Here is a 72089-nt window from a genome sequence, read left to right on the forward strand (position 1 = left end):
CAGATGGCATTTTTTCAAGAGCCCACAAATCTGAAAAATATCCTGGTGAGGGACTAAGACCAAAATTTTGCACTGGGGCCCATAGGACTCTAGTTACGCCACTGCTTACACACTGTGTTGGAAAGATCAGACTCTGGAAGATCCCTGTTTTTTTTTAAAATAAAACAGGCCACCCATTCACTCCCTATTGTCATCACATTTCACCTTCAAATTATCATCTAATTCTAAAGGTTCATATACTTTTGTCAATCAACGACAAGTGATATTGGATCATTTTCCTCATTTAAAAAAAGTTTAATATTGTTTACCCATTTGTTTGATTTTGTTCACTTTATCTACTTTTAGGACTTGTGTTAAAATAGGATGTGGTTTTAGGATAAATTTATGCAGAAATATGGAAAATTCTATAGGGTTCGCAAACCTTCAATAACCGTTGTATATGACCCTCCTGCTGCATATTGATCATAGCTGACTGTAGGTGATGCATCACTGTCTATGTAGAGCACCTCTGGTCAGAGACGTTACATTTTTTTTACTATACATTTAGTATACATTTTATCTATTTTTTTCATCTCCTTGGACCCATTAAAGATAGATGTTCAGTAGTGGACAAAACCTTTAGGTAGATAAACCCTTTAAACCACAACACAATCCATATGACCTGAGCTACCTTACTGACGGCCATGAGTTGATTTTCTATGTCTTTTGATTGTCTGTATTCATTTATGCATGTTTAGTGCATGAAAGATTAGGAGAATGTAATGCATTCTGTGCCGCTCTTCTCATTAGGAACCTGGCACAACTTCTGTACTGTACTAGATGCAAAGCACAAAAAAATAATTGGTTACTAATTGGTGTTGAAGATAAAAACCCTGTTATATTTGTCTTTTATGTCAGAATTTGCTTAGATAAGTGGAGAATTTCCAGAACGGCAAAAGCCTCAGATCCCTTTGCAGTGAATTGCACTGAAGATCCAGTACGTCACTTCAATCCTTTTAAATTCTTCCAAGATTTTATATATTGTATGAAATATCATAAAATATATTTGATTTTACTTTATTTGGTTTACAGTAGTTATAAACAGGTGACATAGAAGTTGTCATGTAGGCTCTGAAAATAAGAAAATGTATACCAAAAATGACCGAAAATTAATACAATGTTACCAAATAGTAAAAATAAAAAAATGCAGTAACAGCCATTCTCTTAAAATAATACAAAGAAAAACCATCATACTGTGTATAGTGGGCTGTGAGGCTTCCATGCTATATATAGGGAAGCTGTGAGGTCATCATACTGTGTATAGTGGACTGTGAGGCCTCCATGCTATACAGGGGAACTGTGGTGCCATCATACTGTGTAAAGTGAGCTGTGAGGCCTCCATGCTATATATAGGGGAGCTGTGGGGCCATCATACTGTGTATAGTGGACTGTGAGGCCTCCATGATATATAGATATATATATATATATACATATATATATATATATATATATATATATATATATATATAAGGGAGCTGTCGGGCCATCATACTGTGTATAGTGAGCTGTGAGGCCTCCATGCTATATATATATGTATATATATAGGGGAGCTGTGGGGCCATCATACTGTGTATAGTCGGCTGTTAGGCCTCCATGCTATATATAGGGGAGCTGTGGGGCCATCATACTGTGTGTAGTCAGCTGTTAGGCCTCCATGCTATATATAGGGGAGCTGTGGGGCCATCATACTGTGTATAGTCGGCTGTTAGGCCTCCATACTGTCATGATCCAGGACGGAGGTGTTTCTTATTCCATCCTGACCAGGTAAAGGTTAATCCTCTCTGCCTCTTTCTGGTTTGGGGGTGGTTATTTATCTGCACTGCGGCCGGTGACCTATGTCAGTTATAGTTCTGGTCCCTCAGTTTGAGCAGCTGACCTAGGTTTCTCAGTGAGTTACTGTGTTTTCCCTGACCCCCTGGTTTGCATCTTTCCCGTTCCCTGAGTTCCTGTCTCGTGTTTCCCTGTATGCTTGACTCCTGTGGTGTATTACCCGGCTTGGTTCCTGACCTGTCTCTCCGTCCTCCGTTTTGGTACTGACCTGTCCCCTCTGGCTTCCGACCCCCCCTTGGCTTGTCCCTGACTCGGCTTCCGTCTCTCCCTTTAACCACCGCGTTCCCGGCTGGTTTCCGACCTCCTGGCTTGCCCCTGACCACTCCTCCATCTTACCCTCTGGTTACCGCACACCCTGCTAGCTTCCGACTCCTAGGCTCGCTTCTGACACCGCCTCTATCCCCTGCTCTGGTCCCAAAGTACCGGCAGGTTCTTCCCCGGTGTGGGTGCACGGCACTTTGCGACATCTGCACCGCTTTCTGGCAGGTCTCCTTCCTCGAAGGTTCCTGCTTCCAGCATTGTAGCGTTCCTTAGGGGTTAGCTCCGGCATTGCGTCATGTGAGTCGCGACGGCACATGCTATATATGGTAGCTGTGAGGCTTCTTTATTAGCATTATGCTTAGGAGATATTATACTGTGTTGGAGTTAATGTGATGGCATCATATTTTGCTGGAGGCACTGTGGTGTAATCATAATGTGCATGGGGGGCTGTGGAGGGAATTCACTGTGGGGGTATCATGCAGTATGGGGGGCATTGTTTAGGTCAGTATATTCTATAAGGGTCATGAAAGGGGTGTAGCAGTGGGTGAGAACACTGAAAGGTTTCAGTACCTCTCCCTGATTTTAAAGGTTGGGACATATTCCGCCATTTTTTTTTGAGGGTAGGGAACGTGTAGAGAGAGGACCCAACTAGTAATTTTGCTACTTGTCCTGGTGATTTCTATGTCTGCAACTGATCCTATGGATTCTTACTTTCCCATGGAGACCTTGGGAAAGTTGGCTGACAATACCATTTGAAAACTGCAATTAATTCAGTGTTTTCAGTAACAGATATACAGTTGTGCTCAAAAGTTTACGTACCCCCGCAGAATTTTGCTTTCTTTGCCTTTTTTCAGAGAATATGAATGATAACACCAAAAAAAGAGAAAACACAGTAGTTTGACAATAAATGGCTTCACTCAACCACTAACCATGAGTGGAGAAAAAGTTTTGGCGTTATCTGTTATGATCTGGTGGCCTAAGAGCAGCATGAGACGTACTCTGGAGAAGGTGGTACCTGTACTGACCGCAGACCCTGAACTTAACACCGCAACTAGAAGTAGCCGTGGAATGTACCTATCACTCCCTAGACATCTCGACACAGCCGGAGGACTAATTACCCCTAGAGATAGAAAAGGGAAAACTATCTTGCCTCAGAGAAAATCCCCAAAGGATACACAGCCCCCCACAAATATTGACTGTGAGAGGAGAGGGAAAAAACATACACAGACTGAAATCAGAATTTAGCAAAGGAGGCCACTTCTAGCTAAATAGAAAGGATAGGACAGAGTACTATGCGGTCAGTATTAAAACACTAGAAAATATCCACCACAGAAAATACAAAATCTCCACAGCTAACTAAAGATATGGAGGGTATATCTGCATCTCCAGAGATACCAGCTTGGCTAAACAAATCCTTATACAGACCAAGCTGGACAAGACAAAAACATGGAAAAGAACTGAACAATAAGGCCACAGCATGTGGACAGCAAAAATCAAGGCCAGAACTTATCTTTGTTGAAATGAACAGCAAAGCAGGAGAGACCAGGCAGGGATGTGAATCCTCCAGGAACAATGGACAACTGGCACTGACTAAAGGGTCAAGCATGACTAAATAGCCCAGTCAGATTTGCAAAAAGTGAACACACCTGATAAATGCTGTGATTCAGAGACAGCAGCGCTACCACTTACAACCTCCGGAGGGAGCCCAAGAGCAGAATTCACAACAGTTATCATTCATATTCTCTGAAAAAAGTCAACAAAGCAAAAATTCTGCTGGGGTATGTAAGCTTTTGATCACAACTGGACTTAGAAAACAGTGGAATAAAATATCTAATTTTGCTTTTTGATTTCAGAAAGAAGCAGGATGTGAACTGGATGTAAACAAAAATCATTCTGTTCACTGACAGAAAGCAGTGATCTTGTAAAAATGGCGTGGAATGGAAATGAAAGTTATATTTGCAACATTCAGATTTTATACAAGAAGGCTTTATGTTGGTAAAAATGGAAAACGCTGTAAACTGCTGACCGTCGCCAGGTCTGACTCACAATAACAAGCACTAAACTATGTGTATTAAAGGTACGGCTGATGATGAAGTGAATATTTGTTAATGATAAAGTAGGCGGCGTGAGAATGGGTGGGGTTTGTAAACAAATTTCCGGAAATGACTCCAACCCTTATTTGTGCCTCATAGCTCCAGAGGCTATGCGAGGCTATGATGAGGTTAATCATTAGCAGAGTATTACTACTTCATTTGCTTTATTTCAGATGGTTTTCTAATGCCTTCCTGAGATTTCTTGGTAGAAAACTAATTTATTAAACCCAATAAATATCAAAGCTCAGAGGCAAGTAAATCACAGGGAAGGAGGCCAGGCGCAGCCATTGTGGCAGCAAGGCCAAGGAATAAGATAGCTCATTAACAATACCATTAATTGCTCTGCAACGCTATGACCTGCATCAGGACAGAGCTCGGCACCCAGCGAACTCTGCATAGTGACAAACAGAACAGATTTTATTTATAGAGGTCCCTGTGTGCAGAATGCCATGATTGCGAGACCACTCAGTGAAATATTAACAGACCGTAACTTATTAAAGAGTATCACTGAGCTGCTGCTCTTCTTCTAAAAAGCTGTGGTCCTAGTACACAGAAAACCTGAGCACATTACTCAGTTTATACCGTGTGAAATGCGCTGTAGGTTTTGTGTAGCTGAGCACAGCGCTAGCTTTATATCTGATCAGCACTTAGCTGCTTATTATTTTATTTGATAAGGATCATGCAGTGTCATTATTCTCCATTATTGTTCTTGGTAAATCCCCCCTTGGTAAATGGGCCATTAATGTGATATCTATAGCCAGAAGTGTAAATTGAAGCTCCTAGGTACCCTTCCCGTCATGTACCCCATATATCAGTGGTATCTAGATGGAAACATTTGCCTCAGCACTGAATGTAACATTAAGTTGGCGAAAGCCTACTGTAACATTAAGTTGGTGAAAGCATACACCAACTTGGATTAGGGTCAAAGGACTGAGTTGCACCTCTTAGGCTAGGTTCTGACGGCTATTGTAAAACCTGGACCAGTCATATGTGCAAACTAAGGACGTGATTGGCTCTGTGTGTAGCTCCATGTGCCAGTCCACATAGCAGATGAACGCAGGAGTTGTATATTACTTACATATACTAATCTGGTCCTTAAAATGGAAATGTACTTTCAACAAACTTTTGCAGAATTCAATAGAAGAGGTGAATATAAGAACCTTGCAATGTATCTATCCAGAAAAATCAGCTTCGTTCCTCACTGATCAGACACTTTTTAACGTTCCCCCCACCCGCCTCCTGATATTGTCATCAGTTCTGGAAAAAATAGCTCAAATCCAATCAAATCTTGCTCAGACAATACAGACAGTAGGTTGACGATAGTGTCCCATGACACAGCATATTATACTCTGTGGAGAGGGGTAGGAAAGTGAGGAGCAGGAAGTGGAAACAAGTAGAGGGAGAAACATAAAGTTCAGAGTGAGCTTTCTAACACATCATTTTCATCACTCAAGAGATGATTCGCATCCAGACAACTCAGAACTGCTGTGTAATTCCCTCCACACCAGTAGTGCAGCGCCCCAGAGTCCTGGTCGTTGCAGTATCATGGCTCAGCCACTAAGGGGGGCCATGGTGCGTTCGATGGCACTGAAGGGGTTCTCTGAGCAGGTATCACAGTCACCAATACATTTCACAGCTGGGCCTCCGGGGGGAGCTAAGGGTGCTATTCATTAGGCCACTCCCCACCATAGTGGGTAAACTGGGGGTCAGGCAGGAAGTTAGAGAGAACGCTGACGGGATTGAACGGAGCAACACCCTGTGGCAGGGGGTGTTGTGAAGGGAGAGACTGTAGGGTCTCTGCCAGGGGTGGGATCCTGGCAGAGGCTTGGCATTGAAAGAACGTAACGGGTCCGCGCAGGCTCCTGGAAGCGGCGGGACTCAAGAAAGGACTAGAAGCGAGATAGATTGTGCTGAGTGAGAAACGAAGTCAAGCGAAAGGAGATACCAGTGAGGGTTGTGCTGAAAGAGGCAGCACCTTACTGAGGCGCACTACCGGTGGCCGGAACGCCGAGGAGGTAAAGAGTTTCAAGCCATACCTCAGACCTACGGCAGGGCAGTTAGCTTTAGGCGGACTGTCTCACGCATCACCCAGGAAGGCAAAGGGGGGTACCAACAGGAGAGGGGCGCAGATAGAGTCCCGGAAGATCTCCGAGCCTCCCCGTCATACGGGTGCGTTCCTACCATAGTATCTGGAGGGACGAGGAAGATCATTGCGAATTAAGTTGTTGTGAGGGAACACGAGAAACAGACACAACAGTTGTGGGGTACTTTCCGTAAGCACAGCAGGGAAGGACTGCAACACATAGCGCTAGAAGGAAGGCACCGATTTCCACCTGCAAGGAGAGCTCTGGAGGTGCCATTGGACCGGCCGGACTTGCGCAGCCTGGTGAGCCGTATTCTGGACTGAGGACCCAGAGAGCTTCAGTAAAGAGGTAAAGAGACTGCAACCTGGTGTCCTCGTTATTTACCGCGACCTGCACCCCACAACTGCACCGCTACACCGTTACTACACCACTTATTGCACCGGACGTCCCCCACTGACAGACAGGGCCACGGACCGGGTCTAGCCACCGTGACAACCCCAGGACTGAGACCTAGAGGCCCGGCTCCGGGTACCCCTCGGCCCTGCGGCGGTGTGGGGGCGCTCCAACTTGGCGTCACGAACAGGATCTACTTAAGCCTGAAGAATCAGGTCATGTGTGCCTAGAGACTGTGATTTACTGTGCTTGGACTGTACTTTATTGCAAGACTGTGTGCTGTGCCATTTGCCGCCAAAATCCGCCGCCATTGCAGCGCTGAGGAGAGCGCAGGAAGAGAAGAGGGGCGTGGAGTGGGCGTAGCCGAGCTGGAGAGCGCGAACAGTAATGGCCGCCCAGTCTAAATATTTCTGTGCAGTGAGGACGTGTCCGTCAGCAGCAGAGATCCGCCTCCTAATCCTTAATGGGGGGCGGAGGCAGAGAAAACGAAACTGCTCACGCAGGAGAGAGCGGGAAAAAGACCAGGAAGCGACCCACGTGGAGGACGCTATGGCTAGCAGCTCCGAACCCGACAGCGGGGTTGAAGTGGAAGTCTCCCCTGACTACCCGGCTGAGCCCAGCAGCTTGTCCTCCGTGGATAACACCAAATTCCTGAGAGCCGAGATGGAGGATTTATATAACCAGCTCCTCCAACTGCATGTGAGAGTCCAGGCCCCGCATCAGGTAGGACCGGCAGTGGATTCCCGGACATTGGAAGAACCAACGGGACCTGTCGCAGAAGGTGGAATCGTACCAGTGGGTGAGTCCGCCGATCCTACCCCACTAGCAGAGGGTGTGTTAGTGGGTCCCGTAGCAGCACCACCTCTCCCGGGGACCCATAGACTTCAGCGCCTGTTACCATGGGAGGAAGCCACGGGCATGGAACACCGTATGCGAGCCCCAATCACCCCTACTCCCTTGCCGTGTGAGGTCAGCGCGGAGCGCACGGTGTGCCGCTGGGTGAACCCTGGATCCAATCTCATGGGGTTCCCCGGGGTGGAGACCCAGAAGGGAGAAATGGTACAGGCCCTAAGCTGGGAGGAATACCAGATCCAGCTAGAACAGCGGTGGCGAGAGGAAGAGAAAGCACAACAGGCTAAACGGGAGGCCTACCATCAAAAAGATTTGGCGGTCAAGGATCGGGCCCGTAAGGACCCCACCACTCACCAGGCCCCGCGTAGGCAGGGTATCGTCACTGTCTTTAAACTCCAAGGAGGCTGGGGCTTCATTAAAGAACCGGGGCTATACGCGGAGGTCTTTGTTAATCGACGGGATGTTGAGTCACACCTTAGAGAGGGACACCCCGATCGAGACCTCTATCCGGGAGACAGTGTTACTTACACCCGGCATTTTGGGGAAAAGGGGTGGTTCGCCCTGAACGTCTACAAGAAAGAGAAACCAGCCCCTGTAGCCAAAGTGCCGCCGTGTGACCGACCTGTAACCACCCTGGTCGCCTCCACCTGCCCAACCACCGAACTAGCGATCTGCCGCCCGATCGCCGCAACCACCGTAATGGCTAAAGAAGTTCCTCTGCGGGCGATCAATGTCCCTGATGTGCCAGCACAGAGAGAAATGGGAACACAGACCTTGATCGCCGCGCACGACCTGGTCGTGCAACAGACCCGAACCCATGGGGTGTATCTGGCAGCGGGAGTGGACCTGAAACCTGGATTGCAGGGGTCCGCCCGCCAGGAGGCGCCTCATGGAAACTTCTGAGAGAAGAGTCACTTTATGAAAATGTAAATAGTTACTGTTTGTCTTTTATTCCTTTAAGTTGCTGCTAAACCCGCCCAGGTTTAATGGATCCCTCTGTTCACCCGGGATCCTCTTTGTTTGTTTTCCTTTTCTAAAGATGTTGCACAAAAGTTATACAAACTGCAGAAATCATGAACTGTGCATGATTCGAACTTCCCTTGTAAATAGTTTGCACCTTCTTAAAGGTGCTCCCTACTGGTTTTAGCTAAGGACACTTTGTGAAGATATTTGCCCTATTGGTTTGAGCCAAAAGACACTTTGCGAAGATTCCTTCTCTACTGGGTTTAGTTAAAGACACTTTGCGAAGAAACCTTTCCTACTAGTCCTAGTTAAAGACATTTTGTGAAGATCCCGGGCTGGAACTTTGCATAAGACTGGTAGGCTGAGAAGACGAGCTACCTTAGAAAGACTTGGTCTCCTCTTAAAGGGGATGTGAGAAACTGAACTTGAGAGAGATACTGTTGCAGAACAGTAATGCCATAATGATGCCTTGAAAAGAAATGTAACTGTTTTACATGCTAAGTTATATGTGTTGAAGTTGTTGAAATGTGAAATCTGAATAATGTTTTGTAGAAAGGAAAGATGCAGAGAGCCCGTAGGGGTAGATGTAGAAGCCTGCATAGTTGAAAGTAAAAGAAGTAATAATGAAGGTGAGGATAGAAGGTAAACCCCGCGTCCCCATTGAAAAGTTACTTTGTTACTAAGGACAGAGAGTGAACCCATAGGGGTTAGAGAGTGAGTCCTTAAAGGAGCCGAGTAGAGCGGGCTCAGAGTTCTTTAAATGAAAGGAATGTTATGTCTATACTGTGTATAGTAGCGAAAGGCAGAAGGCCCTGGCTGAACAGGGCGGTCCTGTAAAAGAAAGGAGAGGCAGTAGGTCTGGTGCCGTAGGGACAGGCGGTCCTGCAGGTTCACAAGAAGGAGAATGTAAAGTTGAAATGCCTTATAATGTGATTATAGGAAGGCCTTTGATAGACTAAGAGTGTGAGTTTCTTAAAGGCAATGTTAAGTTATTGTTCTAAAAATTGCACTAAGTAGAATACCCGGTTGGGTAACAGAAGTTATTTATGCTCTGTAATTTATAATGTTGATTATGTTTGTAACGTTAAAAGTGTCCTCACCTCCCATAAAGGGAAGCCTACTTAAGTATACTTACTGTTATTTGCACTCAACAAAATTGTATGTCTTTTTGCTAACCTGTATTGTTGTTTTTCTTCCCAGTCCCGGAGTACTGTGTTTAACCAGGGGGGAGTGCAGCGCCCCAGAGTCCTGGTCGTTGCAGTATCATGGCTCAGCCACTAAGGGGGGCCATGGTGCGTTCGATGGCACTGAAGGGGTTCTCTGAGCAGGTATCACAGTCACCAATACATTTCACAGCTGGGCCTCCGGGGGGAGCTAAGGGTGCTATTCATTAGGCCACTCCCCACCATAGTGGGTAAACTGGGGGTCAGGCAGGAAGTTAGAGAGAACGCTGACGGGATTGAACGGAGCAACACCCTGTGGCAGGGGGTGTTGTGAAGGGAGAGACTGTAGGGTCTCTGCCAGGGGTGGGATCCTGGTAGAGGCTTGGCATTGAAAGAACGTAACGGGTCCGCGCAGGCTCCTGGAAGCGGCGGGACTCAAGAAAGGACTAGAAGCGAGATAGATTGTGCTGAGTGAGAAACGAAGTCAAGCGAAAGGAGATACCAGTGAGGGTTGTGCTGAAAGAGGCAGCACCTTACTGAGGCGCACTACCGGTGGCCGGAACGCCGAGGAGGTAAAGAGTTTCAAGCCATACCTCAGACCTACAGCAGGGCAGTTAGCTTTAGGCGGACTGTCTCACGCATCACCCAGGAAGGCAAAGGGGGGTACCAACAGGAGAGGGGCGCAGATAGAGTCCCGGAAGATCTCCGAGCCTCCCCGTCATACGGGTGCGTTCCTACCATAGTATCTGGAGGGACGAGGAAGATCATTGCGAATTAAGTTGTTGTGAGGGAACACGAGAAACAGACACAACAGTTGTGGGGTACTTTCCGTAAGCACAGCAGGGAAGGACTGCAACACATAGCGCTAGAAGGAAGGCACCGATTTCCACCTGCAAGGAGAGCTCTGGAGGTGCCATTGGACCGGCCAGACTTGCGCAGCCTGGTGAGCCGTATTCTGGACTGAGGACCCAGAGAGCTTCAGTAAAGAGGTAAAGAGACTGCAACCTGGTGTCCTCGTTATTTACCGCGACCTGCACCCCACAACTGCACCGCTACACCGTTACTACACCACTTATTGCACCGGACGTCCCCCACTGACAGACAGGGCCACGGACCGGGTCTAGCCACCGTGACAACCCCAGGACTGAGACCTAGAGGCCCGGCTCCGGGTACCCCTCGGCCCTGCGGCGGTGTGGGGGCGCTCCAGTAGCGTAGCTACCGGGGGGCAGAGGGGGCCATCTCCCCGGGCCCTGTGTTCTTTGGGGGCCCACCCAGAGCTAGGCTACTATAACTGAATCGGCGTGCACGTTGCCCGATACAGTTACATTCTGTGGCAGAGTAGGGAGAATCGATCTCCTTGCACTGACGCCGGCCGCTATGGGGACCCTGAGCAGGCAGGGGTGGGCTCGGTGTCACCAGTGGGCCCCCCACCCGTCATCGCAGGTTCAGCTGTATCGGCATGTAGTTGATACAGCTGACCGCATTGATGAGAGAAGGAGTGTTACGCTCCCTCTCCCATCATCCCCCTGTCAGCGTCTGACGTCACAGACGCCGACACTGACAGCAGGAGCGATGAGGTCACTACCTGCAGCCCGCAGTCCGGAGATGGGCAGGCTCTCAGAGCAGTGCAGGAACCAGGAGAAAGAAACGTGAGTATATATTTATTTATTTTTTAGAGGCTGCCTATGGGGGTGCATTATGTTATAGAGGCTGCCTATGGGAGACTGCTTTATGCTATGGAGGCTGCCGATGGCGGTGCATTATATTTTACAGGTGGCCTATGGGGGTGCATTATGTTATACAGGCTACCTATGGAGGTGCATTATGTTATGCCGGCTGCCTATGGGGGGTGCATTATGTTATACAAGCTGCCTATGGGGGTGCATTATGTTATACAGGCTACCTATGGGGGTGCATTATGTTATACAGGCAGCCTATGTGGGTGCTTTATGTTATACAAATGGGGGCGCATTATATTAGGGGCTGCATTACACTATAGAGTCTGCCTATGGGGGGTGCATTATTCTATATAGTCTGCCTATGGGAAATTCATTATACTATAGAGGCTGCCTATGGTGGGTGCATTATATTAGGGGCTACATTATACTATAGAGTCTGCTTATGGTGGGTTCATTATATTAAGGGCTGCATTATATTATAGAGTGTGCCTATGGGGGTTCATAATATTAGGGCTGCATTACACTTTAGAGTCTGCCTATGGGGGTGCATTATGTTATACAGGCTACTATATGGAGACCTATGGGGAGTGCATTATAGAGTCTGACTATGGGGAGTGCATTATACTATATGGAGACCCATGGGGAGTGCATTATACTATATGGAGACCTAAGGAGAGGGAATTATACTATATGGAGGCCTAAGGGGAGTGCTTTATACTATATGGAGACCTATGGGGAGTGCATTATACTATATGGAGGCCTATGGGGAGTGCATTATACAATATAGAGTCTGCCTATGGGGAGTGCATTATACTATATTGAGGACTATCTGGTGTATTATGCTATATGGAGGCTATCTAGGGGGCTATTATACAGTGTGGAGATTACAGTGATGGGGCATTATACAGAGTTGGGGCCATTAAATAGTTTGGGGGATATTAAGGGGTCAGTATATATACAGTGAGGGGGCATTATACCGTGTATAAGAGAGCATCATGCTGTATATAGGGGAGCTGTACAGGGGGGGGAGACTCGGGACATCATTAAATGTGAAGTGGGCACTTATTATTATAGGGGAACGCAGGTTACTGTGACTGTCAAAAGAGACACAGAGGGCATTATTACTTTCTAGGTGTCAAAATGTTGGCACTGTTTTCTAGGGCACTTGCACCCGGCATTGCTATATTATAGAGGGTTGCTTTAGAATTTAGAGGACACACAGAACCACACAGCAGGTGCAGTAACAGGATCACATAAGGCAGCAGCGGCTCAGTATTGGGGTATCAGCAGGATGGGGAGTTTGTGCAGATTGGGAATAGTCCCATTGGGGACAGTGCTGAAATTGTGAGATGTGAAATGTGTCTTTGTTGTATTCTCTGCAGCCGAGTCCTGGCTGGAAGAAGTTGTCATGTCGGTCTGGGCCAGATGGAAAAGATGGGAAAAGAGAACGATTCCATCAGAAAGAACGTCAGCGGTAAGTCATTATCTGTAACTGTTCTGTGATCTCTTATATGTTCTGTAGGGCTGGTATCTACCATTGACCATATGGCGGTAATATCAATATGGGTCGTTATATAGAGATTATTTTCAGTAACAGCGCGGTCATCTGCCGAGGTTCTCCTCCACTATTAGGGTCCGTCACCCAGTTTTAAGCAAGGTTACCTGGTTAGGGGCTCACTCAGAAGTTTCACCCCCTGAACCAAAACCCTAGCTATGCCTCTGCTCCACACTGCTTGTCTCTGTGAGCTAAAAGTTGAACAAAATGAGGGAATCTCTCTCTGTGTGCTGTGCTGTCTATGGGAGAAATCACTGTAGCTAGTTTCCTTTCCACACTTCCAGCGCATTGCAAATTACAGATAGAATATGCAGGGTGGAAAACTGGCAAAAATGCTGGATACAAGTCATAAAATGAACAGAAATACTGTTCCGTCTCATGTACCAACACAGTACAGCTTATTCCGAAACGTTTTTTTTAATGTATTTTTAATGTGTTTTGTGTATTTTTGCTTTTAACATGTTGGTGTTGTCATTTGCGTAGTTATGAATAAATATATATTCAATTATTTGCTCCATTTATTTTTGAATATGGACTTATATGTATTTTAGACTAGTGCGTGCTGCAATCTTTTTTTCACACAGACCTGGGGTCCAAGTAAAAAATAACCAATGTGTACTAGCAAGTGATTAATATTCGGTCGTGTGCTATCCGTTTACTACACAAATAAATATAGACCATACAAGGTACCATTAGTATAGAGGTGCCACAGAGACCAGTACCAATGTACATGTCTCATAAAGGTGCACCTACAGGACACTCCCAAGCGTACTATAGAACATAAGAAAAAATGGAGATATAGTCCAATATAATCAGAAATTGTAAATGTATTAGAATATTACACATAATATATAAATAGATAAAAGTACATAGACTAGGATCAGGTAAAAAGATGTGGACAGTATGTCCTGACTAGGTCTGAAAGGTCCTTAAGTGCCGTGGAAACAACCCCTTTAAGTCCAAACAATGATGTATAGTGAAGATACAAGTATCACAGTGATTATGGTAAACTGCGCGCTATGCCATAATTAGGACATGGTTGTACGCTCGCATATGCGCTTACCCATAGTGTTGCTGAGTTAGGACATGTGTCCAAGCCGCCACCGACGCGCGTTTCGCCTCTTTATCAAGGTGCGGTGCAAGACATCATTTGATGGATCCGACACTTCTAGAATTTTTGCTTTGATAGAGAACATTGAAAATTTGGAACCTGATTGGGTACAAGTTCCTCAGCCAATGTTCTCAGTGGGCATGCAGGCTTTCTAAATTACTATGGAAATCATTCATTTAGTAGGGTAGTGGGTAGTGTTCCCCTTTATATAAGCTGATGACCAATATTATTATTATTATTATTATTATTATTATTATTTATTGTTATAGCGCCATTTATTCCATGGCGCTTTACATGTGAGGAGGGGTATACATAATAAAAACAAGTACAATAATCTGAAAACACCACATACAATAGGACGCTCAGGGATAATTTCTCAGCTTTCTCTTTGGAGAATACAATGCAAAATGTCTTAGTGTGGTACATCATAATAAGACTGAGACTGCTAGTCGTAATATGACCATAATGAAAATGATGTATACCTTCTGGGCCCTGAAAATGTCTGCAAAATTCTCAACTACTTTTAGGCAATTAATATAATAATAGATTCCATGAACTGCTTTATATAAAAAAATAATAATGAGTGGGGGGAAAAAGGAAGACGGAAAGAGTGTAAATTGATATATAAACTAACTTTTATTAATGATTAAACTGTTATAATTGTGATACAATTTATGGTCTCACAAAATGATAGTCTAGTAATTTTTTTTCCCCAAAACACTTCACACTAATTTTCAAGCATTATAGAGTGTTGTTGGGATATACAGTACGGTGGGGGAGAAAAAGTATTTGATTCTGTAACTGAGAACTGACAAGCTTGTTAGGAACAAGCTCACAACATTCCACAGGCACCTCCATGTTGGAAGAGGTGGTTTAAATAGTAAGAGACCTCCATCCATTGGCTGGGGACACTTAAGAGGAACACGCGTGTAACACCCCAGGTGATCGGTTGTTACAATGATATTGCCTTCCTTTCGGGGAGGGTAATATCATGCTTGGAGGCAAGGGGAATTCCATTCACCAAGTAAGGCACCTGTAATAATTATAGGGGATAACTCAGGAGACTCTTTGCGTGGAACAAGACAACTACAGGACACAGTTTTATAAGTGGTAAAGTCTATATTATCCTGGAGATGGCTGACATAGCATCTTAGATATTGTTCCAGCATCTGGTTGGTCCGCTCAGTCTGTCCATTTGTCTGGGGATGGTAAGCGGAAGAGAGACAGACATTAATATTGAGTGCAGAGCAAAACCCCTTCTAGAATCTTGAAGTAAACTGTACTCCACGGTCAGAGATGATCTCATCCAGGACCCCATGCAACCGAAAGACATTCTGTATAACCAAGTTCACTGTATCTTTAGCTGAGGGTAGGCCGGTGCACGAAATAAAATGAGCAGCTTTAGTCAGGCGATCAACTACCACCATGATTGTATTCATAACCCCCGATGTAGGCAGCTCCACAATAAAGTCCATTGATATAGACCACCAAGGGCGGGACGGAACAGGTAATGGTTGTAGAAGACCCGTAGGTGCCACATGAGGAGTCTTGTAATGGGCACATACCTCGCAAGAGAGAACATAGTCCTTGGTATCCTTCAGGCAAGTTGGCCACCAGAAGAATCGGCTCAGGAACTCTTGTGTCTTCTGTACCCCCCTGTGACCAGCCAACTTGGAGTCATGTACCAACTTGAGGATCTGCAAACGGACGACCTCAGGGACGTAGATATGTCGATCTCTGAACCACATGCCACCCTTAAAGACAAGATTAATATCCACAGGTGGGTTGGCCAGAAATACATCACCATCATAAGCCTCCCTGCACTCCTTCCACAAGTCCTGATCGTGGATAACTCCGATGAAATTGGCATCAGATAGAATGGTCTTGGATGGGGCTCCAGGTAAGGAATCTGCAGCATGGATTCGGGATAAAGCATCAGCCTTCCCATTACGAGAACCTGGACGGTACGAGATAACAAAGTTAAATTGATTTAAAAATAAGTTCCAACGAGCCTGACGAGGAGAAAGACATCTAGCGGATCTAAGGAACTCTAAATTGCGATGGTCAGTTAGCACTATAATCTGTTGTGCAGCTCCTTGCAGATGATGCCTCCATTCTGTGAAAGCCGCAATAATAGCCAGCAATTCCTTGTCTCCCACGTCGTAATTCTTCTCTGCTGAGGTTAGTCTACGGGAAAAGAAAGCACAAGGATGTAGCAGACCCTTCTCTAAAGTTGTTTGGGAGAGAATAGCCCCCAAAGCATTATCAGAAGCGTCCACCTCCACAATGAAAGAAAGTGTTGGATCTAGGTGTATCAACAGCGGTGCTGAGGTGAAACAGATCTTAAGCCGATAAAAAGCTTCATGAGCCTGTGATGACCACTTAAAGGCCTTTTCCTTCTTTGTCAAGGAAGTAATGTGGGACGGACAATATCAGAAAAATTTCGAATGAAGCGTCTGTAGAAATTTGCAAAACCAATAAAACGTTGGACCTCCTTAAGGTTCTTGGTACCGGCCAGTCAAGGATAGCCTGAATCTTACCAGATTCCATGTTCAGCCCCTGGGGAGAGATGATATAACCTAAGAACTGTATCTCAGAACGATGGAACTCGCATTTCGCCAGCTTAATATGCAGATGGTTCTCTTTCAAACATCTTAAAACAGTTTTGACGTGTTCTTCATGTTCCTGTAGAGAGTCAGAAAAGATGAGTATATCGTCCAAATAGATCACCACAAACTGGTCCAACAAATCTCTGAAAATGTCATTAGCAAGGTGTTGAAATGTTGCAGGGGCGTTACAAAGACCGAAGGGCATCACAAGATATTCAAAGTGTCCATACCGGCATCTGAATGCTGTCTTCCACTCATCCCCTGGACGAATACGCACCAAATTATAAGCCCCACAAAGATCCAGTTTAGAGAACACCTTAGCATGGCGGACTCTTTCAAGTAATTCAGGAATCAAAGGCAAAGGGTAACGGTTTCATATGGTTACCTTATTGAGTTCCCGATAGTCAACACAGGGTCTCAGGGTCCCATCCTTCTTTTTTTACAAAAAATATAGGTGCCCCTGCTGGTGAGAAAGAAGAACGTATGAAGCCTTTGGCCAGATTTTCATCAATATACTCCTTTAAGGCTTGAAGCTCAGGTGCCGCCAAATGGTATACGTTACCAAAATGAATAGCTGCCCCAGGAAGCAGCTCAATGGGACAGTCATAATGCCTGTGTGGAGGAAGCTGATCTGCATTCTTCTTGTCACAGATGTCAGAGAACTCTTTATATGCTGAAGGTAAAGTAAATACCTGTACATGTGGTTCGGTAGCCGTGGACTCAGGGACAGCTTCTGTTAATGCTGAGTTGCTCCTTGTTGGAAAGATAATCTCCTTGGTCTCCCAGTTGATAATTGGGTTCTGAGAACGCAACCAAGGAATGCCTAAAATCACAGGAAAATGAGGAGAAGAAATTAGCAAGAAAGAAAGTTGCTCCTGATGATTAGGCTCCAACAAAATTTCAAGGGGTACGGTCTCCTGATCCACAGGCCCAGAGATTAAAGGTGACCCATCCACTGTTTCCATGGTAATTGGAGAGGCTCTTTGCTGAATTTCAATACCATGTTCCTTGGCAAATGCGAGATCCATGAAATTGCCACCTGCACCAGAGTCAATCATAGCTGCACTGGAAATCCACTGTCCTGAACACAGGATCTTAATAGGGAGAGAACAGTGCGAGTTCTTCTCCTTCAGCTCCTTGGGGGGGTGAAGTCATAGAAAGTGAATGTCAGATTCATCATCACAGTTGTCATGTTCTCCTACTGCTGCTAGCACCTTGCTAGGCCGCTTGGGACACTTGGGACAGTTGATTAAAAAGTGGTCAGACTGACCGCAGTAGAAACATAGACTTTCACGAAGGCGATGCTCCTGGCGCTCATTAATCTCGCGCCTCTGAACGGAATCAATTTGCATGGGCACCTCCTCCACCTCCCGAGAGGTTTTACCTGCAGGCTCTTTGGAGGGAAGGGAAAAGTTAGAAATACGGTTATATGCAGCAAACTTCTCCTGCCTACGCTCAGTAAGGCGAATGTCTATGCGCACACAATGCTGTATAAATTTCTCTAGCTCTTGTGGTGACTCAGAGCGAGCTAGTTCATCCTTTACAATACTAGACAGACCCCTTTTAAAAATAGGCAATTGTGCATAACTGTCCCAATCTCCTGAATTCAGTGGCATACTCAATAACAGAACGTTTAGCCTGGCGTAAAGACAACGAAGCAGATTCAGCGGTTGCACGGCAATTAGGGTCATCAAACATTAATGCCATAGCGGCCAAGAAATCATCCAAGTCATTTAACCGTGGGTCACGAGATTCAGTCATCGGATTCGCCCAGGCAAGCGCTCGTGAGGTCAGTAGCATTATTACACACAATACTTTGGATCTATCAGTAGGAAAACGGTCAGCATGCACATCAAAATATAGCATACATTACATAGTTACATAGTTACATAGTTATTAAGGTTGAAGGAAGACTTTAAGTCCATCTAGTTCAACCCATAGCCTAACCTAACATGCCCTAACATGTTGATCCAGGGGAAGGCAAAAAAAACCCATGTGGTAAGAGTAAGCTCCACCATGGGGAAAAAAAATTCCTTCCCGACCCCACATACGGCAATCAGACTAGTTCCCTGGATCAACGCCTTATCAAGGAATCTAGTGTATATACCCTGTAACATTATACTTTTCCAGAAAGGCATCCAGTCCCCTCTTAAATTTAAGTAATGACTCACTCATTACAACATCATACGGCAGAGAGTTCCATAGTCTCACTGCTCTTACAGTAAAGAATCTGCGTCTGTTATTATGCTTAAACCTTTTTTCCTCCAGACGTAGAGGATGCCCCCTTGTCCCTGTCACCGGTCTATGATTAAAAAGATCATCAGAAAGGTCTTTGTACTGTCCCCTCATATATTTAGACATTAACATAAGATCACCCCTTAGCCTTCGTTTTTCCAAACTAAATAGCCCCAAGTGTAATAACCTATCTTGGTATTGCAGACCCCCCAGTCCTCTAATAACCTTAGTCACTCTTCTCTGCACCCGCTCTAGTTCAGCTATGTCTTTCTTGTACACCGGAGACCTGAACTGTGCACAGTATTCTAAGTGTGGTCGCACTAGTGACTTGTATAGAGGTAAAATTATGTTCTCCTCATGAGCATCTATGCCTCTTTTAATGCATCCCATTATTTTATTTGCCTTTGTAGCAGCTGCCTGACACTGGCCACTGAATATGAGTTTGTCATCCACCCATACACCCAGGTCCTTTTCATTGACAGTTTTACCCAGAGTTTTAGAATTAAGCACATAGTTATACATCTTATTAGTTCTACCCAATTGCATGACCTTACATTTATCCCCATTAAAGCTCATTTGCCATTTATCAGCCCAAGCTTCTAGTTTACATAAATGATCCTGCAATATAAAATTGTCCTCCTCTGTATTGATTACCCTGCAGAGTTTAGTGTCATCTGCAAATATTGAAATTCTACTCTGAATGCCCCCTACAAGGTCATTAATAAATATGTTAAAAAGAATAGGGCCCAATACTGACCCCTGTGGTACCCCACTACTAACCGCGACCCAGTCCGAGTGTGCTCCATTAATAACCACCCTTTGTTTCCTATCCCTGAGCCAGCTCTCAACCCACTTGCACATATTTTCCCCTATCCCCATTATTCTCATTTTATGTATCAACCTTTTGTGTGGCACCGTATCAAAAGCTTTTGAAAAGTCCATATACACTACATCCACTGGGTTCCCTTGGTCCAGTCCGGAACTTACCTCTTCATAGAAGCTGATCAAATTAGTCTGACATGAACGGTCCATAGTAAACCCGTGCTGATACTGGGTCATGAGGTTCTTCCTCTTCAGATACTCCAGTATAGAATGCCCTCCAGGATTTTACCCACAGTAGAGGTTAAGCTTACTGGCCTATAATTTCCGAGTTCAGTTTTTGTCCCCTTTTTAAATATTGGCACCACATTTGCTATACGCCAGTCCTGTGGTACAGACCCTGTTATTATGGACTCTTTAAAGATTAAAAATAATGGTCTATCAATGACTGTACTTAATTCCTGCAGTACTCGGGGGTGGATCCCATCCGGGCCCGGAGATTTGTAAATTTTTGTGATTTTTAGACGCCGCCGTACTTCCTGCTGGGTTAAGCAAGTAACATTTAATTGGGAATTTTTATCACTAGTCATATTGGCTGCCATGGGATTTTCTTTTGTAAATACTGATGAAAAAAAGTCATTTAGCATATTGGCTTTTTCCTCATCCTCATCCACCATTTCACCCAGACTATTTTTAAGGGGGCCAACACTATCATTTTTTAGTTTCTTACTATTTATGTAGTTAAAGAATATTTTGGGGTTATTTTTGCTCTCTCTGGCAATGAGTCTCTCTGTCTCAATCTTTGCTACCTTGATTTGCTTTTTACAGAATTTATTTAATTTTCTATATTTATTTAATGCCTCATCACTACCTACTTCCTTTAATTCTCTAAATGCTTTCTTTTTGTCACTTATTGCGCCCCTTACAGCTCTATTTAGCCATATTGGTTTCCTCCTATTTCTAGTATGTTTATTCCCATACGGTATATACTGTGCACAGGTCCTATCCAGGATGCTAACAAACGTTTCCCATTTTCTTTGTGTACTTTTATGTCTCAGGATATAGTCCCAGTTAATTGCACCAAGATCCTCTCTCATCCGTTGGAAATTTGCCCTCCTGAAGTTTAGTGTCCTTGTCACCCCTCTACTACACATCTTATTAAAGGAGACCTGAAAACTTATTATTTTGTGATCACTATTCCCCAAGTGACCCCCAACCCTTATATTTGATATGCGGTCTGGCCTGTTGGTTAATATTAGGTCTAGCAGTGCCCCCCTCCTTGTTGGGTCCTGAACCAGTTGTGAAAGGTAATTGTCTCTCATAGTTGTCAAAAACCGATTACCTTTACTGGAACTGCAGGTTTCTGTTCCCCAATCTATTTCAGGGTAGTTGAAGTCCCCCATAATAATGACTTCTCCTTGAGTCGCAGCTTCATCTATTTGCTTTACGAGGATATTCTCCATTGCTTCCATTATTTTTGGAGATTTATAACAAACCCCTATCAGTAATTTATTATTTTTTCCCCCTCCCCTTATCTCCACCCACAGGGACTCTACATTTTCATTAGATTCACCTATATTATCACGCAGGATGGGTTTTAAGGTGGATTTTACATACAGACACACCCCTCCCCCTCGCTTATCTGTACGGTCATTTCTGAACAGACTATAGCCCTACAAGTTAACAGCCCAGTCATGGCTCTCATCCAGCCATGTTTCAGATATCCCCACCATGTCATAATTATGTTCCAACAACATTAGTTCTAATTCGTCCATTTTGTTGGCGAGGCTTCTGGCATTAGTATACATGCACTTGATGTTCCTCTCTGTACCTCTATTCTTTCTTAAATTATTAGCTGTTCTAACCCCACCCCCCATGCCACCGCCACCCCCAACTTCCTTATTTGTGCCCAGGCCTCTATCTGCACTATCCTCCCCTCCTATAAAATGAATACCCTCCCCCCCAATCCCTAGTTTAAACACTCCTCCAACCTTCTAGCCATTTTCTCCCCCAGCACAGCTGCACCTTCCCCATTGAGGTGCAGCCCGTCCCTAGCGTAGAGCCTGTAGCCAACTGAGAAGTCGGCCCAGTTCTGCAGGAACCCAAACCCCTCCTTCCTACACCAATTCTTGAGCCACTTATTAACCTCCCTAATCTCCCGTTGCCTCTCTGGCGTGGCACGTGGTACATTGATTCACAAAGCCACCAAATTTGTCGCGATCACCATTAAATCTGAATGGGAGCAACTTAGGTGGGCTAGCTGGTGGCGGTTGCCCAGAGGGTAAAGTCACTTGTGCAGCTATTTGCGTGCTTATGTCCTGAAAAGCCCGTCCATACTGGGACTCTATGCCACCAAGATTGTTTTCCTGGGCTGCCATGCGGTTGCTCAAGTCCTGCAAAGTCTGTCCAAACACTTGTTGATTGAGTTCAAAGATTCCAAACTTCTTTTGCAGACCTTCCACATCTTTCTGCAGTGATCTAATTATGGAAAACACCTGCTGTAATCTGCTTTCTGCAGTCATTGTTCCAGCAGTCTCCTTTTTATTTTTTTTAGGCTAGATTATCCTGTAATAATTATAGGGGATAACTCAGGAGACTCTTTGCGTGAAACAAGACAACTACAGGACACAGTTTTATAAATGGTAAAGTCTATATTATCACACGGTGATTCAAACAGGTGCAGAGAGAAACTCAAGTCCACAACTCTTGGTGCAAATAATAAACGCAGCTTAGCAGTCTTCAGAGAAAAATGCAATCAAGCAGAAAGTCTATGAAGCACAGTTATTCTTGAGGATACTTGACACAAATGAATCCTTGTCTTAGTCCAGACACAGATAGATATGCTTATAGGCAGTTCAAATCATATCTTAGCTCAACCAGGGAGGCCTGGTTAATATTCTCAGGTTAATGCAAAGCAGCAGCAGCTTACATATCCAGCAAATGCAGATTAAGTAAACACAAGCAGCAGATGAAGGAGGATTACTGGAAACCTGTGTATGCAGCAGGAACTCAGAGCAGAGTAGCAGGATCACCACACAGGTTCACAGGAGCAGGTGTATAGACAGTGAGTAATCAGAGGTCAGGAGCTGGATGCAAGGCAGAATACTCTAGCACAGACTGAAGGCTGGGGTGGAGTTTTATAGCAGGAAGACACAGTGCACATGAGACCAAAGATGCCATCTTGAAAGAGGGCAGTAATGCACAAAAGGTAAAAAATGTTCAGAGTCCTGACAATTTCTTAGCACAACCAGGGAGGCCTGGGTATTAGTCTCAGGCTTTTGCAGAGCAGCAAAAGCTTGCATGTCCAGCAAATGCAGATGGAAGTAAACACGAGCAGCAGATGAAGGAGGATTACTGGAAACTGGTGTATGCAGCAGGAACTCAGAGCAGTGTAGCAGGATAACCACACAGGTTCACAGGAGCAGGTATATAGCCAGGGAGTCACCAGAGTCAGGAGCTGGATGCAAGGCAGAATACTCTAGCACAGACTGAAGGCTGGGGTGGAGTTTTATAGCAGGAAGACACAGTGCACATGAGACCAAAGACGCCATCTTGGAAAAGGGCAGTAATGCACAAAAGGTAATAAAAAAGTTCAGAGTCCTGGCAGTACCCACACACAACACATTCCAAATCCAGGCCAGAAGGGGGAGCTCAGGACCCGGATTCAAGGGAGCTTCCCTCAGATAGATATATATCCTGGTCTGGAGGAGAAGTTAGGCAGTTGGGCCAGGGAGACCAAGGAGTGGAGTTGGAGAGAGACACTGAGGAGAAAGGAAGTCTGGAGCAGAGTGCAGACTACAGAGCAGTGCAGCCAGGACTGAGCTGCAGCTCCAGGGAAGGACGAGAACCCAAGGGGTGGTTGTTTGTAGTGGAGCCTTTGAGGGAAGGAGCAAAGGAGTAGAAAAGGGCTCACAGGGGAACTGTGACTGGGCACCCTCAGAGCTGAAGCACAGAAACTGGGCACTGGGAGCCCGAGGCTTTTGTGGTACTCTAGGACACATAGCAGAACCGGAGGGCATAGGACTGTATGTTATCTGCCCACACCACGCCTGGAGATGAAGCAGCACCTGAAGTACCCAGGTCATGACAGAGACCCTGTAAAACGGCTCATGCTGCCCGCCATACAGGTACCTGTCCCAGGACAGGGGAAAGGAAGGGTACCTTGCCAGCAAGCTTCAGGCAGCAGGGAACGCAAACACCAGCATTAGCAGGAAAGGCTCACGGATCTCAACTGGAAAAGGGGATTCATCTATTGCCTCCAGGCCGGCCGGGCCACAGCGACAGCTGTACCTGGTACCCTGGACTGAGATGGACTGCTACCATCAGTAAACCAAGTAAAGACTATCATACAGTGTCCTTTGTTATTTATCAGCATACACCATTATTGCTGCCTACACCTCGGGAGCCCTGAGGACCCCGCTTCACCTGTGGGAAGCGTCACCATCTGGCCGCCATACCATCACCCCAGAGGACCCCTTTAAGCGGCATCGGTCCCAACTGACCAAAAACCACAGGTGGCATCACGAACATAGACTTTACAAATCCCCTTCAAGACCTTTCCCCCTGTTAAGTGACCGCCCAGGGCCACGGACTGGGTCTCAGCCACCGTGACATCCCCTTTAAGAGCGACTGGACCCGGTACTGAGTATCCCCATTGCCCTGGAGAGTGACTCACGCGCGGCCCCATAAAGAAAGTGGAAGTGTGGGCGCACGCTCTAAGCACAGTGCCTGGAGACCTGCTAGGAGTGCGTGCACCCTGGGCAGCAGCAGACCCAGAAAGAGCAGGATGGGATACTTGGCGGTGAGTGCGCTGATGTCTCTGCAGGGAGAGAGGGACTGCAGGCAGAGATGCGGGTGCTACAGTACCCCCCTTACGTCTCCTCTTTTTCAAGCCTGTCAGGAGGAGAGGGGCATGGATGTTCTCTCTGGGCTCCCAGGACCACTCCTCAGGACTAGGGTTGAGCGAAACGGGTCGACCATTTTCAGAAGTCGCCGACTTTTGGCAAAGTCGGGTTTCATGAAACCCGACCCGACCCCTGTGTGGGGTCGGCCATGAGGTCGGCAATCTTCTGAATCTGGTATCGGGATTCCGATACCGAGTTCCGATATGTTTGCGATATCGGAAATCGGTATCAGAATCCACATTTAAGTGTAAAATAAAGAATTAAAATAAAAAATATTGATATGCTCACCTCTCCGACGCAGCCTGGACATCGCCGCTGGTAACCGGCATCTTCCGTTCCTAAAAATGGCGCTTGAAAGACCTTTCGAATGCTTCACGGCTTGTGATTGGTCGCGGCGGCCCACGTGACCGCTGAGCCACCAATCACAAGCCGGTGACGTTATTCTCAGGTCCTGTTCTGGTTCTCAGGTACATGAGAATTACGTCACGGCTTGTGATTGGTCGCTGAGCGGTCACGTGGGCCGCCGCGACCAATCACAAAGCCGTGACGTCATCGGTAGGTCCTTCACGCGTTCATTCTTAAGAAGGAAGGCTGCCGGAAAGAAGCCGAGGGTGAGTATATTCCTATTAGGTATATACTCACCCTCGTACGTGCCCTGCTTCTTTCCGGCAGCCTTCCTTCTTAAGAATGAAGGTCCTACCTATGACGTCACGGCTTTGTGATTGGTCGCGGCGGCCCACGTGACCGCTCAGCGACCAATCACAAGCCGTGACGTAATTCTCATGTACCTGAGAACCAGAACAGGACCTGAGAATAACGTCACCGGCTTGTGATTGGTCGCTCAGCGGTCACGTGGGCCGCCGCGACCAATCACAAGCCGTGAAGCATTCGAAAGGTCTTTCAAGCGCCATTTTTAGGAACGGAAGATGCCGGTTACTACCAGGGTGCGTCAGAGGGTGAGTATATCAATTTTTTTTATTTTAATTCTTTATTTTACACGTAAATATGGATCCCAGGGCCTGAAGGAGAGTTTCCTCTCCTTCAGACCCTGGGAACCATAGTATCCCATTGCACTGCATTGGGTTTCGCGTTTCGGCCGACCCCGTCCCCGACTTTTTTATAGGATCGGCCGATTTCACTCAACCCGACTTTTGAGAAAGTCGGGTTTCGTGAAACCCGACCCGATCCTATAAAAATAAAAGTCGCTCAACCCTACTCAGGACCAAACCCCTTCCACTCCACAAGAAAGAAGGTCTTTCCTCTTAACTTCTTGGTGGCCAAAATGTTCTCTACCTTGAAAACGTCCTCAGTGCTGACAGGATTTGGAGTGGCACCAGGAATCTTGAAAAAAGAACTGAGGACAACAGGTTTGAGAGGAGACACATGGAAGGAACTGTGTATTCACAAGGAGGCCAGAAGTTTGAGTTTGTAGGCTACTGGATTAATTCGTTTCAACACCTCGAAGAGACCAATGAAGTGAGGACTCAATTTATAGGATGGTATCTTGAGCAGGATATACTTAGATGATAGCCAGACCTTATCTCCAGGATGAAACAGAGGTGAATCCAGACGTCTCTTATATGTGTGTCTTTTCATCCATTCGGAGGATTTAACCAAAGATGCTTTGGTGTCCTTCCAGATCTTAGAAAAGTTGTTGACGAGGGAATCGGCAGCTGGAATATCGGAGGTGATAGCCACAGGGAATGGCACTTTGGGGTGTTGACCGTAGATCACAAAAAAACAGACATTTGGCCAAAGGCTCGCTCACTTGGTTATCGTAAGAGAATTTGGCGCAAGGCAGAAGCTCAGACCAGTCACTGTGATGAGCATTAACAAAAAGCTGGAGAAAATTAGTCAGGATCTGATTTACTCATTCCACTTGGACTGAGGATGGTAGGAAGATGAGAAATCCAAAGTAACATCCAGTAGCTTACAGGTGGCCCTCCAGAAATGAGAGGTAAACTGGACACCTCTATCGGAGACTATGTGAAGCAGTAGACCATGGATATGAAAAATCTGAAGAATGAATTCTTTTGCTAGTACTGGCACAGATGGAAGACCGGATAGCGGGATGAAATGAGCCATCTTGGAAAAATGATCCACCACCACCCAGATGACGGTACATCCAGCTGACACTGGCAGATCTGTGATGAAATCCATGGAGATGTGCTGCCAGGGAGCAGATGGCACAGGCAAGGGAAGCAACCAACCAGTTGGAAGCTGTTTGGGAGTCATATTTATGGCACACGAAGGACAAGCAGAGATGAAATTCGCAACATCTTTGCGCAGAGTCGGCCACCAATAGTGTCGAGAGATAAGGAGACTAGTGTTCTTCTGTCCGGTGTGGCCTGTCACCTTAGAAGAATGTCCCCAGAGAAGAACCCGCTTCCCGTCAGGTTCAGCCACGTAAGTCTTATCGGATTTTTACCATGTAGTCAATGTAGAGTCGCAGAGAGCCATCCTTCTTTTTCACAAAGAAAACCCCAGCTCCGGCTGGAGATTAGGATTTCCAGATAAATTCCCTAGCGAGGTCTTCTTCTATATACTCGAATATAGCGTGAGTCTCGGCCTAGGACAGGGGGTAGATTCGGCCTCGTGGAGGTGAAGTACCCGGCAGGAGGTCAATAGAGTAGTCATACAGCCTATGACGTGGCAAGGTCTCAGCCTCCTTCTTGTCAAAGATGTTCACATACGTCCAATATGCTACGGGCAGGCCAGGCAAATTAGCAGGAGAAGTAGGAGAAATAGGAGACCGGACAGGACAAATGGGGGCAAGGCACATTTCGTGACATCCTGAGCCCCAATGGACTACTTCTCCAGACCTCCAGTCCAGAAGAGGCTCCTGTGTTTACAGCCACAAGAGACCTAGAAGTAGATGATAAGAGAAACCAGACAGCACGTGAAGAGAAATATTTTCCAAATGCAGTGTCCCCACCTGGAAATCCCCAGGCTCCGTGATGAACTGGATGGTCTTGGGAAGAGGCTTTCCATCCACTGAAGAAATCACCAACAGATCCGGAAAACATGGGACCAGAATCTTATATTGCTCGACCACAGCCTCTTGAACAAAGTTACCCTCGGAGACGGAGTCCAGGTGGGCCAATTCAATAAAAGACCCTTTGCTACAGGAGACAGATACAGTCAGGGTCAACAATGGAGAGGTAGAAGTTTTGCCCAGGGTAGCCTCTCCTACTGACCCTACGCACTGGCATTTCCCGGTCTCTCGGGGCAGGACCAAATAAGGTGTTCGAAGCTGCTGCAGTAGAAGCATGTCCCTTCAGCCTGACGAACCTCTTGGAGGCACTTGGATATCTTCACCTGGTCAATCTGCATAGGGTCAAGTGAAGAAGTCGCAGCAGAAACTTGCTTAATGATCGGTCGTTGGAATTTGGGAGCCAGGCGTACCGATCTTCTCTCGCGGTTCACCTTTTTGGTCCATTCCTAGAACCTAATGTCAATTCTGTTTGCGAGAGACATCAGGCCATCCAGAGAGGTGGACATCTCCCAGCCTGCTAGTTCATCCTTGATTCGCCTGGAGAGACCTTCCCAGAAGGTTGCCACCAGAGCCTCATTGTTCCAAGCAAGTTCTGAAGACAAGGTACGGAAACAAATCGCAAACTGGCCCATGGAGAGGTTACCTTGGCATAAGCCGGAGCAGAGAAGAGGCTTCAGAAGAAATGCGACTGGGCTTGTCAAAGACCTTACGAAAGGCTTCCAAGAAGCAAGCCACTTTGTCTCGATCCGAGGTGAATTGATGAGCCAGGAGTTGGAAGTGCAGCGTACACTGGTTAATGAACCCCCGACACTGGGTGGGATCTGCGCCAAAGCGTGGAGGAGCCGACAGACGAGGTCCGGAACCTGGTGTATAACTGGCTGCCTGGTGGGTCACCGTGGTGGTAACTGCCACCTGAAAGGATGTGGAAGCAGAGGGTACTGCCAGCATATCGAGACGAGTATTCACAGCCCACAGATAGGATAGAATCTTGTCCTGCCAATCCTTCTGGCGAGAGACCTCCTGGTATAGTTCCGAGATGGAAGACACCTGGGAGCCAGCGGATTCCATGGCTTGTGCAAACTGTAATGGGCTGGGTGGTGGAACCACTGTGCCAAACCCCAAGGAAGACCTGGAGGGGAGTGACTAGGAGCCTCACCCAATCCGATCACAGACATGCAGCAGCTAACGACACCACAGTCCATGGAAAGACAAGGGAGGTGATCCAAGTGCTACTCCAGGACTGACCTTGAATAGATGGTGGCTGACCCCTAGGACCGGATAGCTGGAATGGCCCGGGGGAATGTTCACCAGATGCAGGCAGGTAGAGAAGATGACAGGAACCGCAGGTGCAGACAGGACAGTCTGATGGAGACATGAGCACTGGTGCAGCTGGCTCGGCTGCTGTTGAGGTGACCACTGGCAGATGCAGGTGGCTGTGCTGCTGTTGAGATAATCACTGGTGGGTACAGCTGGCTCTGTTGCCGTTGAGGTGAGCACTGGCAGGTGCAGCTGGCTTGGTGCCGTTGAGGTGTGCACTGGCGAGTGCAGCTGGCTCTTCTGCCATTGAAGGAAGCACTGGCGAGTGAAGCAGACTGAGATGCTAGTATAGTGGCCTGAGAACTGACAAGTATGTTAGGAACAAACTCACAACATTGCACAGGCAATGGTTCAAATAGTAAGAGACCTGCAGCCATTGGCTGGGGACACTTTAGAGGAATGGCCCCATTAAGAAAGGGGAAGTATGTGCATGCATGGAGACTTGCTAGGAGTGCGTGCACCCCAGGCAGCAGCAGACCCGGAAGGAGCAGGACGGGAGCCCTTAGTATGCTGATGTCTCTGCAGGGAGAGAGGGACTGCAGGCAGAGATGCGGGCGCTGCAGATCCATTTCTAATTCTGTAAGTTTTCCCACTGACAAAGCCATGAACAGTCCTTATTCCCATAGAAAACTTATGGAGGGAGTTGAGGCTCGGAGTTGCCAAGTGACAGCCTCAAAATCTTAATGATTTAGAGATGATCTGCAAAGAGGAGTGGACCAAAATTCTTCCTGACATGTGCGAAAACCTCATCATCAACTACAAAAAAGCCTGACTGCTGTGCTTGCCAACAAGGGTTTTGCCACCATGTATTAAGTCTCATTTGCCAGACGGATCAAATACTTATTTCTCACTACAAAATGCAAATACATTTATATAATTTATACAATGTGATTATCTGGATTTTATTTTTGATATTCCATTTCTTATTGTTAAAATTAACCTACCCTTAAAATTATAGACTGTTCATGTCTTTGTCAGTGTGCAAACTTACAATATCAGCAAAGGATCAAATAATTACAGTGGGTACGGAAAGTATTCAGACCCCTTTACATTTTCCACTCTTTGTTTCTTTGCAGCCATTTGGTAAATTCAAAAAAGTTCATATTTTTTATCATTAATGTACACTCTGCACCCTATCTTGACTGAAAAAAAAACAGAAATGTAGTAATTTTTACAAATGTATTTAAAAAAAACCCTGAAATATCACATGGTTATTAGTAGGGTTGAGCGAAACGGGTCGGCAATTTTCAGAAGTCGCCGACTTTTGGCAAAGTCAGGTTTCATGAAACCCGACCCGACCCCTGTGTGGGGTCGGCCATGAAGTCGGCGATCTTCTGAATCTGGAATCGGAATTCCGATACCGATTCCCGATATGTTTAAGATATCGGGAATTGGTATCGGAATTCAGATTTAAGTGTAAAATAAAGAATTAAAATAAAAAATATCGCCATACTTAACATCTGATGCGCCCTGGTACTAAGCGGGAACCTTCCTTCCTTAGAATCAGCCTTCCAGGACCTAGCGGTGACGTCGCGGGGACGTCGCGGCTTGTGATTGGTCGCGCGGCCGCCCATGTGACCGCTCGCGCGACCAATCAAAAGCCGCGACGTCACCGTGACGTCACTGAAGGTCCTGGAAGGGCTGATTCTTAGGAAGGAAGGCTGCCGGAAAGAAGCCGAGGGTGAGTATATTCCTATTAGGTATATACTCACCCTCGGACATGCCCTGCTTCTTTCCGGCAGCCTTCCTTCCTAAGAATCAGCCCTTCCAGGACCTTCGGTGACGTCACGGTGACGTCGCGGCTTTTGATTGGTCGCGCGAGCGGTCACATGGGCGGCCGCGCGACCAATCACAAGCCGCGACGTCCCCGCGACGTCACCGCTAGGTCCTGGAAGGCTGATTCTAAGGAAGGAAGGTTCCCGCTTAGTACCAGGGCGCATCAGATGGTAAGTATGGTGATATTTTTTATTTTAATTCTTTATTTTACACTTAAATATGGATCCTAGGGCCTGAAGGAGAGTTTCTGCTCCTTCAGACCCTGGGAACCATTGGAAACCCAATGCACTGCATTGGGTTTCGAGTTTCGGCCGACCCCGACCCCGACTTTTTTATAGGATCGGCCGATTTCACTCGACCCAACTTTTGAAAAAGTCGCGTTTCGTGAAACCCGACCCGATCCTATAAATGTAAAGGTCGCTCAACCCTAGTTATAAGTATTCAGATCCTTTGCTCAGTATTGAGTAGAAGCACCCTTTTGAGCTAGTACAACTATGAGTCTTCTTGGGAATGATGCAACACATTTTTAAAACCTGGATTTGGGCATCCTCTGCCATTCTTCCTTGCAGATCCTCTCCAGTTCTGTCAGGTTGGATGCAATTCTACAATTTTTTTTCCAATTATCATTTTCACTATATGGTAAAGATGACTGTCCAATATGATTCTGCAGGTCAGTGCAACTATGGCGATACAAAAGATTCATAATTTTGTTTTGCTAAAGAAAAATTCAGAAATGAGACTTGTGTGGTTTTTAACTTTTTGCCAATGATACTGTGTGAAAGCTTGTTTTTTTTGTACCCTGAGCCAAAGTTTTTATGGATACCGTTTTGGGGTAGATATGATATTTTCGCTCCTACTTATTATCACATTTCTTTGCAGTGTTACAGCAGCTGAAAAAAAAATAATTTTGGTGTTTAGGTTTTTTTCTCATTACGCCATTTTCCAGTTTGTTTAATTAATTCTATATTTTGTTAGATCAGACTTTTAAGTAACAATACCACATATGTGTATTTTTATTTATTTATTAATTTTATGGGGGGAAAAGAGGGTTGATTTGAACTTTTTTATATATATAAAAAAAATAGTTTTTTTCACTGTACTTCTTAGTTCTCAGGGGATTTGATCCTACGATCACACATTGTGCTATGTACAGCAATACTCCACTATTGCTGTATGGCAGCTTGCAAAAGTATTCACCCCATTGGCCTTTTACCTATTTTGTTACATCAACCTGTGCTTAAATGTTTCTGTAATCCGATTTGTGTGTGATGTGTCTAAGTTGATGAAGTGAAGTGAGAAAAATATAGGCTTAAATTAAATGTATGGGATCAAATAACTAAAAATTGTCATGTCCATATGTATTCAACCCTTTTGTGATGAAGCACCTAAAAAAATCTGGTGCAAGCAATTACCTTCATAAGTCACCTGCTTGGTGAAAGGAAGTCCATCTGTGTGCAATCTAAGTGTCACATGGTTTGTTAGTATATACCAGGGGCTGGCTGGCAAATTTTAGCCTGGGGGGCAAGCACTCAGCAGTGGCCCATGAGTAGCGACCCATCCTTAAAGGGGTTTTCGGATCTTAAGCTACATGTCTACAGACACTATGTTTGAATCCTCATATCGTGAGCACTGTGAGGATTCTGTGGTGCTGGCGCCGGGAACAGGTGGTCCTGTTACTGCAAGCATGCGAATATATCCCCATCCATGGCTCCTTATCCCCATCCTTGTATGCATGGCTCCTTATCCCCATCCGTGTATGCATGGCTCCTTATCCCCATCCTTGCATGCATGACTCCTTATCCCCATCCTTGTATGCATGGCTCAATATCCCCATCCTTGTCTGCATGGCTCAATATCCCCATCCTTGTCTGCATGGCTCCTTATCCCCGTCCTTGTCTGCATGGCTCCTTATCTTCGTCCTTGTCTGCATGGCTCCTTATCCCCGTCCTTGTCTGCATGGCTTCTTATCCCTGTCCTTGTCTGCATGGCTCCTTATCCCCATCCTTGTATGCATGGCTCCTTATCCCCATGCTTGTATGCATGGCTCCTTATCCCCATCCTTGTATGCATGGCTCCTTATCCCCATCCTTGTATGCATGGCTCCATATCCCCATCCTTGTATGCATGGCTCCATATCCCCATCCTTGTATGCATGGCTCCATATCCCCGTCCTTGTCTGCATGGCTCCTTATCCCCGTCCTTGTATGCATGGCTCCTTATCCCCGTCCTTGTATGCATGGCCCCTAATCCCTGTTCTTGTATGCATGGTTCCTATAAAAAAAACAAAAAAACATCCTACTTACCTTCACTGCATGGCCTCGCAGCATCTCGTTCTGGTGCCAGCAGCTCCTGTGGCCGGATGATTACGTGTCCCCCGCTCATTAAGGTAATGAATATTTACTCCACGCCTATGGGAGTGGAGAGGGGTGAATACTCATTACCTTAATGAGCGGAGGACACATGATCACTCGGCCTGAAGAGCTGCTGGCGCAGGAACGAGATGCAGCGAGGGCGCGCAAGGAAGGTAAGTAGGATGTGTGCTGGAAGCCGGCGGCTGTGGCTGTGCACACTATAAGAGAAATGAATATTCACTGCCAGTGCAGTGAATATTAATTTCCCTTTAGCAGCAGCACAGGCTTTAGCCACAGCCACCGGCTCCTGCCTCTGTGACCCGCTGCTCCCCCTCCATCTTTCTGAGACAATGACTCGTGTATAAGCCGAGGGGGGTGTTTTCAGCACAAAAAAAATATGCTGAAAAACTCGGCTTATACACGAGTATATATGGTATACTACATTCTATTATATACACAGCTGCATATTATATACCGTTAAGGAATATAGAGCGGTGTAAATATTATAGTGTAGAGGTGTGGCAGTGTATATATAGTGTGAATTCTACACTATATACATAGCGCCATACTATATAAACATCTCTAGACTATAATATATATATATATATATATATACTGTATATATATACTGTATATACACACACTAGATGGTGGCCTGATTCTAACGCATCGGGCATTCTAGAATATGTATAGCAGTATATAGCACAGCCCACACAGTATATAACACAGCCCACATAGTATATAACACAGGCCACGTAGTATATAACACAGCCACATAGTATATTGCCCAGCCACGTAGTATATAGCACAGCCACGTAGTATATAGCACAGCCCACGCAGTATATAGCATAGCCCACGTAGTATATAGCACAGATACGTAGTATATAACACAGGCCATGCAGTATATAACACAGCCCATGCAGTATATAACACAGCCACATAGTATATAGCACAGCCCACGTAGTATATAACACTGCCCACGTAGTATATAACACAGCCACGTAGTATATAACACAGCCACGTAATATATTGCACAGCCATGTAGTATATAGCACAGAGACGTAGTATATAACACAGCCCACGTAGTATATAACACAGCCCATGTAGTATATAGCAATGTGGGCACCAAATTCCTGTTAAAAAAATAATTAAAATAAAAAATAGTTATATACTCACCTTCCGGTGGCCCCCGGATCCAGCCCAGGCCTTTACCGATGCTCCTCGCGACGCTCCGGTCCCAAGAATGCATTGCGGCAATAACACGTGATGATGTAGCGGTCTCGAGAGACCGCTACGTCATCTCCGGTCATTGCCGCAATGCATTCTTGGGACCGGAGTGTCGCGAGGAGCGGGAAAGGCACTGGAAGGTGAGAATAGTAAAATTTTTTATTTTTTTAATTATTTTTAACATTAGATCTTTTTACTATTGATGCTGCATAGGCAGCATCAATAGTAAAAAGTTGGTCACACAGGGTTAATAGCAGCGTAAACAGGCTGCATTACACCGTGTTATGCCGCGGTGTAGCGCAGTCCGTTTAACGGACTGCTAAACCGCTATGGGGGCACTGACTGGAGGGGAGTAGGGAGGGGGCACTGACTGGAGGGGAGTAGGGAAGGGCGAATTCGTGGCCGGACTGTGCCCGTCGATAATTGGTCGCGGCCAGCGACGCGGGATTTCCATGACAGACAGACGGAAGTGACCCTTAGACGTTTAGATAGATAGATAGATACTGCCACTATACACAGCAGTATCACCTACAGTGGGGCAAAAAAGTATTTAGTCATTCAGCAATAGTGCAAGTTCCACCACTTAAAAAGATGAGAGGCGTCTGTAATTTACATCATAGGTAGACCTCAACTATGGGAGACAAACTGAGAAAAAAAAATCCAGAAAATCACATTGTCTGTTTTTTTTATCATTTTATTTGCATATTATGGTGGGAAAAAAGTATTTGGTCAGAAACAAAATTTCATCTCAATACTTTGTAATATATCCTTTGTTGGCAATGACAGAGGTCAAACGTTTTCTGTAAGTCTTCACAAGGTTGCCACACACTGTTGTTGGTATGTTGGCCCATTCCTCCATGCAGATCTCCTCTAGAGCAGTGATGTTTTTGGCTTTTCGCTTGGCAACACGGACTTTCAACTCCCTCCAAAGGTTTTCTATAGGGTTGAGATCTGGAGACTGGCTAGGCCACTCCAGGACCTTGAAATGCTTCTTACGAAGCCACTCCTTCGTTGCCCTGGCGGTGTGCTTTGGATCATTGTCATGTTGAAAGACCCAGCCACGTTTCATCTTCAATGCCCTTGCTGATGGAAGGAGGTTTGCACTCAAAATCTCACGATACATGGCCCCATTCATTCTTTCATGTACCCGGATCAGTCGTCCTGGCCCCTTTGCAGAGAAACAGCCCCAAAGCATGATGTTTCCACCACCATGCTTTACAGTAGGTATGGTGTTTGATGGATGCAACTCAGTATTCTTTTTCCTCCAAACACAAGAAGTTGTGTTTCTACCAAACAGTTCCAGTTTGGTTTCATCAGACCATAGGACATTCTCCCAAAACTCCTCTGGATCATCCAAATGCTCTCTAGCAAACTTCAGACGGGCCCGGACATGTACTGGCTTAAGCAGTGGGACACGTCTGGCACTGCAGGATCTGAGTCCATGGTGGCGTAGTGTGTTACTTATGGTAGACCTTGTTACATTGGTCCCAGCTCTCTGCAGTTCATTCACTAGGTCCCCCCGCGTGGTTCTGGGATTTTTGCTCACCGTTCTTGTGATCATTCTGACCCCACGGGGTGGGATTTTGCGTGGAGCCCCAGATCGAGGGAGATTATCAGTGGTCTTGAATGTCTTCCATTTTCTAATTATTGCTCCCACTGTTGATTTCTTCACTCCAAGCTGGTTGGCTATTGCAGATTCAGTCTTCCCAGCCTGGTGCAGGGCTAAAATTTTGTTTCTGGTGTCCTTTGACAGCTCTTTGGTCTTCACCATAGTGGAGTTTGGAGTCAGACTGTTTGAGGGTGTGCACAGGTGTCTTTTTATACTGATAAGTTTAAACAGGTGCCATTACTACAGGTAATGAGTGGAGGAAAGAGGAGACTCTTAAAGAAGAAGTTACAGGTCTGTGAGAGCCAGAAATCTTGATTGTTTGTTTCTGACCAAATACTTATTTTCCACCATAATATGCAAATAAAATGATAAAAAAACAGACAATGTGATTTTCTGGATTTTTTTTCTCAGTTTGTCTCCCATAGTTGAGGTCTACCTATGATGTAAATTACAGACGCCTCTCATCTTTTTAAGTGGTGGAACTTGCACTATTGCTGACTGACTAAATACTTTTTTGCCCCACTGTATATAACGAATATGAAGTAGTCTATACATTACACAGATGATACTGCAAATGTTGGATACACGTTATATAGGCGATACTGCTACTGCTGTATATAATGATAGTATAACCTATATAATGTATATACAGCAGTCTATACACATTCTATAGGAAATACTGCTACTGTATATACGTTATATATAGGTGATACTGCTGGGTATATGGGTGTGTGTATGTATATATACAAATATACACATCAGTAGCAGTATTGCCTATAGAATGTATATAGACTGCTGTATATACATTATATAGGTGATAGTATCATTATATACAGAAGCAGCCAGTATCACTTATATATTGTATATACAGCAGTCGTTATACATTCTATAGGCAATACTACCACTGATGTGCATATACGTTATATATAGGTGATACTGCTGTGTATATATGTACTTGTGTGTGTGTATATATACACACACACACACACACCAGTATCGCTTATATAACAAATATATACATCAATAGCGGTATTCCATATATAATGTATATAGACTGCTATATATACACATTATATAGGTGATACTGCTGTATATAATCGCTGTATCACCTTTATAATGTCTGTATAGCAGTCTATATACATTATATAGTGAATACTGCTACTGATGTGTATATACGTTATATAGGTGATACTGCTGTGTATATATGTATGGGTGTGTGTATAAATATATATACACACACACACCGCAGTGTCACCTATATACATCAGTAGCAGCATTCCCTATATAATGTATATAGACTGCTATACATACATTATATAGGTGATACAGTGATTATATACAGCAGCATCACCTATATAATGTATATATAGCTGTCTTTACACATTATATAGGTGCAACTGCCTTATATACACATTTAAAAACATCATCTTGGGACTTACCCAGGTACCTGAGATGGGGGGAGGTCGGTAGGATAAAGCGCTGAGGTGGTTCGGGTCCCAGCGTCGGCAGTAGAGAAAGGTCCCTGAGATGGGGGGAGGTCGGTAGGATAAAGCGCTGAGGTGGGTCGGGTCCCAGCGTCGGCGGTAGAGGATCCCAGGCAGCATTGGTGAGAGCAGTCTTCTCTGACGCTGGTTCAGGCCAGCCAGCGTCAGACACAGGTGGAGGCACCCTATGCGCGCCAGCCTTTTCAAGTAACTCCATGTGCACGTGGGGTCTCCTGCTTGCCCGCGCTGGCAGGGGCAGCAGCAGACAAGCACACTCAGCACACGCAGGAACAAGGACCGCGGCCGTGCTCATTGCTCCCGCGACCCGCACTGACGCTGGCCGCCGCAGCTCTTGTCAGTGCGGGAAACAAAACGCGCGCATACAGGACCATTTAAAGGGCCGGCTGGAGGGATGGTGCGCTATGTAGTAAAATCGCTGCCGGTCTTCCAGCGGCCCTGTGCAGCTGCTCAGGCACCGGCCCGGGGGGCACATGCATTCCTGCCACCCCGGCCCAGTCCGCCCCTGGTATATACACACCTTTTCTGAATGGCCACAGAGGCTGCAATACCATTAAGACCAAGGAGATCTCCAAACAAGTCAAGGACAAAGTTGTTGAAAAGTACAAGTCAGGATTGGGTTATAAAAAATATTCCAATCTCTGATGATCATCCGGAGCACCATCAGATCCATTATCATCAAATGAAAGAACATGGTACCACAAACAACCTGCCAAGGCAGGGTTGCTCACCAAAACTCTCAGCCAGGGCAAGGAGGGAATTAATCAGAAAGGCAGCACAGAGACCAATGGTAACCCTGAAGGAGCTGCAGAGTTCCCAAGCAGAGACTGGAGTATCTGTCCATACAACCACAATAAGTCTTACACTCCATAGAGGTGGCCTATATGGAAGAGTGGGCATTCCTTACAACCATAAATTGTAAGACTTCTTTTGAGTTTGCCAAAAGACATGTGGGAGACTACCCAAATGTATGGAGGAAGGTGCTGTGGTCAGATGAGACCAAAATTGAATTTTTTGACCACCTAGATAAACGCTATGTCTGATGCCAAGTCAACACAGCTCATCACCCCAAGAACACCATCTCCATAGTGAAACATGGTGGTGGGAGCATCATGTTGTGGGGATGTTTTTTAGCAGAAGGGAAAATCGTTCAAATCAAGGGGAGGATGGATGGTGCAAAATATAGGGATATTCTTGAGCAAAATCTGTTTCAGTTTGTCAGTAATTTGGGATTGGGACAGCGGTTCACCTTCCAACAAGACAATGACCCAAAGAATACTGCTAAAGCAACACTCGAGTGGGTTAAGGGGAAACGTGTTAATGTTTTGGAGTGGCCTAATGAAAGCCCAGATATTAATCCAACAGAGAATCTGTGGTCAGACTTGAAGATTGCTGTTCACAAGAGGAAACCATGTAACTTGAAGGAGCTGGAGCATTTTTGCCTTGAGGAATGGGCAAAAATTCCAGTGCCAGGATGTGAAACGCTCATAGAGACTTAATGAAATTGACTTGCAGCTGTAATTGCCACAAAAGGGTGAATAGTTATGCACACTGAAGTTTTCAGCTATTTTGTCGTATTTGTTGGTTGCTTGACAATAGAAAGAAAACCAAATGTTAATAGTTGTAGGCATGTTTTTTAAATGAACTGATGCAAGCCTTAGAAAAGCAACACAAAAACAGTGAAATTCCAGGTTGTGAAGTAGTAAAACACAAAAAATGCCAAGGGTGTGAACAATTTCACAAGCAACTGTATATAGCAAAAATCATGGTCTCCTATGAATACCAGCCAGAAGATGACGTTCACAAGAGTACCATATTTGAAAAAACTGACAAATATATTATTTAGCCTTCTGACTGAGCACTCCGCCTCCTAGCCCAGGTGTTTTAATCGCAGCGGGTCCAGTACCCCTCCACAGAGAGAGAGAATATGAGTCCAGGAAGAGGTTTTCACAGGTTTTCTCAGGTACCCATTCACATGGAGACGTTTATACGAGAGATGCCGTAAAGGGGCTATCAGGTACACATAAAATTGGCCATTTTTATGCGCTAAACGCTCTCATTTTTCATATTTCTAGTGCAGTATTGCAGTTCAGTTTTCATGTTTCATGTTTGCATGTCTTAGCGCTGCAGTGTGCTGCCTTTTTTACTTGACTATATATGAGTTGGTTACTCTAGGTTCAGCACCTGTTCACACTTAGTCTATGTATGGATGTGACAGTCAGTTTTTTCAAATATATTATTTAGCCTTCTGACTGAGCACTCCGCCTCCTAGCCCAGGTGTTTTAATCGCAGCGGGTCCAGTACCCCTCCACAGAGAGAGAGAATATGAGTCCAGGAAGAGGTTTTCACAGGTACCCATTCACATTGAGACGTTTATTCTCAGCGAGGTAGGCAAGCGTAGGACCTGATATACGAGAGATGCCGTAAAGGGGCTATCAAGTACACATAAAATTGGCCATTTTTATGCGCTAAACGCTCTCATTTTTCATATTTCTAGTGAGTATTGCAGTTCAGTTTTCATGTTTCATGTTTGCATGTCTTAGCGCTGCAGTGTGCTGCCTTTTTTACTTGACTGTTCACAAGAGTACCATCATGATAGGCACGGGGGTCTTCAGAAGACCTCCCGGCTGTCCTGGGAATTCATTGGCACCCTGCAAATGCGAGACGGGGTGCCAATGGGAACATAGATTGACACCTCCCAGCAAGCTATGAATGCCACTATCAAAGATTGAGAGCAACATTTTACACGCATATGTACACTGATGACCAAAAGGGTAACAATGTTTTGAATATTTGACTTTCAATCTCCATATCTCAGCATCTAGTACTGCTTCAAATGTGAGACTACTATCATTTTATAAACAATCATCTTGGCTACCTCATACATGAATTTGACTTGAAACTATGTAGCATATGATTAATCTTGCGCATGTTTGTCATGTCACTGCATTGCTACTGTTTTGCTCTTGGTGGTGGAAAAATCTTTTTCTTCTTGTATACTACAAATTACAACCTATTCTCACATTCCCTAATAGCCCAGTCTGTTATTAGGTTGATTCCCAAGCGAAAAGTTCACTGGTTCGAATCAAGGAGCATCCATGAAGAAGATTTTCCAAGAAGAGAGATTAACAGCATTATCCAGCTCATCGATACTGGTCTCTCGGCCAAGAAAATTGCCAAACTGCATCATATTGGAAGAATACAAAACGAAGTCCATCCATTCAAAAGCCAAAAGATGGATGTCCAGACAAAATATCGGAGTTAACAAGTTGGTTCATCCCAAGGCCTATAAGTTGTGGTGCGGCAAACATGGCAGTGGAGGAGGCTTGTATGCTTCATAATAGTGACATCACAGATGTTCATGTAAGCACCGTGCAACGCACATTACACACGTCTAGAATGGTGGCCTAAAAAAAGGGGAAGAAGCTGCTACTTCAATATCGTGATACTTTATTAGTTTCAGCAGATGTTGAATCCCTTTATACTAACATCAAACACAAGGATGGGATATCTGCAGTTCGGTTCTTCCTTACTACTTCATCCCTATCGATTGGATTGAGGGACCTTCTGCTGGAGCTTCTAGAGTTCACCCTCACACACAACTTTTTTGTGTTCAAGGGTAACTTCTACCTGCAGCTCCAGGGGACCGCCATGGGGGCGGCCTTTGCGCCCGCCTATGCCGGTCTCTTCCTGGGGCTCTGGGAGAGGAAACTCTTCCTGTCTGATGAATTGGGGTCGATGGACCTTGTTCCATTTTGGACGAGGTACATCGACGATATCTTCTTCATGTGGCAGGGCACTCCACTCGATCTTGAGCAGTTGATCCATACTCTTAATGACAATGATCTCAATATCCATCTTACATTTGTATATAGTGGCAAATCTTTGGATTTCCTTGATGTGTCGATAAGGAGAGACCCTACCGGCACCTTACAGACTGACATTTATAGGAAGGAAACTTCCACAAACACACTTTTGCATGCTACCTCCGGCCACCCACGCCATATGATTAATTCTGTGCCTGTGGGGCAATTTCTCCGTCTCCGTAGAATATGTTCTTCGGAGGCGGACTTCCGCATTCAAGCAGAGGATCTAATGGAGCGGTTTAAAATCCGCGGATATAGCAACAGGTCCATCAAGCGGGCATTCAACCGCGCTAAACATGCTACTCGGCATAACCTCCTATTTGGCAATGAAACACAACCAAACCCCGACACCCCTCCCAAACTTAGATTCATTACTACTTTTAGTTCTCAAGCAGATAGGGTTAGGTCTATCTTGCAAGGGGCTTGGCCAATTCTACGGGTGGATCCCAATATCGCCAAATTAATCCCTGAGAGACCCTCCTTGGCATTCCGGCGAGCAAAAAATCTGAGGGACCACTTGGTCTCCAGTCACTACTCAAGTGGCGGGGTAGCTACATTTTTTGATAGTCTCTCCAAGACTGTAGGGTGTTATCCGTGTGGCAGATGTGTCGCCTGCCCTAACGTTGTAAGATGCAATGAGTTCTCAAATTACAATAACACCAAACAATTTACCATCAGACAGCGGATCACTTGTACCACGAGATATGTGATATATCACGCCACATGTCCGTGTGGGTTGATATATGTGGGATTAACAACACGTCAGTTAAAAGTCCGCATAAGAGAACACATATTGGGCATTGAGGCGGCACTCGTCCACACGGATGCATCCACTCTGAAGACTCTGCCCCGCCACTTTAAGGAGTTTCACAACTGTGATAGCACTTCCCTAAAAGTTAAAGGGATTGATGCCCTTAAAATTGATATTAGGGGGGGTGGTCTTACTAAAAGATTGGGTAGACTGGAGACCAGGTGGATCTGGAAACTTAACACTGTATCCCCCTTTGGGCTTAATGAGGGGCTCTCCTTTGCCCCCTTCCTTTGATCTGCTGGCTGCGATGTATCGGAACCGAGCATTCGGTCATGCTGCTTTTTGTTTTTATTTGATTTTAATTTTATTCTTATGTTTTTTCAGATTTATGTCTGTGATGTTATCCCCATGTGAAAACACAGTGTGAATATCATCTACCATGCAGTGATACTACCTTTTCAGCAATCGGCGTCATGGTCTTGTTTTTGATTTTTTCCATTTTTTTCATTACATTTTTTTTCATAATTTTTTTCATGTTTTTTGCTTTTGTTTGGCTGTGGGTATATATTTTTCTTATATAAGTTTTGACCATGTTATTTTATTTTATTGTATGTATCTCTTTATTTGTATTCTGTCTATGGCCGTGATATATATTCTTGCATGGCCTCTTGGCGTATCATATTGCTCGTACGTATACGTTCACTATGTCTCATAGTACTGTATTAAGTTAATTCTGTACGGTGTATTTTGTGTGCGCAATTTGGGTTATATTGATAAACATTGTTCCATACATGTACCACATAGTGCTGTTGTAATGCCTCTTTACTTATGGACTGTGCTTCCCCTTTTGCGCATACATTAATATTTATATACTAATCTAGCGCCCTGCTGTATGGGCGCATTTTACCTTTACCAAGATGGCCGCTCCCATACTTCCGGTCTGGCGTATCGTGCATACTTTTGGTTTTCCGTCCCTCTGTGCCGTCCCCCCACGTCTGATCACATGGGCCCATGTGTATCGGCGTGGTGGGTGGGTCCTGAGGTGATGGGTTTCCGGCAGCTTCTATACTTAAGGATGGGGGATTTCTTCATGGGTATGCCTCCCTTGAGGAAGGGACACCCGAAACGCGCGTCGGGAGGAGGGGGACATCGCGGTGCCTGCCTGACATTCACATCGAATTGGTATGTTTTGTCTCCCATGTTGATCCATCCATACTTTTTCCTTATACCCCCACTATTGGACTATATTATATGTATATGAATAGCTGGTGGATGGACTTCATGTGGGCCCTTATCTTTACTACTTTGATTACGGGTGCCGCTCTGTTCCCCCTTTATGCAGCTACGGCTTGAGGGCCGGTTTTAACCCTTTACTGTTACTGTTTGATCTGTCTCATTTGTTGTATTTCTAATAAAGTTGTTATTTTTCTACTTTGGGACTTGTACATCATTCTTTTGTGGTAATGTATTGATCTGGTGTGTCCCGCACACTTTTTTCCAATTTTTGGCTTCTGCATACGGTATTATGCTGTTTCATCTCTTTAGAAGCCATTTATGCTTTCTACATTTCTATTCAATATCGTCATAAGAAGCATCGACTTGAGTTTGCAAAGAAGTATAAAAAAACAGTAGAAGATTGGAAATGGGTGATTTGGAGACATGAGACGAAAGTCAATAGAAGGAACTCTCAAGTTCGGTGGAGGAAGCCTTTTGATATGGGGTTGTTTCACAGCCAAAGGCATTGGATACTTGAGGAGGATTGATGGTGGCTTCAATGCTTATCCATATGTGAGTATCCTACAAGATAAGTTACTTTGTAAACTTGAGTACTATGGGTGTGAAAAGGACGACATAGTGTTCCAGAAGGTCAACAATCGGAAGCATACATCGAGATTGGCAAAGAAATGGTTCAATGACAATGAAGTAGAGGTGCTGGATTGGCTCCCACAGTCCCCAGAACCTTTATGGGTAGAGTTGAAGAAAAATCTGTATACATTCCCAAGTGAGTCGGCACCAACTTTGGAAGCATGTAGAAGAGACCTGGGATCAGATTTGGGTTGACACATGTTTGAATCTGATGGAGAGCATGTCCAGAAGGATTCAGGCAGAGTTGAAAACCAAAGGTGGATTTACAAAATACTAACAAGTTGACAAATCAAAATTTAGATTTTTAGGAGCAAAACAGTAACAATGCAGTGACGCAGTGCGGCAGTGACATGACAAGAATCTGCATAACTATATGCAAAATAGTTGCATGTAAAATTCATGGATGAGATAGACAAGATGATTGTCTGTAAAATGATGGTCTCTTGTTAGAAGCAGTAGTGGATGGTGAGATATGGAGCCTGAAAGTCAAAAGCTCAAAACATTGTTAACCTTTTACTCAGCATTATATACAGCTCTGGCAAAAATTAAGAGACCACTGCAAAATGTTCAGTTTGTCTGATTTTTCTCTTTATAGGTATATTTTCAGTAAAATGTAAATTGTTCTTTTATTCTATAAACCTCTGACAACATGTCTCCGAATTTCCAAGCAATACATTTTGTATTTTTTTCTGAAAAGGAGAAATAGTAAAAAAAAAAAAAAAAATAACCAGTGCTGTCAGACCTCAAATTTTGCAAAGAAAACAAGCTCATAATCATTTAGAAACAACAATACTAATGTTTTATCTCAGGAACAGTTCAGAAATCAATATTTTGTGGAATAACCATGATTTTTAATCACAGCTTTCATGCATCTTGGCATGCGTTCCACCAGTCTTTCACACTGCTTCTGGCGCAGGAATGTAAGCAGTTCTTCTTTGTTTGATGGCTTGTGACTATCCCTCATCCTCTTGATTACATTCCAGAAGTTTTCAATAGGGTTCAGGTCTGGAGATTGGGCTGCCCATGGCAGGGTTTTGATGTGGTGGTCTCTTAATTTTTGCCAGAGCTGTATATATATAAATGCATGTTTGTTAGTAGATATAGAACAAGTGTAACAAACACGGTACAATAAATGTATCTCCCTGTTATCTTTGAGGTTTGCGACGTTTTATGAGGAGCTGGTTACGAGTCAGACATTCCTGTAATACTGATATTTCTCTTTAGTTTCCTATATTCTCAATCTGGTATCATGAGCTGGGGACTCATTAATTCCTTTGGCAACCAATTACTGTAGCAATTATACCTTTTTTCAGTCTAATGATCTGGCTAATTGCCATTTCGGAACAAAGGTGTTTGTCACTGGGAGAGTTATCTTGTGTTCTAATTAATGTGTCAGCCTGTGTGCTCCCAAAGGTTATCAGGATAGCAGTACTTTGGTTATTATCAGCCACCATATCTGTGAATACACAACTTTATGAATTGACAGATAAAATATGCAGCACATAAGTCAGCGTCACAAGGAGCTCTAATACTTGCCCTGGCAAACATCCAATGAATGAGATGTATCTAGAAAGCATTATGAGAAAATCGTAAACTAAGTTAAAATTGGAGTGGTCCACTAGTCAACTAGTGATATCAGGGTCTATCACATTGTACAATGGACAGCCCCTTTTAAATAAACTAACAATAGAGTAAATAAGTTGCTAATGAAGTAACAAAAATTAGTAACATAATTTCTTCTGTAGATTGTATGGGTTGTAGATGAAAAAATGACAACATGATATCTGCAATTTGATGTCTTATTCCAGAGAAATCCAGATTTTTATTATATGTAAATGGGCCGGACACAGATCTCCCTGACTGTCTGCCTCTAGATATTATTTTAACTTGAAAGAGTGTTACCAGTGTGAGACATGTAAAGCAGGAGAGCAGACCATCAGTCATTACATGTCTCACACTGGTAACTCCCCCTCTCATATGAAATGAGCTAAGGAGACAGATACTCAAGGAGATCTGTGTTCAAGCCATAGATCTTAACAGGTCATCTACATACTAAGAAAAATATGAATTTCTCTGGAATAAGTCATTGGTTCACAGATATCAAGGTTTAATTTTATCCCGCTTTTTATGACCTACATGCCAGATTCCCTTTCAAGTAAATGCTAAATTTGAAAAATGAGAATTGAAATTGGTTTGGAAAAAATGGAGGAGCCCTTCATAGCAACAAAAGTTTGGAGTTTCTGGTAAAAGAAGCAATCAGGTACTTTTGTTTTCCTTTTCCTTTGCATCCCTGACCCATTTCTAGTTTAGGCAAAAAAAGGGATCTAAGAATACTTCATTTACAGAAAGCAGAATCTATTAAGGAACTGAGACACGAAGCATATTACTAAGTTGCCAAATAGATATACAGTAATTCACTATACAATAATTAAGCTTTGCTTTCTCTTTTCCCAGGAGGAACATTTTCCATTCATAGTTAATTATTGATATGGATGACGTTATTCATCCATAGGTGACAATGTATAATAAATCTTTACATTGTTAGGATGTGTTTCTACATGCATGAGGTTTAAGCAAAAAAAAACCAAAACACATGTATTACACAATCGATCCACAAATGTTGAACATCACTCCAGCCCCATTGTCTCCTAGGCAGAGATAAGACTGTTATAAACTTATGTCACTTTGATTAACACATATATTATGCCACGTTCCTAAAGGAGTGGAGAATAACTCTGTATTGGAAACATTACACAAATCACGTCTGATAGATTTAAAGTCCAGCTTAAGTTTATATGTAAAGAGTTGTAAATATATTGTTTTTTTATACACTTTAGTAAGGATTCTATAATTTATTGAACTAGGATCCATGAACCTGTGTCTCGGGTGTAGATAAAATTCCTAGATTGTATGTATGGAATGTAAGCGTCTTCTTCAGTAGTAAATTAAGTCTTTAGGCTCAGAAATTCACATTTAGACCTGTTTCACGTGTCTATAAGCAGTGACATTAAGTAGGTGTTACCCAGATCAGAAAACCAATCTTCTTACACAATATAAGGAAATTCCTAATTAATGGAGGATTGTCCCATGGGTCAGTTCTTCATCTTTTGGCTAAAGTGAAGAGTAATTATTTTTATTCGCTAATATAATGCCATTAATTTCCAAAGCCCTTTAGAGACTGTCTCCATTGTGGCTCACAAATGAAATGTCATCAGAATAGAAGTAAAAAAAATGAAGGAAAAAAAACTGGATGATAGAATAGAGTTGGAACGGTTGGGAGATTTAATTGAAGTGTATTAAAAAAGTGATTAGATTATTGAATTAAACAGACAGATATTTTTTTCGGACCACCCCTTTAATAATATTTTTCACGGAGCAGTTTGCCACCTGAATAATTGAAAAAGGCAAGACAAGGATTTAAGGATCCATAACAAAAAAAACTGCACGGGAGCTTTTTTTAAAATTTTGTCTCATTTCAACATTTTTTTTAATGCACAGCAGAATGATATGAAATTGTGATGAAACATTTGTGAATTTTTAAAAAGTACTTAAAGTACGGTAGATAATGAGAGCCAAATAAAACAAATGAGTCAAAAAAACTTGACTTTGTCATTTTTTAAAATTAGGAAAATAATGCAAAATCACATGTCTGTGCGTGGCAAAAGTGTGTGAATCTTTCTTTTTAGTATTTAGTGTAACCCCTTATGCAGCAACAACCAACAACTACATCAATAAAATTCCAATAATTGTTGATTAGTCCTAAACTTCGCCCATAAGTGCAAAAGTATGTGAACCTTTTTGTTTAGCAGATAATTTAAAGGTAAAATATGAAATATCATATAGGTTTAGTTTCTCTTGTCAGCCCAGGATGTGGGCTAAGAAACCCCCCCTTCTCTTTTACTTCAGAGTTGAGCTGCCTTTCCACTGTGCATGGGGGAAGAGAGTTTTATTGACGAAAGGCATTTACGACCGGCATTTCCTGTAGTAGAAAGTGCTCAGCTTTAACTGTTAGAGAAGATTCTAGAATCATGAAAGTCCTTTGTTCTGTTTTTGAAAGATATTAGGCAAACGATTTAAAATACGAACACAAAAATATATCGTCATAATCACACTCGGAGGATCTACCCATCCCTCGAAACACAGGTTTCTAGCTCCATCTGGTACAGAGGTAGGGATTTTTCTGTCAGTGTGCGTGACAGGTGGGACATGTTTGGTCTCACTGGAATGCCGGCGATGATACGAGATGAATGAGGGGTATGGTGCAATTATGATATGTTCAGCAGCGGAATTACAAGTCTTAGAAAGATTTAGCTTATACTTAGTCAGAATGCAGAGACTGGAGGGACTGGGATAGCCAGCCCTTTTGGTGATGTCACCAGGCTAAACTATAACTGTTTTGGCCAGACTCCAGCAGGCAGTCTGTTGCTGGAAGAACATGTGGGTCTGACCTGAAGAGCTGTACCTCATGCATTGGGATTTTTGGGAGCCCCTCCCCCTAGCATGGTGTTTGCCTGAACTGATATGAACTAAGAACATGTGAGTTATCTTTTCTTCCTTTAATCCTTTTATTTTCATAATTACCTTGTACATATTTGCAATTGTCTCATTTGTAACATCTTTGTAAAATATTTTTATAAAAAGCACTGCCTACATTCTGTGGGGTATATTATTTCATGCCAGTCCTTTCTCCCTGCTCTAAAAACGTACCCTAAGTCTCTTGAAGGGGAATTACGCTACTGTTTTGGGGTTAGCTCTGGACCCGTTTGATCGGAGCTGGTGGCAGCTTACCGTGTGCCGGCTTTTGGGGGGTCACTGTAGCGACTGCGGCTTGATAATTATTGTTCCTGCCTGAGTGGGAGTAGTTATCGCGTCACTGCAGCGCGCCCAATAGCCAGTACATAGCAGGCAGCCTTTCTGGCGACTAATTACCCTAGGTGCAGTACCTAATCTGACCTGAGAGTAAGAGGGGCGCCAGAGAGCTGCAAGTGTTGAGTGAAACTGTAAGCGGGATACACAAATCCCTGCAGTTCATGGTATATTGAAGAGCAGTGGGATACCTAAAATAAGCCCCAGCTGTAAACTAAGAGGTCAATAGCATTGTGTGTGTTCTTTTCATCACATTGTGGCAGTGGAGGAAAACTAGGATAAGCCCCCTGCACATGTGATAGCCGTCTGCTGGTCTAAAGTCACCCCAATCCGTGACATATTGGTGGCAAGGCGGTGGGATATTAGAGCATTAGTGATTTGGTTTGAGCAATCATTCCTCTCACTAAAAACTTGCAGAAAGTTCTTGCGAGAACCCTGCGCAAATAAGTTTGGGAGAACGAACTCAGTGCTTATTAGTTGTGAGACAATTGTGTACTGGTAATTATCCCTTCCCTTTTTCTTCCTTTTTCTATCCTATCTTTTATTTGGCAACCATGGTTGTGCTGGGAGAAACCTTTTATGAGCAGCAGACCAAAGACACCCTTGTGGCCTTGTGCAAGTCACAGCACATTGACTTTTCAAACAAAAACAAAAGCCAACTGGTCGCAGTCCTGATGCAATGGGAAGCCGCTCTAGACCACTCACAGAGCCCAGAGGCCGCAGATGCCAGCACCAGCGAACATGGTGCTGCAGCAGAGGTCCAACCACTGAATGCTCGCCCCGTTAGCAATCCGGGCGAATTGGACCCCCACCTGCAGGCGGCCTTGAAAGAATTCCCCACTGACGACCATGAGGGACGTCGGCAGCTGATTCAGCAATACCGGCAGGAGGCCGAGGCCCGAGCCGAGCGAGAGGCCCAGCGAGAGGCTGAGAGAGCCGAGCGAGAGGCACAGGCCCAGCGAGCCGAGCGAGAGGCCCAAGCGCAGCGGGAGTACCAGCTGCAGATGGCCCAACTGCAAATGCAGGGGTCGTCCCAGAGCCGTGAGCCCAGCAGCGCTCAGACACCAAAGCCCCGGCCCGACCACTTTCCTGTTATGGAAAAGGATGGGGACTTGGACACTTTTCTGCGGGCCTTTGAGAAAGCCTGCAGACAGTACCAGCTGCCTTCACAAGAATGGGCACGATACCTGACACCAGGGCTGAGAGGAAAAGCTCTGGAGGCGTTTGCTGCACTCCCTCAAGAACAAGATGGTGACTATGAGGCCATCAAGCAGGCTCTCATAGCTAAGTACCAGCTTACACCCGAGGTGTACCGTAAAAAGTTTCGGACCCTCCAACGTGGCCCACACGACAGTTACAGTGATGTGGTGCATGGACTGGGGACCCACTTTGACCAGTGGACCCAAGGACTGTCAGTGACCACCTTTGCACAGCTGCGAGACCTGATGATCAAAGACCAGTTCTTCCATCTTTGCCCAACTGAGGTGCGACAGTTCGTGATGGACAGAGAACCCACAGACGTGACGAAAGCAGCGCAGATTGCCGATGCCTATGAGGCCAACCGTAGTAGAAAGTGCTCAGCTTTAACTGTTAGAGAAGATTCTAGAATCATGAAAGTCCTTTGTTCTGTTTTTGAAAGATATTAGGCAAACGATTTAAAATACGAACACAAAAATATATCGTCATAATCACACTCGGAGGATCTACCCATCCCTCGAAACACAGGCTTCTAGCTCCATCTGGTACAGAGGTAGGGATTTCTCTGTCAGTGTGCGTGACAGGTGGGACATGTTTGGTCTCACTGGAATGCCGGCGATGATACGAGATGAATGAGGGGTATGGTGCGATTATGATATGTTCAGCAGCGGAATTACAAGTCTTAGAAAGATTTAGCTTATACTTAGTCAGAATGCAGAGAGAGGAGGGACTGGGATAGCCAGCCCTTTTGGTGATGTCACCAGGCTAAACTATAACTGTTTTGGCCGGACTCCAGCAGGCAGTCTGTTGCTGGAAGAACATGTGGGTCTGACCTGAAGAGCTGTACCTCATGCATTGGGATTTTTGGGAGCCCCTCCCCCTAGCATGGTGTTTGCCTGAACTGATATGAACTAAGAACATGTGATAGTAAATAGATCAACTGACCGAACAATATATATATATATATATATATATATATAAATAGTTTGTAGCCAAAAAAAGTCAAATATACAATAGATCAATGGCCAAACTTATATGTGCTAAAAAACAGGGAAATGTGAAATATGTGAAATATGAATAGCATACTGGCTTATGAACTTTATGAACAAACACATGAGATTTTTAGCACAAGATTTGCAAACGTTGTGAGCCCATTCACCAAAACGTCAAGGTAATCTCAGATCGAATGGGTAACTACACTGACTGGTGTGAACACTTACCTATGGTATCTGAGCTGAATGCCTAATGTGAACACTTGCTTATGGCTAATGACAGGGTAAAGCCTACTTATATAGGACGCTCAGAACCAATTGTGTTGAGATGTAATTAAAACATGGAGAAGGGCAGGGCGTTCAAGTCAGAAAATAATATATAGTAAATAGATCAACTGACCGAACAATATATATATATATATAAATAGTTTGTAGCCAAAAAAAGTCAAATATACAATAGATCAATGGCCAAACTTATATGTGCTAAAAAACAGGGAAATGTGAAATATGTGAAATATGAATAGCATACTGGCTTATGAACTTTATGAACAAACACATGAGATTTTTAGCACAAGATTTGCAAACGTTGTGAGCCCATTCACCAAAACGTCAAGGTAATCTCAGATCGAATGGGTAACTACACTGACTGTCTGGTGTGAACACTTACCTATGGTATCTGAGCTGAATGCCTAATGTGAACACTTGCTTATGGCTAATGACAGGGTAAAGCCTACTTATATAGGACGCTCAGAACCAATTGTGTTGAGATGTAATTAAAACATGGAGAAGGGCAGGGCGTTCAAGTCAGAAAATAATATATAGTAAATAGATCAACTGACCGAACAATATATATATATATATATATATAAATAGTTTGTAGCCAAAAAAAGTCAAATATACAATAGATCAATGGCCAAACTTATATGTGCTAAAAAACAGGGAAATGTGAAATATGTGAAATATGAATAGCATACTGGCTTATGAACTTTATGAACAAACACATGAGATTTTTAGCACAAGATTTGCAAACGTTGTGAGCCCATTCACCAAAACGTCAAGGTAATCTCAGATCGAATGGGTAACTACACTGACTGTCTGGTGTGAACACTTACCTATGGTATCTGAGCTGAATGCCTAATGTGAACACTTGCTTATGGCTAATGACACCAGACAGTCAGTGTAGTTACCCATTCGATCTGAGATTACCTTGACGTTTTGGTGAATGGGCTCACAACGTTTGCAAATCTTGTGCTAAAAATCTCATGTGTTTGTTCATAAAGTTCATAAGCCAGTATGCTATTCATATTTCACATATTTCACATTTCCCTGTTTTTTAGCACATATAAGTTTGGCCATTGATCTATTGTATATTTGACTTTTTTTGGCTACAAACTATTTATATATATATATATATATTGTTCGGTCAGTTGATCTATTTACTATATATTATTTTCTGACTTGAACGCCCTGCCCTTCTCCATGTTTTAATTACATCTCAACACAATTGGTTCTGAGCGTCCTATATAAGTAGGCTTTACCCTGTCATTAGCCATAAGCAAGTGTTCACATTAGGCATTCAGCTCAGATACCATAGGTAAGTGTTCACACCAGACAGTCAGTGTAGTTACCCATTCGATCTGAGATTACCTTGACGTTTTGGTGAATGGGCTCACAACGTTTGCAAATCTTGTGCTAAAAATCTCATGTGTTTGTTCATAAAGTTCATAAGCCAGTATGCTATTCATATTTCACATATTTCACATTTCCCTGTTTTTTAGCACATATAAGTTTGGCCATTGATCTATTGTATATTTGACTTTTTTTGGCTACAAACTATTTATATATATATATATATATATATATATATATATATTGTTCGGTCAGTTGATCTATTTACTATATATTATTTTCTGACTTGAACGCCCTGCCCTTCTCCATGTTTTAATTACATCTCAACACAATTGGTTCTGAGCGTCCTATATAAGTAGGCTTTACCCTGTCATTAGCCATAAGCAAGTGTTCACATTAGGCATTCAGCTCAGATACCATAGGTAAGTGTTCACACCAGACAGTCAGTGTAGTTACCCATTCGATCTGAGATTACCTTGACGTTTTGGTCAATGGGCTCACAACGTTTGCAAATCTTGTGCTAAAAATCTCATGTGTTTGTTCATAAAGTTCATAAGCCAGTATGCTATTCATATTACACATATTTCACATTTCCCTGTTTTTTAGCACATATAAGTTTGGCCATTGATCTATTGTATATTTGACTTTTTTTGGCTACAAACTATTTATATATATATATATATATATATATATATATATATATATATTGTTCGGTCAGTTGATCTATTTACTATATATTATTTTCTGACTTGAACGCCCTGCCCTTCTCCATGTTTTAATTACATCTCAACACAATTGGTTCTGAGCGTCCTATATAAGTAGGCTTTACCCTGTCATTAGCCATAAGCAAGTGTTCACATTAGGCATTCAGCTCAGATACCATAGGTAAGTGTTCACACCAGACAGTCAGTGTAGTTACCCATTCGATCTGAGATTACCTTGACGTTTTGGTGAATGGGCTCACAACGTTTGCAAATCTTGTGCTAAAAATCTCATGTGTTTGTTCATAAAGTTCATAAGCCAGTATGCTATTCATATTTCACATATTTCACATTTCCCTGTTTTTTAGCACATATAAGTTTGGCCATTGATCTATTGTATATTTGACTTTTTTTGGCTACAAACTATTTATATATATATATATATTGTTCGGTCAGTTGATCTATTTACTATATATTATTTTCTGACTTGAACGCCCTGCCCTTCTCCATGTTTTAATTACATCTCAACACAATTGGTTCTGAGCGTCCTATATAAGTAGGCTTTACCCTGTCATTAGCCATAAGCAAGTGTTCACATTAGGCATTCAGCTCAGATACCATAGGTAAGTGTTCACACCAGACAGTCAGTGTAGTTACCCATTCGATCTGAGATTACCTTGACGTTTTGGTGAATGGGCTCACAACGTTTGCAAATCTTGTGCTAAAAATCTCATGTGTTTGTTCATAAAGTTCATAAGCCAGTATGCTATTCATATTTCACATATTTCACATTTCCCTGTTTTTTAGCACATATAAGTTTGGCCATTGATCTATTGTATACTAAGAACATGTGAGTTATCTTTTCTTCCTTTAATCCTTTTATTTTCATAATTACCTTGTACATATTTGCAATTGTCTCATTTGTAACATCTTTGTAAAATATTTTTATAAAAAGCACTGCCTACATTCTGTGGGGTATATTATTTCATGCCAGTCCTTTCTCCCTGCTCTAAAAACGTACCCTAAGTCTCTTGAAGGGGAATTACGCTACTGTTTTGGGGTTAGCTCCGGACCCGTTTGATCGGAGCTGGTGGCAGCTTACCGTGTGCCGGCTTTTGGGGGGTCACTGTAGCGACTGCGGCTTGATAATTATTGTTCCTGCCTGAGTGGGAGTAGTTATCGCGTCGCTGCAGCGCGCCCAATAGCCAGTACATAGCAGGCAGCCTTTCTGGCGACTAATTACCCTAGGTGCAGTACCTAATCTGACCTGAGAGTAAGTGGGGCGCCAGAGAGCTGCAAGTGTTGAGTGAAACTGTAAGCGGGATACACAAATCCCTGCAGTTCATGGTATATTGAAGAGCAGTGGGATACCTAAAATAAGCCCCTGCTGTAAACTAAGAGGTCAATAGCATTGTGTGTGTTCTTTTCATCACATTGTGGCAGTGGAGGAAAACTAGGATAAGCCCCCTGCACATGTGATAGCCGTCTGGTGGTCTAAAGTCACCCCAATCTGTGACAAACTGCATCAATAAAATTCAAATAATTGTTGATTAGTCCTAAACTTCGCCCATAAGTGCAAAAGTATGTGAACCTTTTTGTTTAGCAGATAATTTAAAGGTAAAATTACAGTATGGCGTTTTAAGTCAATGGTGCTGACAATAACGTGGGAGTGGCTGACCTGTTTTATTTAAAGAACAATTGAATGTCTGGTATCTGTATCATCTGGTATCTACTTTATTCATTGTCTATGGAAATTATGGAAATAGCCAAGCACAGCGCTCAGCTGCTCTATAAGGCAGAGGCCGAGCATGCACAACTTTGCTCCATGGGAGACTAGAATCTGTGACCATCCGATCGCTTGTGCTGCTCTGAGCAGGGCTGCAGCTGTATGTAGCAGAAATGCTCACTTGCTATGAGCACCGACCGATGGGCGGTGCTCATAGCAACCCGGTAATGACAACCACAGAGGTCTGCTGCAGATCCCGAGTTGTCATGCCAACTCATCTGCGACCTGCGGTCATGTGACATGGGTGAAGATGGGAGGGATTAGTGACACACTTTGGGCATGAGCATGTTAAATACCGCTGTCAGACAGGGAAGAAAAGGCAATAGCTCAGCAGACAGAGGTACTGACCACTGAGCAACAGGTCAGTGGATCAAATCCTTAAACCGAGCTATGACAGTGCGAGTCTATGAGGGACCACTGTTCTCTCAGAAGCCCCTACTGTCTGACGGAAATCCTTTACCAGGATATCCACATGAAGATCCTTCGAATCAACCCAGGATTTATTTTCCAGACCATAACCTTATCACTTAACAAGATACTGCAGATGGCGCTTGACCTGCCTGGAAGCAAAAACTCTCTCTACCTCATACTCCCGATCCCTTTCCAAATACACTCAATTAGGTGTTAAGGACCAGGTGTCCCCTAAAAAGTTTTTAAAAGGAAGAATAGAAAGAATTATTGATCCTCTAGGCAATAAGAAGTTGCAACTTAACTGTCACAGGATTTAATATTTTAATAATTTTTATAAGGACCTACAAATTTAGGTGCAAACTTCTTAAATGTCACCTTTAAGCATAGATTTTTTTTGGACAGCCACAAAAAAATCCTCAACCCTAACGAGAGGAGTCTTCCTATGTCTGCAGTTAGCACCTCTTTTCGCCTAATGATTAGACTCCTTTTGACCTCTTTCCAGATCTTAATCAGGAAGAAAGTTTCTCCTCTTCTGGTACAGAGGACTGTAACACCAAAAAGTTCCCAAACACTAGATGAAAACCCCAGCAGCAGAAAACAGGCGAGGTCGTAGTAGCCATAGAGGTACGGTTATTTAGAGCAAACTCGACAAGCGGAAGAAACTCCACCCAGTCTTCATGATTAGAGGAAAACAAAACATCTCTAATATTGCTCTACCTCTTGGTTCATCCTTTCTGTTTGCCCATTAGGCTTGGGATGAGAACCTGAGGAAAATTACAGCTTGCTACTCAATCTGGAGCAAAACCTATGCCTAAAGCTAGCCAAAAATTCAGCCCCTCTTTCAGAAATAATGTTTTTGGGAACACCATGCAATTTAATGATATGAAAAATGAGCTAAGTTACCAAGCATTTAGCAGTTGGCAACATTTGAAGTAGGACCAAATCAACCGTTTTGCTGAAAAACACCACCTACACCGCTGTATCACTGCCAGAGCTAGGCTAATCTGTGAAAAATTGCATTGACAAGTGGATCCAGAGCTGTGATGGAATATTGTTAGGCAAGAGATAACCCACTGGAACTTGACGAGAGGCTTTAGCCCTGGCACAAACTCTGCATCTACGGACATACTCTTCAATATCCCTACAAGCATTCTGCCACTAGAAGAACCCGAATGAACAGCTAAAATGGAATCATGCACTTCATTAAGAAGATCTAAGCGTAAAGTGAGCTGTGCATAAAGTTTATTTATAGGTAAACGTTTCGATGCACTGTTCTGAGCATTCTGGAAACACTGCCTGAGATCTACCCTCAGTGTACCAGACACCTCCTCACAAAGAATCTTGACTGGATCTTGTCCCTCAACTCTGGATCAATGCTACAGGATAGAGCGTCAGCCTTAACATTCTTAGATCTGGGGAAATACAGTCATGGCTGAAAGTGTTGGCACACTTAAAATTGTTCCAGAAAATTAAGTATTTCTTCCAGAACATTATTGCAATTCAAATTTTTTTTATACATGTTTATTTCCTTGGTATGTATTGGATTGGAACAACACAAAAAATAGAGAAACAAAGGCAAATTGGACAAAACCCCCAAATGGGTCTGAAAAAATTATTGGCACCTTTGCCAAATGGTGGGTAAATGACTTTGTTTATAAGCATGTGATGCTCATTCCAACTCACCTTTGGCAAGTAGCAGATGTGGGCAATATGAAAATCTTACCTGAAACTGGATGAAAATAGGAGACACTGACTTAATCTTTGCATTGTGTGTCCGTGTATGTCACGCTAAGCATGAATAATAGAAAGATGAGAATAGAACTGTCTGAGGACTTCAGAACCAAAATTGTTGAACAATATCAACCATCTGAAGGTTACAAGTCCATCTCCAGAGGTATTGATTGTCCTTTGTCCACAGTGTGCAACATAAAAAAGAAGTTTACAACCCATGGTGCTGTAGCTAATTTCCTTGAACGTGGATGGAGAAAAATTGCTGAAAGTTTGCAACACAGGATACTCCAGATGCTGGATAAGCAGCCCCATTCAAGTTCCAAAGAAATTCAATCTGTCCCGCAGGCTCAGGGTGCATCACTGTCAGCATGAACTTTCTGTCAATATCTGAATTAAATGAAATGCTAAGGCATGAGACCCAGGGGGACCCCACTACTGGCACAGAGACATAAGAAATCTAGAATGCAGTTTGCCTAAATGTACAATATCCAAAATCCTTCTGGGAAATCGTCTTGTGGACAGATGATACCAAGATAGACCATTTTGTTAAAGCACATTATTCTACTGTTTACTGAAAATGGAATGTTAAAAGAACACAGTACCTACAGTCAAATATGGTGGAAGTTCCTAGATGTTTTGGGGTAGTTGTGCTGCCTCTGCCACTGGGTGTCTTGACTGTGTGCAAGGCATCATGACTAGTGTTGAGCGATACCGTCCGATACTTGAAAGTATCGGTATCGGAAAGTATCGGCTGATACCGGCAAAGTATCGGATCCAATCCGATACCGATACCCGATACCAATACAAGTCAATGGGACTCAAGTATCGGACGGTATTCCTGATGGTTCCCAGGGTCTGAAGGAGAGGAAACTCTCCTTCAGGCCCTGGGATCCATATAAATGTGTAAAAGAAAGAATTAAAATAAAAAATATTGCTATACTCACCTGTCCGACGCAGCCTGGACCTCAGCGAGGGAACCGGCAGCGTTGTTTGTTTAAAATTCGCGCTTTTACTTGGTTACGTGAAGTCCCGGCTTGTGATTGGTCAGGGCGGCCACGTTGCCGGGACGCGGACCAATCACAGCAAGCCGTGACGAAATTACGTCACGGCTTGCTGTGATTGGTCCGCGTCCCGGCAACATGGCCGCCATTAACCAATCACAAGCCGGGACGTCACGGGAGGCTGGACACGCGCCCATTTTAAAAAGCGCGCGTGTCCAGCCTCCAGTGACGTCCCGGCTTATGATTGGTCACGGCGCCATGTTGCTGGGACGCGGACCAATCACAGCAAGCCGTGACGAAATTACGTCACGGCTTGCTGTGATTGGTCCGCGTCCTGGCAACATGGCCGCCATTAACCAATCACAAGCCGTGACGTCACGGGAGGCTGGACACGCGCGCTTTTTAAAATGGGCGCGTGTCCAGCCTCCCGTGACGTCCCGGCTTGTGATTGGTTGCGCCGCGGTCAACCAATCACAAGCCGGGAGGCTGGACACGCGCGCATTTTAAAATTTTAAAATGGGCGCGTGTCCAGCCTCCCGGCTTGTGATTGGTTGATCGCGGCGCAACCAATCACAAGCCGGGACGTCACGGGAGGCTGGACACGCGCCCATTTTAAAATGCGCGCGTGTCCAGCCTCCCGTGACATCACGGCTTGTGATTGGTTGCGTCTCCCATGTGACTGCGACGCAACCAATCACAACGCCGGAACGTAATTTTAAAATCCTGAAGGACCTGAAATTACGTCACGGCTTGCTGTGATTGGTTGCGTCCCGGTCACATGGGCGGCACGCAACCAATCACAAGCCGGGACTCACGTAAAGGAAAGAAAAGCGCGAATTTTAAACAAAGAACGCTGCCGCTTCCCTCGGTAAGGTGCAGGCTGCGTCGGAGAGGTGAGTATAGCAATATTTTTTATTTTAATTCTCTCTTTTACACATTTTTACATTAATGTTGTTTCGATACCGATACCCGATATCACAAAAATATCGGATCTCGGTATCGGAATTCCGATACAGCAAGTATCGGCCGATACCCGATACTTGCAGTATCGGAATGCTCAACACTAATCATGACATATGAAGCTTAGCAAAGGATTTTGGGTCACTATATAGTGACCAGTGTCAGAAAGCTGGGTTTGCATCCTAAGTCATGGGACTTCCACCAGGACCATGACCCCAAATATATTTCAAACACACCCAGAAATGGATGGAAACAAAGTGATGGAGAGTTCTGAAGTGGCCAGCAATGAGTCCGAATCTCAATCCCAATGAAGACCTGTGGAGAGATCTTAGAATTACTGTTCGGAGAAGGCACTCTTCAAATATGCGAGACCTGGAACAGTTTGCAAAACAAGAGTGGTCAAAAATTCAAGTTAAGCTTGGTGCTGGTTATAGAAAGCGATTTATTGCAGTCATTTATCCCAAAGGGTGTGCAATCAAATATTAAGTTGAGGGTGCCAATAATTTTGTCCTGCCCATTTTGGGGGTGTTGTGTGAAATTATGTCAAATTTGCATTTTTCTCTGATTTTTATTTGTGTTGTTCTAATACACACAATGGAAATAAACAGGTGCACAACGAAACGTGTAATTGAAATAATTTTATGGGAGAAATACTGTATTTTCTGGAACAATTTGAAGGGTGCCAATACTTTCTGCCATGAATGTAAGTAATAACAAAGTCAAATCGGGCAAAAAAAAAGACCCACTGAGCCTGTCTGGTGTTTAAGCACTTAGCAGCATCAATATATAGCAGGCTCATCTTATGTCTTTCCCATGCCAACCAATGCTTCCATTCCTCAAAGGCTCTTTTAACCACCATAAGTTCTCTGTCATCTAAATCATAATTAGATTCTGAATGAGTGAACTTCTGGGAGGAAAAAGCACAAGGATGTAGACACCCACTCTTTTTTGTGAAAGAGCAGATACTATCCCAATAGAGGAAGAGTCTACTTCGACAAAGAAAGGCAGATTGACCTCAGGTTGACTGAGAACAGGCACCTTAGAGAAAGCTTTCTTGAGAGCCAAAAAAGCATTTACTGTCTCGACTGACAAAGAAGAAAATCTGTTCCCTTCTTAGTAATGTCAGTTAAAGGTGTGGCTATGACCGAAAGGTTCTTAATGAACTTTCAATAAAAATTTGAAAAGCCATGAAATCTCTGCAACACTTTCAGGTTACTTAGTTGAACCCAGTTAAGAACTGCTTGCACCTTAATGGCGTCCATCCATAATCCCGATGCAGAAACTAAATATCCAAGAACTGGACCTGCTGTACTTCAAATTGACATTTTTCCAGTTCAGCAAATATATAGTTGTCACGTAGAATGTGGAGAACCTGGCTGACATGCTCACGATGCTCTTCCTGAGTACGGGAGTAATTCCATATGTCATCCAGTTAAATTATCACAAATCTACCCACCAGAGACCAAACAATGTAATTTATGGAACTTTGAAAGACTGTTAGAGCAGAGCATTGGTTAACCTGAACAGCATCACCAAATTTTCCAAATGACCTTCAAGCGTATTGAATGTGCTCTTTCATTCGTCACTAGTGTTGAGCGATACCGTCCGATACTTGAAAGTATCGGTATCGGAAAGTATCGGCCGATACCGGCAAAGTATCGGATCCAATCCGATACCGATACCCGATACCAATACAAGTCAATGGGACTCAAGTATCGGACGGTATTCCTGATGGTTCCCAGGGTCTGAAGGAGAGGAAACTCTCCTTCAGGCCCTGGGAACCATATTAATGTGTAAAAGAAAGAATTAAAATAAAAAATATCGCTATACTCACCTGTCCGACGCAGCCGGGACCTCAGCGAGGGAACCGGCAGCGTTGTTTGTTTAAAATTCGCGCTTTTACTTGGTTACGTGAGGTCCCGGTTTGTGATTGGTCAGGGCGGCCATGTTGCCGGGACGCGGACCAATCACAGCAAGCCGTGACGAAATTACGTCACGGCTTGCTGTGATTGGTCCGAGTCCCGGCAACATGGCCGCCATTAACCAATCACAAGCCGTGACGTCACGGGAGGCTGGACATGCGCGTATTTTGAAAAGCGCGCGTGTCCAGCCTCCAGTGACGTCCCGGCTTATGATTGGTCACGGCGCCATGTTGCCGGGACGCGGACCAATCACAGCAAGCCGTGACGAAATTACGTCACGGCTTGCTGTGATTGGTCCGCGTCCCGGCAACATGGCCGCCATTAACCAATCACAAGCCGTGACGTCACGGGAGGCTGGACACGCGCGCTTTTCAAAATACGCGCATGTCCAGCCTCCCGTGACGTCCCGGCTTGTGATTGGTTAATGGCGGCCATGTTGCCGGGACGCGGACCAATCACAGCAAGCCGTGACGTAATTTCGTCACGGCTTGCTGTGATTGGTCCGCGTCCCGGCAACATGGCCGCCCTGACCAATCACAAGCCGGGACTTCACGTAACCAAGTAAAAGCGCGAAATTTAAACAAACAACGCTGCCGGTTCCCTCGCTGCCCTTCTTCCCGGCTGCGTCGGACAGGTGAGTATAGCGATATTTTTTATTTTAATTCTCTTTTTTACACATTATTACATTAATGTTGTTGCGATACCCGATACCCGATATCACAAAAATATCGGATCTCGGTATCGGAAATTCCGATACAGCAAGTATCGGCCGATACCCGATACTTGCAGTATCGGAATGCTCAACACTATTCGTCACCCTAGTGAATGCATATAAGGTTTTATGCCCCATCTCAAGTCAAGTAAAAAACCATTTAGCTCTGGATAACTGGTTAAAAAGGTCAGGTATAGGGGGCAAAGGGTAAGGATTGTGAACCGTGATTTTATTAATCTCTCTAAAATCTAGGCACAGATGCAACCCTCCATTTTTTTAACATAAAAAACTCAACAACTGGAGAGGTGGATGGCCATATATGACCCTTTGCCACACTCTTTGAATATATTATTTCAAGAACTAACTCTCTGAAAGAGAAAGGTTAAACAAACGGGTTTTCCGCATTTTACCTCCTGGAATGAAGTTGCTAGCACAATCATATGACCTATGCATGGAAGATCATCACACTTAGTCTCAGAAAAAAAACGTCACAGAATGCCTGGATGAAATCTGGAACGTGAGTACTCACAGAAGCAAAGATCTCGACAGACATTTGGAAAAGCAAGAGTCACCCCAAGACCTAATCTCTTGAGTCTCCCACTTGATTACTGGATTGTGCTTAATTAACTCTGGCAGGCCTAACACTAACTTGACAGGTAGAGAAGGAAAAACTATGAATGAAATCGATTCAGTATGTAACACTCCTACGTTTACACATACATTTTCGACCTTCATGGTAACATAACTTTGTGAAAGAGGAGAGTTGTCATTTGCTGAAACTTGAATGGAAAGGCTGAATGAAGACAAATCATAACCACAAGTTACAACAAAATCATGATCAATTAGATTCAAGGTAGAACATGAATCCACAAATTCAAGAATAAAAATAAAATCAGACAGTCTCCATGAATACCTGTAAGAAAACAAAACTGATGATTGTACTAGAGACAATCTCAGACTCTTGAAAACTGCATCTTTACATTTTAGAGTTGTCTCCATTTTTTGTTATATTTGAAACATTGACCCATGATGTGACCTGAATGACCATGGTTTAGACAAAAACGAGCTTATGCTCCAAGTTCTGTAACCCCTCTGGGATCTCTGCAAGCAGCATTTTGCATAGGTTCACAAGTTTCAACTAATGGCGAGTAAGATGCCACTGAAATGCCTTTACATGTGTTTCTATCTCTCAGGCATCTAGCTACATGAAAAACAAGTGTTGTAGCTTCCTCCAGGGACTGTGGACAAGGACTGTAAACCATCTCCGAAGAACGGGGTCATTCCAGGGGGTCTCTACTGCCCAGCAGCTAAACTCTGAGCAGTAGTCCTGAGCTCTACAACCTCCCTGAACCAACTTACAGATCTTGTACTCAGCCACAGCGACTTTTTTAGGATTATCGTAAATGAGGTGTGGCTCTTTTACTGGAATGGTGAGACCTTTCTATGCCACTGTGCATGCATATTTACTGAGTTGCTGTATGTACCATACTTTTTATGCAGTGGTATCCTTCTTTAATATTGGGACTACATTGTGTACCCTACATTCTTTGTAGGTTTTTGTCATGTCAACATAAATGAAGCCAGGAGCCGAAAAAAATGTTTCAACAGAGGACAATACCAGAGGATCCTCTGGCAAAGAAGCAAAAAAATGCCCAAACCTTTGGATCTCCCTGGAGCAAAGACAAAATGCCCAGTTGTTGACTCTCAAACCCAAAGGAGACAGGATATAGGCGAAAGTCACATGAGGCAAAAAAGAATGAGAACTAACTTCTGTTCCCGTCAAATTCTGCAACTTTACCTTGGGTTCAACCACAATGCTTTGTTGGCCTGAGTCATTTGGATCAGCTGAACATGCAAGCTTTTGTTGACGCTTGCTATTTGCAACCTCCAAGGACAAAGTTTGCAACTGTGCGGCCAAGGCATTCACTGAATCCATGCTGACCCTCCAGATCACATTAAGGACTGGCTATAATGTTATAAATGTAACACACACTCACTCATGGGTAATAGAAAAAAGGAAGACCTACTACAGGGAGATGCTACATCCACACCCAATTGGTCCCTGTGCAAACTAGAAAGACCCTAGCCACACAACTCAAAAACACCACCTAGGACCTGGCCCCCCAAAAGGACATTGAGGAGTTTCCAGTACCATCTGAGTAACCAGAGGAGAGACCGCAACACACTGACCACAAGAGGAGAGGAAAATGTGAAAGGAGATACGAAAAGCCAAGGTAAGAAAATTATAACCTATTCATATAAGGATAAGGGGGAATGCAAAGGAGAGCCAAAAGTAAATGGAGCAAGAATAACCTCCCAGAAACCTAAAAAGGTGAAAGAAAGAGGAACTGGGAAGGAAAACAAACAGACTCACTGCAGAAATTGAACTAGTGTTTACCATGCAAGGTAAACCCTTTAGTTGAAGGGCTGGAACTCCTAAACACAAGTAAACCTAGAGATATAGCCAGAAAGGGAGTGCAGTGAAGGGTGAGCATAAAAATACAACCCAGAATATGTTAGGGCAGACCAAAACGGGAGAATAGAAAACACCTTGAGAGTAGCAAACCAAGATGGGGGAACAAAGATAATTGGAACCATCAGTATTTGGACAGGAGAAGAACAGGCAATAGCTCAGCAGACAGAGAAACCAACCAATGAGCAACAGGTCAGCGTATCGAATCCCCAAACTGAGCCATGATATATTTTTGATTCATTTGTGTGATTTGTTCACTATGTCTACTTTTAGGACTGGTCTGAAAATCTGTTGTAACGTCCAATTTATCCAGAGATATGGAAAATTCTGAAAACATCACAAACTTTCAAGCATGACTGTAATTATGTCTTCCTGTATGGCTTAAAATTAGCAAAAAATAAATAAGAAGCAATCTGGATCCTTTAGAAGTCCTTACATTGTTTTGCTTACACCTGTGATACAATTGCATATAATTCATCATTTAGTGACTGAAGAACAATTAACTTTTGTTTTCCTCATCTATAATTTCTCCTCATTTTTCCAAGCTTTGGAAGTTCTGTTTTATAATTCAATAAAAAAATAGAAAACTGATGACAAGCTTCATTGTTTTTGGAAGGTTACCACGTGTTAATTGCACTAGAGATGCTAAAGAGCACCATCTTCCTAGACTGATGTATATGTGACATGGTGGTGAAGTGGCATGTTGAAATTTTCTGGTTTGTCACAAAAATAACAATTTTTTAAACTTTACCAATGTGTAACACAACAGCTTCGTCTTCTTCAGACCCACTTAGAAATCTGTTTATGCAATCAACAGTAGGCCAAATCCGAGCACCTCAGAGACACTGTTCAGCATTCACGGTATTGACAGCAGATAACCCTGTCTATGTACCTACCACCAACATCTCACTGAGCTTTGCTTCTTTTCTATTTCCATCCTTTCTATCTTATAGAAGCTATACTAGAGTGATGCTAGTACTGGACTTGCATCCTTAACCCCTTCAAGACCCAGCCTGTTTTCACCTTTCTGACCCGGCCAATTTTTACAATTCTGACCACTGTCCCTTTATGAGGTAATAACTCTGGAACGCTTCAACGGATCCCACTGATTCTGAGATTGTTTACTCATGACATATTGTACTTTATGATAGCAGTAAAATTTCTTCGATATGACTTTCGTTTTTTTGTGAAAAAAAAACGGAAAATTGGCAAAAAAAATTTAAATTTCGCAATTTTCCAAATTTTAATTTTTATGCCCTTAAATCAGAGAGTTATATCGCACAAAATTGTTAATAAATAACATTTCCCACATGTCTACTTTACATCAGCACAATTTTGGAACCAAATTTTTTTTTTCTTAGGAAGTTATAAGGGTTAAAAGTTGCCCAGCGAATTCTTAATTTTTCAACAAATTTTACAAAACCATTTGTTTAAGGACCACATCACATTTGAAGTCACTTTGAAGGGTCTATATGATAGAAAATAAACAAAAGTGACATCATTCTAAAAACTGCACCCCTCAAGGTGCATAAAACCACATTCAAGAAGTTTATTAACCCTTCAGGTGCTTCACAGGAATTTTTGGAATGTTTAAAAAAAAAAAATTAACTTTTTTCACAAAAGAATTACTTCAGATCCAATTTGTTTTATTTTACCAAGGGTAACAGGAGAAATTGGACCCCAAAAGATGTTGTACAAGTTGTCCTGAGTACGCTGATACCCCATATGTGGGAGGGAACCACAGTTTGGGCTCATGGCAGAGATCGGAAGGGAAAGAGCGCCGTTTTGGAATGCAGACTTTGATGGAATGGTCTGCGGGCGTCACGTTGCATTTGCAGAGCCCCTGATGTACCTAAACAGAAGAAACCCCCCACAAATTACCCCATTTTGGAAACTAGACCCCTCAAGGAACTTATCTAGATGTGTTGGGAGAACTTTGAACCTACAAGTGTTTCACTAAAATTTATAACGCAAAGCCGTGAAAATAAAAAATATTTTTTTTCCCACAAAAATGATTTTTAGCCCCCAAATTTTCACTTTCTCAAGGGTAACAGGAGAAATTTGACTGCAAAACTTGTTGTCCAATTTGTCCTGAGTACGATGATACCCCATATGTAGGGGTAAACCACCGTTTGGGCGCATGGCAGAGCTCAGAAGGGAAGGAGCACCGTTTTACTTTTTCAACGCAGAATTGGCTGGAATTGAGATTGGACGCCATGTCGCGTTTGCAGACCCCCTGATGTGCCTAAACAGTGGAAACCCCCCAATTCTAACCCTAACCCCAACACACCCCTAACCCTAGTCCCAACACTAACTATAACCCTAACCACACCCCTAACCCGAATACTCCCTTAACCCTAATCCCAACCTTAACCACAACCCTAACCCCAACACACCCCTAACCCCAACACACCCCTAACCCTAATACCAACCCTAACGATAACTCTAACCACATCCCTAGCCCTGACACACCCCTAACGTAATCCCAACCCTAACCCTAATCCCAACCCTAACCTTAATCCCAACCGTAAGTGTAATCCAAACCCTAACCCCAACTCTAACCCAAACCCTAACACTAACTTTAGCCCCAACCCTAACTTTAGCCCCAACCCTATCCCTAACTTTAGCCCCAACCCTAACAGTAACTTTAGCCCCAACACTAACCCTAAATTTAGCCCTAACCCTAACCCTAGCCCTAACCCTAACGGGACAATTGAAATAAATTATTTTTATTTTATTATTTTTCCCTAACTAAGGGGTTGATAAAGGGCGGTTTGATTTACTATTTATAGCGGGTTTTTATAGCGTGTTTTTATGTTTGGCAGCTGTCACTCACTAAAAGACTTTTTATTTAAAAAAATAGTTTTTGCATCACCACATTTTGAGAGCTATAATTTTTCCATATTTTGGTCCACAGAGTTATGTGAGGTCCTGTTTTTTGCAAGACGAGTTGACGTTGTTATTGATATCATTTTCGGGCGCATGATATTTTTTGATCGCTTTTTATTCCGATTTTTGTGAGGCAGAATGAACAAAAACCAGCAATTCATGAATTTCTTTTTTGGGGGAGCGTTTATACCGTTCTGCATTTGGTAAAATTGATAAAGCAGTTTTATTCTTCTGGTCAGTACGATTACCTCATTTATATTTTTTTTATGTTCTGGCGCTTTTATACAATAAAAACTATTTTATAGAAAAATAATTATTTTTGTATCGCTTTATTCTGAGAGCTATAACTTTTTTATTTTTTTGCTGATGATGGTGTGTGATGGCTCGTTTTTTGCGGAACAAGATGATGTTTTCAGCGGTATTATTTATATGTGTCTTTTTGATCACGTGTTATTCCACCTTTTGTTCGGCGGTGTGATGATAAAGCATTGTTTTTTTGCCTTGGTTTTTTTTTTTTTTAATGGTGTTCACTAAAGGGGTCAACTAGTGGGGCAGTTTTATAGGTTGGGTCGTTATGGATGCGGCGATACCAAATATGTGTACTTTTATTGTTTTTTATTATTATTTACATAAATAAATGGATTTATTGGTAAAATATTTATTTATTTATTTATTTGGGGATTTAAAAAAAATATTTTTTACACATCATATTTTTTTTTTTAACTTTATTACATTGTCCCAGGTTGGGACATCACTATATAAGGTCAGATCGCTGATCTGACACTTTGCATAGCACTGTGTCAGATTAGCGATCTGACAGGCAGTGCAGGAGGCTTGCCGGCGCCTGCTCTTAGTAGATAGATAGATAGATAGATAGATAGATAGATAGATAGATAGATAGATAGATAGATAGATAGATAGATAGATAAAGTATCCGGCAAACATATAATTTCACAACTCCAAGACGCATTATAAAACTGCACCCTTCGGTACCTTGCATGTGGAGCTTACTGTACAGCTTTATATTAACTGTTGTGAATTAGACTTTTTTGGCTCCCTCTTGTGGTCACTAGTGATATGACTCTGGGATTGTCTTTCCTCAGTTTGGCACCCACCTGGGTCGTTAGTCCAGGGGTGTTGCTATATAAACTTCCTGGATTCTCAGTCCAGCGCCTGGCATCGTTGTAATCAGTTCCTTTCTGTTTGCTCCTGTCTGCTGGTCTTGGATCTTGCAAAATTAAGCTAAGTCCTGCTTCCTTGTTTTTTGGTTATTTGCATTGCTCTTATTTTTTTGCCCAGCTTGTACTAAATGTGATTCCTGATTTTGCTGGAAGCTCTAGGGGGCTGGTGTTCTCCCCCCGGGCCGTTAGACAGTTCGGGGGTTCTTGAATATCCAGTGTGGAAATTTTTATAGGGTTTTTGCTGACCATATAAGTCATCTTACTATATTCTGCTATTAGTCAGTGGGCCTCTCTTTGCTAAATATCTAGTTCATTCTTACGTTTGTCCTTTCTCCTTACCTCACCGTTATTATTTGTGGGGGGCTTGTATCCAACTTTTGGGGTCTTTTCTCTGGAGGCAAGAAAGGTCTTTCTTTTCCCTTCTAGGGTTAGTTAGTTCTCCGGCTGGCGCGAGACATCTAGAACCAACGTAGGCACGTTCCCCGGCTGCTGCTATTTGTGGTGCTAGGATTAGATATATGGTCAGCCCAGTTACCACTGCCCTATGAGCTGGTTTTTTGTGTTTGCAGACTTGGTATGTACTTTTGAGACCCTCTGCCATTGGGGTCATAACAGTATGCCAGGCCAAGGTTGAATGTTTAATGCATTGCAGAAGTGGGATTACAAGAAAGGAAAGTCTGAGGTTTTTTTTTTGTTTTTTTTTTCCTTTCCTCTCTTTTTTCCTCCCCTTTACCTCTGAGTGGCTTGTGCTTGCTGCAGACATGAATGTCCAGACTTTGATTACAAGTGTGGATCAGCTTGCTGCTCGTGTGCAGGGCATACAAGATTTTGTTACCAGTAGTCCAATGTCTGAACCTAAAATACCTATTCCTGAACTGTTCTCTGGAGACCGATTTAAGTTTAGGAATTTCAGGAATAATTGTAAATTGTTTCTATCTCTGAGACCCCGTTCATCTGGAGACTCAGCTCAGCAAGTAAAAATTGTTATCTCTTTCTTACGGGGCGACCCTCAGGATTGGGCCTTCTCGCTAGCACCAGGAGATCCGGCATTGGCAAACATTGATGCGTTTTTTCTGGCGCTCGGATTGCTTTACGAGGAACCCAATCTTGAAATTCAGGCAGAAAAAGCCTTGCTGGCTATTTCTCAGGGTCAGGATGAAGCTGAAGTGTATTGCCAAAAATTTCGGAAATGGTCCGTGCTTACTCAGTGGAATGAGTGTGCTCTGGCTGCAAATTTCAGAAATGGCCTTTCTGAAGCCATTAAGAATGTGATGGTGGGTTTCTCCATTCCTACAGGTCTGAATGATTCCATGGCGCTGGCTATTCAAATTGACCGGCGTTTGCGGGAGCGCAAAGCCGCAAATCCTCTGGTGGTGTTGTCTGAACAAACACCTGATTTAATGCAATGTGGTAGAATTCAGACTAGAAATGAACGGAAAAATCATAGACGTCAGAATGGGTTGTGTTTTTACTGTGGTGATTCTACACATGTTATATCAGCATGCTCTAAACTCCTAACAAGGGTTGTTAGTCCTGTCGCCATTGGTAATTTGCAACCTAAATTTATTTTGTCTGTGACTTTAATTTGCTCATTGTCCTCCTACCCTGTTATGGCGTTTGTGGATTCAGGTGCTGCCCTGAGTCTTATGGATCTGTCGTTTGCCAAGCGCTGTGGTTTTGTTCTCGAGCCGTTGGTAAATCCTATCCCTCTTAGAGGTATTGATGCTATGCCATTGGCGGAAAATAAACCGCAGTTTTGGACACAGGTAACCATGTGCATGACTCCTGAACATCGGGAGGTGATTCGTTTTCTTGTTCTGCATAAAATGCATGATTTGGTCGTTTTGGGTCTGCCATGGTTACAGACCCATAATCCAGTCTTGGATTGGAAGGCAATGTCTGTGTCAAGTTGGGGCTGTCAGGGAATTCATGGTGATTCCCCGCCGGTGTCTATTGCTTCCTCTACTCCTTCGGAAGTTCCTGAGTATTTGTGTGACTATCAGGATGTATTCAGTGAATCCAGGTCCAGTGCTCTTCCTCCTCATAGGGACTGTGACTGCGCTATAGATTTGATTCCAGGTAGTAAATTTCCTAAGGGAAGATTATTTAATCTATCTGTACCTGAGCATACCGCAATGCGTTCGTATATCAAGGAATCTCTGGAGAAGGGGCATATCCGTCCATCCTCTTCCCCTCTTGGTGCGGGATTCTTTTTTGTGGCCAAGAAGGACGGATCTTTGAGACCTTGTATTGACTATCGGCTTCTGAATAAAATCACTGTTAAATTTCAGTATCCTTTGCCTCTGTTGTCGGACTTGTTTGCCCGGATTAAAGGTGCCAAGTGGTTCACCAAGATAGATCTTCGTGGTGCGTACAACCTTGTGCGCATTAAGCAAGGAGATGAATGGAAAACTGCATTTAATACGCCCGAAGGTAATTTTGAGTACTTGGTGATGCCTTTTGGGCTCTCTAATGCTCCTTCAGTGTTTCAGTCCTTTATGCATGATATTTTCCGGAAGTATCTGGATAAATTTATGATTGTTTATATGGATGATATTCTGTTTTTTTCTGATGATTGGGACTCGCATGTAGAGCAGGTCAGGATGGTGTTTCAGGTTTTGCGTGAGAATGCTTTGTTTGCTAAGGGCTCAAAGTGTCTCTTTGGAGTACAGAAGGTTCCCTTTTTGGGTTTTATTTTTTCCCCTTCTGCGGTGGAGATGGACCCAGTCAAGGTCCGAGCTATTCATGATTGGACTCAACCCACGTCAGTTAAGAGTCTTCAGAAGTTCTTGGGGTTTGCTAACTTCTACCGTCGTTTTATCGCTAATTTTTCTAGCGTTGTTAAACCTTTGACGGATATGACCAAGAAAGGTTCTGATGTTGCTAACTGGGCTCCTGCAGCCGTGGAAGCTTTTCAAGAGTTGAAGCGCCGGTTTACTTCGGCGCCTGTTTTGTGCCAGCCTGATGTCTCACTTCCCTTTCAGGTTGAAGTGGATGCTTCTGAGATTGGGGCAGAGGCCGTTTTGTCGCAGAGAGGCCCTGGTTGCTCTGTAATGAGACCATGTGCTTTTTTCTCTAGGAAGTTTTCGCCTGCTGAGCGGAATTATGATGTTGGCAATCGGGAGTTGTTAGCCATGAAGTGGGCATTTGAGGAGTGGCGTCATTGGCTCGAGGGTGCTAAGCATCGTGTGGTGGTCTTGACTGATCACAAAAATCTGATGTATCTCGAGTCTGCTAAACGCCTGAATCCTAGACAGGCCCGCTGGTCATTGTTTTTCTCCCGTTTTGACTTTGTGGTCTCGTATTTACCAGGTTCAAAGAATGTGAAGGCTGATGCTCTTTCAAGGAGCTTTGTGCCTGACTCTCCTGGAGTCGCAGAACCAGTTGGTATTCTCAAAGAGGGAGTTATCCTGTCAGCCATTTCTCCGGATTTGCGACGTGTGTTGCAGAGATTTCAGGCTGGTAGACCTGACTCTTGTCCACCTGACAGACTGTTTGTTCCTGATAAGTGGACCAGCAGAGTCATTTCCGAGGTTCATTCCTCGGTGTTGGCAGGGCATCCGGGAATTTTTGGCACCAGAGATCTGGTGGCTAGGTCCTTTTGGTGGCCTTCCTTGTCACGGGATGTGCGGTCATTTGTGCAGTCCTGTGGGACTTGTGCTCGAGCTAAGCCTTGCTGTTCTCGTGCCAGCGGGTTGCTCTTGCCCTTGCCTGTCCCGAAGAGGCCTTGGACACACATTTCCATGGATTTCATTTCAGATCTTCCGGTGTCTCAGGGCATGTCTGTC

This window comes from Ranitomeya variabilis, chromosome 4, assembly GCF_051348905.1.
Source record: "Ranitomeya variabilis isolate aRanVar5 chromosome 4, aRanVar5.hap1, whole genome shotgun sequence".
Taxonomy (NCBI): Eukaryota; Metazoa; Chordata; class Amphibia; order Anura; family Dendrobatidae; genus Ranitomeya; species Ranitomeya variabilis.